The 53,702-nt window shown below is 35.3% G+C and overlaps 4 protein-coding genes across 4 annotated transcripts; 2 read left to right on the forward strand and 2 right to left on the reverse strand.

Annotated features, from left to right (window-relative positions):
* Positions 1 to 3,602: 3,602 nt before the first annotated feature.
* LOC131951059 (uncharacterized) lies at positions 3,603 to 16,786 on the reverse strand. Its single transcript, XM_059313325.1, has 9 exons — positions 16,695 to 16,786; positions 14,886 to 14,990; positions 13,685 to 13,805; positions 13,240 to 13,344; positions 10,722 to 11,155; positions 9,277 to 9,381; positions 6,516 to 6,570; positions 5,270 to 5,731; positions 3,603 to 4,003 (listed from the first exon to the last, which is right to left on the reverse strand). Exons 2-9 carry the CDS (start codon positions 14,988 to 14,990, stop codon positions 3,603 to 3,605), a joined length of 1,788 nt encoding a protein of 595 aa, XP_059169308.1. The 5' UTR covers positions 16,695 to 16,786.
* A 2,245-nt stretch (positions 16,787 to 19,031) lies between these two features.
* LOC131951060 (deoxycytidylate deaminase-like) lies at positions 19,032 to 23,483 on the forward strand. The gene is given in 7 exon segments (XM_059313326.1): positions 19,032 to 19,069; positions 19,808 to 19,850; positions 19,852 to 19,914; positions 20,564 to 20,695; positions 21,397 to 21,400; positions 22,059 to 22,272; positions 23,300 to 23,483. Coding segments are annotated over 7 exon segments (573 nt in total). The 3' UTR covers positions 23,379 to 23,483.
* A 1,799-nt stretch (positions 23,484 to 25,282) lies between these two features.
* LOC131951052 (uncharacterized) lies at positions 25,283 to 30,083 on the reverse strand. The gene is made up of 4 exons (XM_059313320.1): positions 30,039 to 30,083; positions 28,979 to 29,360; positions 28,850 to 28,874; positions 25,283 to 25,749 (listed from the first exon to the last, which is right to left on the reverse strand). The coding sequence occupies exons 2-4, from the start codon at positions 29,333 to 29,335 to the stop codon at positions 25,298 to 25,300; spliced, it is 834 nt and encodes a 277-aa protein (XP_059169303.1). The 5' UTR covers positions 29,336 to 29,360; positions 30,039 to 30,083; the 3' UTR covers positions 25,283 to 25,297.
* Positions 30,084 to 36,519: 6,436 nt separating this feature from the next.
* LOC131951062 (uncharacterized) lies at positions 36,520 to 40,792 on the forward strand. The gene is made up of 4 exons (XM_059313328.1): positions 36,520 to 36,611; positions 38,212 to 38,288; positions 39,729 to 39,887; positions 40,639 to 40,792. The coding sequence occupies exons 1-4, from the start codon at positions 36,525 to 36,527 to the stop codon at positions 40,790 to 40,792; spliced, it is 477 nt and encodes a 158-aa protein (XP_059169311.1). The 5' UTR covers positions 36,520 to 36,524.
* The last annotated feature ends 12,910 nt before the right edge of the window (positions 40,793 to 53,702 follow it).

Here is a 53,702-nt window from a genome sequence, read left to right on the forward strand (position 1 = left end):
GGGGGAGGTAAAAATCGTCATAAAAAAAGCGTGACGTCATTTATAGATGACCCCAATACACCTTTTGGTGCTATTTCTTTTATCTTGTGGTTAGGCAGAATCTCAGATGAAGAGATCACACTTAGAATTGGAATTTTAGATGTTCTAGAAGAAGGAGGCCCTGTTCTTGCGGACAGGGGTTTCACTGTTCTGAACATGAGTTTGATAAAAGGAAAATTTCACTAGTGACATCTGTCTTCTCAAACAGAGTTTCTTCCAGGCAACTCTTTGTGGGGGGGGGGGGGGGGCAGTTTAGCTTCCACCTTCCCTGAACAAAATGGAATTTATATAGACAATATATACTTTTAACAGTGCTATCTCTTCCCCCCCACCCCCGAACATTTTAGTCTGCCCCCCCAATAATTTCAAGCGCATCCCCCCCCTCTCCCCCCCCCCCCCCCGAAGAAAAAAAGTCTGGAAGAAACACTGTTCTCAAAGGACACAGTCCAGTTCTCATTAGATGAGCCTAGTGAAAATAAAATGGTTTCCTCTCTCAGATTTTATGTTGAGAGAGCAGTTAATAAAAAAATTAAAAATCTTACAGAATGTAATCCTTGCTTCATTTTTTTTTACCTAGAAGAAACATTATGTATGTGCCTTTCTGTGTAATTTCTCTGAGAATCCATTAATTTGTGTTGAATTATTGTCAAAAACAGATTAGTGAACAATGTTGTTATAATGTATTTTTTATTTTAAAAAATCTAAAATAAAAAAAAATGCAACATTTTCTGGCAAATATTCACAATTATTTACAAGGTATCCAAACTAAGAGTGCATTTTAGCTAGTTTTTACAATGTTTAGATGCATACAATCATTGCTTGTTAATGTAGGCAAGTAAAAATCAAAATCTGAGAGTTGAAATTAAAACTCCAAAAAGCTGCATCAAAATTAATTGTTTCTAAGTAAATAAGTATGCTATAGTAAAAAAATAAACAGAACAAGCATTTATATAAGTTAGAGCAAAATAGCTGGTATTTGATCTGATGATACAATTTGTTAGCTTATTTCAAATGACATGAATTTAAAACTGTAGGATATTCTAAACAAAAATCTTTTCATTCAGCACACAATTGTTGTAAACTTAAGACTTAGGGGTTGAGACACACTATAATTCCAACCAGCTTGGAGACGTCTTCAGTAAACAAAAGACCATCAGGGGAGGCTAGCAGCAAGAAAAGGAAATAAAGGGTGAACAACTGAACCTGTGCTTTGGAAATTTTGAACTTAATATCTTTTTTTACCATGGGTTCCAACTTTCTTCCCAATTGTACTGGGGCAAAATAGAAAATTGATTTAGTATGTTGAACAAGTAAACTTGCTGCACATTGTTTTTGTCGGTGATATGCAGAATTGTGTGGACATTTGACACTTATCCTTTTTTTTTCTTTCATTGTGCCAATCTGTAGTATCTTGGCCAATAGTGTTTAGAAAAGTATTTTGGCCAATAGTGTTTAGAAAAGTATTTTGGCCAATAGTGTTTAGAAAAGTATTTTGGCCAATAGTGTTTAGAAAAGTATCTTGGTCAATAGTGTTTAGAAAAGTATCTTGGCCAATAGTGTTTAGAAAAGTATTTTGGCCAATTGTGTTTAGAAAAGTATTTTGACCAATTGTGTTTATTTCTGACTGGCGCAATTCTGATAGATTTTTATTGCACACTTCCGAATGATACAGGCATAAACAAAAGATCCTTATTTGGAGCCTGTGATTTTACCCCTGATAACACAAGGGTTGGCACAGGAACTGGAAAAAACAACCTTCAAAACATCCACATTGAAAATGGAGTTGATGCTTTAAAATTTTGCCAGCATATTCATGTTAACCATTGTCCCAGAGTTACAATGGTATTTATTTTCTCTCTGTAGCATTTCAGAGTACTTTTTTGATGAAATTTTAACACAATTTGGCTGATACCAACTTTGTAGTTTTTCTGTTGGTGCCATAATGTATAGCTCTTTCCAACTGCAGCCAATAGCGTATCAGCTATTTGTAAAGTAAGATTGTAGTTTTTGATTATATTAAAATTTGATTTAAAGGTTTTTATTTTTACAACATGGCTATTTAAAAAAAGAAAAAAAAAAAAACTAATTACAACCTAAACATAATCAGCCTACAACCATAAACAGCCTAAAGGATTTTAGTTGTTTGCTTGGAAGGTGATGAAGGTTTATTAAAATAAATGACAAAAAACTTAAAGACCTACACCTAAAACAATATGTTTACAACAAACATAATACAGAATGAATAAGGACTAAAATTATGCATTTTTATTTTTGTGTGGGCCAAAGTAGGAATGGAAAAAGAATGTACAGTAAATTCATGAATCAATATGATAATTTGCCTATTATATGATCTGAAATCACATGAAAATAGAGGAAACTATCAAAATAAAGTTATAATAAAACAAATGGAATGACGGAAAATATATATAAAAATAATGACATCATTTATTATAGAAACAACAATATCACCCTTAATTATTTGGCTAACATACAGCATATGCATAAATGAAACAAGGCATATATGATTAACACAATAACAAAAAAAGTAAAATAAATACATAATGTTAGGATCAGGATTCTGGTAGTAATAGGGATATTAAGGATATTAAAACTTAAAAGGTTAAAATTAAGGTTCAGGTCCAGAGAAAAAAAAAAACTATCAGCATTGCAAATTAACTAGAAATATAATAAAAATGTGTAACTAAATGAGTATTTTTGCAAAGTTTTCTATACAATACTACTGATCCAAAAGGCTCAAGTACAAACCTAGGGTTAAAATTCATTTGTCATCCCTGAGTCCACCCAGCTCAAATGGGTATCTGACTCATGTTAAGGAAAGTAAAGGCAGTTGGACTTAGTGCTGACAATACTATCCGTCCTCTGCCAAGGTCACTGAAACAGGTGAACTCTATTTCACCTGCTCCATAGACTTTCAGGTTCAAAAAGATACTTTTTGTTCTATACAATAATATCTCTTATTAAAAACAAGTAGGATAAAAAGGTATAAATAAAGTTGGTTTAATTAAAGTGTACCAGCAATTGTTTCTCCTTTACTGACAAAACTCAGAACAAAAGATCTCTGACATTCATGCTTGTAAGATGGGTTATGAATGTCATGATTGAAATCCCCTTCAATATCACATTAAACAAAATTGTAAGCTACATCTTGATAGAAATCCCATTCATTATCACATTAATGTACCCTTTAATATCACATTAAGTGTTGTTATTATATATTTATAATGTTAATAAATCTAAAACTAAAAAAAACAGTGCAACATTGTCTGGCAAATATTTACAATTATTTACAAGGTATGCAAACTAAGAGTGCATTTTAGCTAGTTATTTACAATGCTTGAACATGAATTACTATGTTTAGATGTCATGATTGAAATCCCCTTCAATATCACATTAAACAACATTGTAAGCTACATCTTGATAGAAATCCCATTCATTATTACATTAATGTAGATTGTAAGCTACATCTTGATGGAAATACCTTTTAATATCACATTAAAGAACAAAGAAGATTGTAATCTACACATCAAAGTTGTCTCTAAAGTTTAACCAATCCTAAAAGCTATAAAGTAAAGTGTCCCAGGAATTTTTTCTTCTTTACTGACCAACCTCAAAAACAAAAGATCGCCCACATTCATGTGTATCAAGCAGGTGTTGGAGCCCGTCGTGCCTTGCGATTCACAAAACACGGATATCAGCTCCTTCCTGGTGATGCCCTGTTGTCTGACCAGTTTAACCCATATCTTGCTGGCTTCCTCCAGTCTGACAGCTAGGCTTGTGAAGTACAAGCCTGGGACTGGTGCAGTGAATATGCCAGTTAGAGGGTTAAAATATGGGCAGGTGTGGGAGACCCAGGTGAAGTTGGCTATTACAGGAGACTGTGTCGGCTGGTCACCTAGGTAGAGGGAAGCGGAAAATCCTGGAGGGTCTTTAGGGTGATGGGTGTCTGTAGAAGATTTAAGGAGAAAAACTCTACATGTGAGATTTATAACAGTAAATATTGTGCAACATTGTTTTCTATAGAAGGGGAAGCAATGGTTATAGAGAAAATATATTGCATGTGAGATGTTAATGACTGAAAAATACTATGCAACCTTTGGGGTGTGTAGGAGGGTGTCATGGTTGAAGAGAAAATTAATACAAGTGAGATTTATACAACAGAACATATTGTGCAACATTGTTTTCTATATGTAACTAGTGGAGTTACCAGGGACGATAAGAACGTATTACAGTCTGTCAACTTTGACATGACCAAGGCCAAACTGGGCTGACGCAACAGTGCAGGTGGTCTAATAATCGGATTGTACAACAGAGCTGCGCAATTAATATTCTGATGCAACGATTAGAATCGATTACGAATACGATTACGAATACGATTACGAATACGATTACGAATACGATTATGAATACGAGGAGATAAAATAGGAAGGCGACAGTTGAGAACGGGGGCAGTATCAAGTTGGTTATTGAACGGTGTAGACGTGTGTGTTAGGATAGGAATTATGGACACGTGCATTCTGTTATGTGAGGACTAGTGAGGACAGTGGGGGTCAGTTGGTTCATTTTATTCTTGTGGAACATTGATGCATTGTTATGTAGAGCATTTCTATTGATTCATGTAATAAAGAGATCAATGTAAACCTGCATTTCCGAGTATTGTGGTCGATGTTGTGTGCTGGTCAAAGGTAGCACGAGTAAATACACTCGGTAACATTTGGCTCTGTCAGCAGTGAAATCGGTAACATTTGGCACTACAAGCAAATAGACTCGGTAACATATAGAAGGGGAAGCAATGGTTAAAGGGAAAATATTTGCATGTGAGATACATTATATAAGAGAAAATATTGTGCAATTTTTTAAGTATGTTGAAGGGTAAGTCATGGTTAAGGGAAAATCAAAACGTGAGATTTTTATAACAGAAAATATGGTATGATCTTTGTTTTCTGTAGATGGAGAAGTCGTGGTTAAATAAAAACAGTTTGTTAAATAAAAACAGTTTGTTAAATAAAAACAGTTTGTTAAATAAAAACAGTTTGTTAAATGCTTTCACTAAACAACAATCATTTACTCAACAGTGTTTTGATAGCAAAAAATTAAATTCTTATAAACAATCTCAATGGTTTTTTTTACAACTGCTAGTTAATCTGTGCAATGTATACATGGTGTTTCTAATCAAACATTTTAAAAAACATCAAGTTGACAAAATTTTAACAAGGAATATCAGTTATATGTTCCTGTAAATAGTCCATCATTGCAAACAGCTTAATTCTCTTTGATCCAAACAGATGTTCCATCTGTTCGTCACACAACATATATTTTTTGTCATTAGGATCCTGAAGATTCCTCTCCTTCACTATAGACCACAAAGTCTTCACAACCTCCAGCCTTGGCATCTCATTTTTTCCCACAACAGCAGCTAACTGATCAGACAAATGGCACGGGCGAAAATAGAGCGATGGTTTCTTCTTCTCATCTGGGTCTTTTTCCATCTCTTTTCCAGCTCTCCTACTTCTCAGGCCTATTTCTTCTTCTTGAAATGTTTTGGCAAATCCTTCATCGTCCATAAATGGGTCCTCAATGTCATCTGCCTTCGTTGCTGATTTCCTTTTCTTATGTTTAGCACTGGATGTGGTGGGTTCTGACTTCTTGGGTTCCGTTTTTGTTATGTGGAGTGCTTAAGTTTAAATAGTATTTTTTTGTTAGAGAAACACGAGTGAAATATTCGCAAACTTATTACTTGCAAGGTAATTAGAACTACGGGGGCTTCATTGATAGTATAACTAAAAAATTATATTAAATTAACTTGAAAGTTAATTTCTACAATAAATTAAAATAAATACCTTAATTTATAACAAAATTCTTACTTAAACGAATGCTATACTTTGTCATTTTCTGTTTTAGTTGAAAATAGTATTAAATTAATTTGAAAAAAATTGATTACTTTTTAAAGTTACCTCCCTTGTACACAGACCCCATGTTTACTTTTTTCACACAAAAAAAAAACTGCTATGCTTTTATAGGAAAATATGACAGTGGGCTAATCTAACGGCCTTCAGGAGTCTTCTGATGGGCAAATGAGTTCATTGCCTAGACTTAAAACCAAACTGCTACTCATACGGAAACTAACAAGAGGATTGCACCAGGGAGGGGAGGTAAAGGCCTCATGAAAACCCACAGGTCTTGGGACTGGGTACTTGGGTGAGAGAGATGCTGGATTCTTCAACGCTCAAGCATTGCTGGCTATGCCAATCAAACACTATCATCTGTGTATGGTTCAGTGAAACTATCTATGACAATATCAATGATGACTAGCCTTCTTGAATAACTCAGTGATCAGATCTATGACAGATACAGAGATATCCATTCACATGGGGTGTGTTGGTTATGCTCATTTAACACTATTAACAGAAAAGGAGAGGAAGAGAGAGAGGGAGAGAGAGGTATTACGCAATACTTACATAAAGATTGCAATTCTTCACTCATATGTGAAAATTCAGTTTTCAGATCTTGAAGCTGTAATGGAATAAGGCATTTAATTTTAATTACATGAAGGTGAAATATAACTACATGAACATGTAATAACAATATTTAATAGATAACAGAATCAGTTTTCAGTACTTCATTGAATGTTTAAAAATACAACAATTAAAATTAAGATTCGAAAATTTGTTATAATTTTGTTGTTATAATTTGATCATTATCATACATGTGCTATGATGCTATAATTGAGGATCCAGACAAAAGGCAGAGTAGACACCAGGCCAAGAGTTATGTTTTTTAATTAGACCTTACACTAAATTAGTTTAATAAAACAAGCAGCTCCAATTAGATACATTTTTAGTTTTTGTATAACAAGCGACAAGCAAGGGCTAAGTGGCCAATTTGGCCAAATTGAAGAGGGCCATCCAAAAAAGCATCTAGTGGAGAGGTTTAGATTTAGTCCTTTGCTCCTCAGGGGCCTCACAAGAATAAGCTACAAGTTTGGTAACAATAAACTTAAAGTAAACCATTTTGAAAAAAATGGCTTGTCATTGTTTACACGGCTTTCCCTACTTGCTTGATTTTTTGTTTTGTGTCTTTCTATTATTCTTTCAATATTTAGTAATTTCTTTTTTGTTTTGTGTCTTTCTATTATTGTTTCACTTTTTAGTGATGTCTTTTTTGTTTTGTGTCTTTCTATTATTGTTTCACTTTTTTGTGATGTCTTTTGTGTTTTGTGTCTTTCTATTATTGTTTCAATTTTTAGTGATGTCTTTTTTGTTTTGTGTTTTTCTATTATTGTTTCACTTTTTAGTGATGTCTTTTTAGTTTTGTGTCTTTCTATTATTGTTTCACTTTTTAGTGATGTCTTTTTTGTTTTGTTTCTTTCTATTATTGTTTCACTTTTTAGTGATGTCTTTTTAGTTTTGTGTCTTTCTATTATTGTTTCACTTTTTAATGATGTCTTTTTTGTTTTGTTTCTTTATATTATTTTTTCTCTTTTTATTGATGTCTTTTTTGTTTTATGTCTTTCTATTATTGTTTCACTTTTTAGTGATGTCTTTTTTTTGTGTCTTTCTATTATTGTTTCAATTTTTAGTGATGTCTTTTTTGTTTTGTGTCTTTCTATTATTGTTTTGCTTTTTAGTGATATCTTTTTTGTTTTGTATCTATTATTTTTTAACTTTTTAGTGATGTCTTTGAAAAGGGTATCAGCTTTTGTCACGAAGTTAGTGTCAGATGTAGATTTCATTATCATTTGAGAAGGTAGGCTTTAGTTTCCAGCAACAATAGTCTTTTGACTATGTCAAAGTTTCTCAAACCGTGTCCTCGCTGGCTTATGGTGCATGGTAGTGTTCACTAAACTTTCCGTGTAATATTACAGAAAATTGTGCAAGCCAGAGTGGGGCTGAAATCTGCAATTTTTGTGCAACCAAAAATTTCAAAGGGAACATTCCCAATTTTGCAAATCTGTTGTTTTTTTTTTAATTTGTTCTCATAACATAGCCATCCACACCTAATTTTCCTGAGGCTTAATGCAATAAGCAGTAATGAGAAACATATATTTTTTGAAAATATCTGGATAGAACAAACTTATTCTGTACAGAACAACATTGCTTTACCTTGCTCTAGACCAGGGGTTCCCAACCCTGTGCCCGCGGGCGCCATGACGATTCGTATGTGCCCGCCTCTCACTATTCCACAGAGACAGAATTTTTTTCATAAACATTATTTTAAAATACGATTTATTTTTATTCATTTGTTACAGTTTTAATTTTTTTGACTGCCTAGGTTTATTAAATATGTTTGATACTTGTCCCAACTTGTCTAGCGGCGAGCCAGACTGCACTATTTACGCTAGCCTGGAACGGCTAGTGCCATTTGCACATCACACCTTGTACACGCAGAAAACCCAAAGTGAACGAATGGAACGAACGCCGCGAACTGATCCGATAAACGCTGAAGGCGCCAAATCACAAGGCCAATAGTTTCCTTCTGTATCAATCCTTTTACTTGCCAAATAAATGTTATGGAAATAGCCGCATGTATGGCAGATTTTGTTCAAGGTAAGACAGAAGAACTAGAGTTAAAAATTTTGGACCTTAAGGACGATATTTTGCTCAAATCCTTAATGTCAGAGGACTTTTGGAATACAGTGGATAGAGAAAAGTTCCCATTGTTGAAAAAAGCGGCATATAAAATTGAATCATTTTTCGGTTCGACATATTTATGCGAATCATTGTTTTCAAACATGAACTTAATAAAATCAAGATATAGATCTCGACTCACCAATGAGCATCTTTATGATTGTCTGCTAACAGGATTATCGTCATACGCTCCTAATTATGAAGCTCTGGCCAATGAAATGCAATGCGAAAGATCACATTGACTTTATTATATTTTTTAATTAAATGTTTTCTTTGTATTTATGTGTTTTGTTTACTTTCTTAACGTTTTGTAAATACATTTCTCTGTGTGTATGCAATTTGAAAAAAATGCCAAATAATTTTATTATTTTGAAACATTTTTGTTTATTATTTATTAATACATTATGACTATAAGAAAATAAGAAAATAAACTATGGGAAAATGACAAGTTATAAAAGGAGTTTGTCGATTTAAAATAGGTGGTGCCCGCCATCCTACCGATATTTTAGAATGTGCTCTAGAGTAAAAAAAGGTTGGGAACCCCTGCTCTAGACAGAACAAACTTATTCTGTACAGAAGAACATTGACTTACCTTCCTTGAATTCTCTCCTCTAATTGTAGGACCTAACTGGTAACATTTGACCATCTTTTCTATGGGTGTCAGTCTCTGCTGCACAATGTTACACATAACACCATACTATATGTGATGAAATAATAACAGGAATTATCATTATGATCTGATAGTTTATATTGCTATGAATTGATTGTAAAGAAACTAGATTATTATTCATGTGATAGAATACTTTCATTATAATACAATTGGGGACGGTTGATAATAAACAATTTAATTTTTGTATAAGGCAACTAAATTGAGTAGTAAAATTATCTTTTAGAAATGAGGGCCCATAAAGCAAATGAATTAGAGTTCATCTATTTTTTCATACCATTGCATAAAAGTTAATTGTGTCAGGACAATGCCTAGCACCCTTTACTACCTATAGTAGTAAGGTTAGGTTGGCAAAGTTTTGGATTAGGATTAGATTGGAAGTTATCTCATTTAACTAGTGAAGTAAAAAAGTTCCATGGGGAAAGTGAAGTAGAGTTCACCTGTTTTTGTGACATATAAAAGAATAGTGTGGTCAGCAGTAAGCCGAGCAGCCTTTGCTTTCCCTAACATGAGCAAGGTACCCATCAGAGCATGGTGGACTTAGGGACATTGAGTTGAACCCGTATTTGAAATAGAGACTTTAGGGCTAGCAGTCTAGCGCTCTACAGCTAGGCCACGCCATCCCACAACCAGTGAAGTAAGAGTGGTCTTTGATGTTAGCTATAACAGCATACAGTAAATAAAAAGTTAGTAAAGTAAAAAATGTAAAGCCCAGTTTTTAGATCAGAAAGCCAAAGGGGCAGATGAATTAGTGTCTCAGTTATAGACCCAGTCACCTCTACCCAACTTGAGCCAGGTATTTATCTGAGCTGGGTGGGCTCTGGTGCATCCTCAGGACACATGCATACAGTCCAGTCTAGAGATTTTAGGTGTGAGTAATTATGTATTTTACCACAAAACCACACCATCACATGGGAATAATGTGGCTGTAGTGCACAACTACTAGCCTGAAAATTTTAGGTTTGAATCCCAGGCTCTAATTTGTCCACCCCCTCTAAAGAACATCAGGGCCAAATTGGTAAGTCTCTTCCTCTTATGCCAATACTTAATGTAAGGTAAAAAAGTTTTATCAACTAAATAGAAATCAGACACCAATTTAATCTTTTCTTAACTGGCTTACAACCCCAGCCCTTAATATAATGATGGTAAAACTTAACACCCTCAATGACCCAATAGGGAATTTTGGCCAGTAAAATTTGTTTAATTTCAACTGTCTCAGTGGTTGAGACTCACAAAAAAACCAAGTCTATATGTGTTAGCCAACTTAAAATTATTTTCTTTTAAATTTGTTATTTTTATGTATTTTGTTTCTGTCAAAGACTTAGTTTTAAAAAAATATGTTATGACATGTTAATAATTGTTAAGCAAACCTGTAAATTTAACTTGTCCAACTTCTCTGTGATGACATCTGTAGTATCTTTTTCAAGCAATTTGGCCACAAAACCTGCAGTTTTATCTGTCACCTTGATGTAACTCTCTGTCTTCTCTGATAGTGATTTGATCTCTTTTTTTACATTCTCATCATTCTTCGACACTGATAAAGTTAAATATTTCATCCTGCTTTTGAACTCAGTGATATTATCATTTAATGCTTGCACATCTTCTTGCATCTCCATTGTTTTTTCAATGTTATTTTGATCCTGTTTTTGTCTTTTAGAAAGTTTAGTAACTTTTCTCCCAATATTAGTTTTCCATTCATGTATATCCAACTGTTCTGATTGAATAGCTAGAGTTGTTTCTTTTAGTTCAAAAATAGATTTTTCAACTGAATCCAGTCTTGATTTTATAAAGGAAAGAGAATCTTCTGTAATAAAAAAAAAAAGGAGAGGATAGCATCTAGAGTCTAGAGAAGATGAAGTAGAATGTATCTTTTATTGTATGACCAGACAAAATATCCAATAAAGACCTGTAGCGAAATACAAAATAACAGCCCGTATACATGGACATTAAAGCCCACCAATGAGGATGGACAGGACATGTCCTGAGAAGGGAGAGAGAAAAAATTTGTGAAGAAAACATTAGACTGGAATCACTAGGGGAAGAGGAAAGTAGGCCGGCCAAGGAAATCATGGAGAAGGACAGTACAAAATGAAGCAAGGGCTACTGGGATTACATGGGAGCATATAAAGAGAGATGCTCAAAGCCAGTGGAGAGGTGTAGCTGCAGCACTTTGCTTCTCTGAGGCCACAAGTGAATAAGTAAAGTCAAGGTTATCTATCGTAGTAGGGGCATCGTTATGGTAACATAGTGACATCTTTATGTTGTGAGCAAGTTAAGTCAAAGTTATCTATAGAAGTAGGGGCATCATTATGGTAAGATAGTGACATCCTTATGTTGTGAGCAAGTCAATTCAAAGTCATCTATAGAAGTAGGGGCATCTTTATGGTAACATAGTGACATCTTTATGTTGTGAGCAAGTCAATTCAAAGTCATCTATAGAAGTAGGGGCATCTTTATGGTAACATAGTGACATCTTTATGTTGTGAGCAAGTCAATTCAAAGTCATCTAAAGAAGTAGGGGCATCGTTATGGTAACATAGTGACATCTTTATGTTGTGAGCAAGTCAATTCAAATTCATCTATAGAAGTAGGGGCATCTTTATGGTAACATAGTGACATCTTTATGTTGTGAGCAAGTTAAGTCAAAGTCATCTATAAAAGTAGGGACATCTTTATGGTAACATAGTGACATCTTTATGTTGTGAGCAAGTCAATTCAAAGTCATCTAAAGAAGTAGAGACGTCGTTATGGTAACATAGTGACATCTTTATGTTGTGAGCAAGGGAAAGAAACAGATGTTATGTAAGGAAAATGTGGCTAATTATACTGATCAGCTAACTTTACATGCCAAATGTATTGGCCAGTCACCTTTACGTATATTGTTTAAAATATTTGCTAGTCTTTACCACTCCTGGCGTGCCGAGAATCCATTATGGATGTTAGATTGAATAAGATTAATTTTTAAAACTCTGAGCCCTGTGTTTTTAATCTTGTTCCCTTTTCAAACCTGATGGTACATGGGACAAGTGAAGTAGAGTTCACCTGTTTCTAAACCCAGCCACCTTTACTTTCCCAAACGTGGACGGTACATGGGGCAAGTGAAGTAGAGTTCACCCGTTTCTAAACCCAGCCACCTTTACTTTCCCAAACGTGGACGGTAAATGGGGCAAGTGAAGTAGAGTTCACCCGTTTCTAAACCCAGCCACCTTTACTTTCCCAAACGTGGACGGTACATGGGGCAAGTGAAGTAGAGTTCACCCGTTTCTAAACCCAGCCACCTTTACTTTCCCAAACATGGACGGTACATGGGGCAAGTGAAGTAGAGTTCACCCGTTTCTAAACCCAGCCACTTTTACATTCCCAAATTTGAGACAGCTGGATAGACTGATGCGACATTCTTCTGACTTGAACCCGGATTGGAGCTTGAGACTTTCAGGTAAGCAGTTTAGCGGAATACTGCTAGACCGCACCATCCCATGTAGTACTGTACTTATATATCACACAGAACTGTCTTCTATGCATACCTTAATTTTTTCTTACACTGCTTGCAATGGTTTTTCTACCTTAGTTCAATGTTTATACTAACTTACAGTCAATGTAAAAATGGTAATACAAATAAATATAAAACAATGTAGATTTCACAAATAACATAAAAGTGGTAGCTGTGGTGAGGTTTATGCACATAGTAATAAAACAGATAGTGTTAGTATCACAATTTCAAGGCAATTACAGATAAGGGCCTATAATGGAAGTTTGACAAAGACCTTGGGTCAAAATGCCCATTGTACCTGTAATTGTCTTGAATTTGTGAGGATACTAACACTACCTGTTAATCTAAGCACAAATAACATAGGAGAAAATTACAAGACTACAGCAGAGTAATTATACCTGAAACAGGTTGGGTCATTGTACTCTCTTGTTGTTCTGATACTGTTTCTGCTGTTTTTGTTGATACTTCCTCTGTTTGATTGATATATAAGTGTTGGCCAGATCCTATGAGCAAACATATTTTATAGTTTAATAAATAATTTATTATATTTAATTATATTTTACTATCAAAACTGCAATACCAAGTTTCAATGTAAAGATATATCTTAAGATTGAGTAGTGAAATGTTTAATTATCAACTATAAAATCTTAAGATAGCATAAAAAAAGTTTAATTACCAGATATAATATCTAAAGATTGCATAAATAAAAGTTTAATTACTGGATACAATATATTAAAATTATGGGAAAAAGTTTTATCATCAGAGATTCCTTAAGATTGTGAAAATAAGAGTGGTATTTCCAGATATAATATATAAAGATTGCATAAATAAAAATTCAATTACTGGATATAATCTCTATGGTCTGAAGTAAAGCAGAGTTAGCAGACGATACTGTGGCCATGATTTCTGTTAGCTGAAGACTGTCAGATTGTTGACCCAACCATTCTCTCGTTTGTTTGGTTATCTATCAAAATAATTAAAATAAATCAATTAAGCTAATATTTTTAATTTTTTGTAACTACATTACATATAACTTTAATATTATTTTATGTTATTTAACAAATTTTTATGGTAAAAAAATAAATAAATGTGTATGCCAAAATTTTAAATAATCATATAAAGTCCTTAAGAACAAATGAAATTATTGTTTGAGAAATTTCTTAGATTAGGTAATGAGTTTAAAAAATAATAATTAAAAAGCACCCATATAATAGTAACAGCATATATTTTAAATTGATGAAAACAAAATATTAGATCACATGAAATAATATTAAACATAATATTAAAACACCTTAAAGCTAAGTAGAGATAAAAAAAAAAAGTTTAGCACTGGCCAAGCTCATTTTTGTTTCTAGATATAGGATAGCATGGTTAAATTGTAGAGAGATTGACAGCTAACCTGAAAGTTTGGGTCTTGGGCTAGAGTTGTAGCATGTCCCTGAGCCCACCAAACTCTGAATAAATTAACATTCATGAATAGGGGAAAGTAAAGGCATCTGGGCATAGTGCTGATTACACTATTCTTTCATTATGCTGAGGTCAAAGAAACAGGTGAACTTCACCTGCTGCCAGAGCCATCTGGTTTGAAAGGGTACTTTATTTTTTACTTAAGTTTAAGAAAAAGGTGTAGGAGTGGGCAAGTTGACTTTGCCATCTAGAAAAGCAGGACAATTGAAGCTCGGAGTGGGGTCGGGGTGGTCGAGTCGGTAAAGCTCATGGTTGCTAAACCGAGAAGTCTCAAGTTCGAACCCTTGGGCAGATGAGGCTCGTTAGCTGGGGACAGCCACTCTTCTAGGAGAGACAACTCCAAAATCAAACAACAGCTGCCTTGTAGTTTGTTCTTGGTTGGACAAAGGCTATGGAAGCAAATCCAAAAAGAAAAGCAGGCTGAAATCGGAGTCAATGGCCTCAATGGCACATAACCAGTAGTAGAAAATGTCCTGTCCACCTCATTGGTCAATGATATTCCTTATTTGCTATTATTTATTAGATAACAAATGATCTAGAATCTATAAGTTAAAGAAAAATCTAACAAAATACTAACTTGTTTAACATAATTTATTACAAGAGTTTGAAGGTTGTCCTGCTGTTCTTGTAAGGAGTCTAGAAGAAAATTCAAATGTTTCTTAGACTGATTAGTCAAGGCCATCTGCAAGATAAAACAAAAATTAGGAGGAATTTTTATACCAGTGTCCAATAATAGAATCTTCTTTAAAAAAGGGGTGTTGGGTTACTGGTTGTTTACTAAATACACACTTGGCTGCTAATGTCACTGCTAACCCTGTCCCTAACCAGAGTTTCTTCCAGGCATCTCTTCAGGGTCTAAGCGCCCCCAAAGAAAGTCTACCACCCCCCCGAACGAAATGGAATTTATATATATATATATAGGACATATACTTTTACCAGTGTCTGCCCCATCCCCCCCCCCCAGGAAAATGTTGTCCGCCCCTCCGAAAATATCAAGTGCCCCCCTAACCACCCCAACCCTTGTCCTACCATATGCCTAACCCTAATTTCTAACCATAAAATTAGTCGAGATTACAATACTACTAACAACCCAACACACCTATTTTTATGGAAGAGTCTGCAATCGGACATAGGTATCTAAAATTAATAGGCCTAGAGATTCTACTTGGAAAAAAAAATTTTAATATTAGGGGCCTATCTAAAGTTAAATAAAGGGCTTCCCACACCTTTGCCTCATATGCCAAGGTCAAGAAACATATGAACTCTACTTTATCTGCTCAATGGATTGCAAGGTGTAAAGTGTAATGTATTAAATAAGTATAGTATTAAATTAATAAAGATTTAATAATGATTCTTTACTTTTTTATCCACTACACACTGAAGTGTAACAGAGATGATATTATCTATCATATTACTGATATTAGTGATATACGGGTGGGCGGCATGTGGTGATACCGTGACTCTTATCAGCCAATGGCAATTATGATTATCAGCCTAATGATGGCCCTAACTAATGACTCATAATAATGAGCCCTATAATTATAATATTAATTTAATATTACTATTAAAATAATCAATTCTGAATTGAATTCTAAAATCTAGATCTAGACTCTAGACTAGAGTCTCGATGTTACGGCAATCTATCGTTTTAAGTACGTAAAATCGCCCGCGGCTTGTAATGTACGAAAAAGTTACCTCATTGTCAAGGCTTTAATTATACTTTAATAGAAATATATTATCATATGTTTGTGTCAAATATTATAGATAAATGAATAATAAACATAAATCAATGGCTAAATATATCAATATAGGCAAGAAATTAACTTTAAACAGCAGTGTTTGCGAGCAGGATTTGCTATGTAAAAAGTGGCCATCTGTAAGTTAGAGTGGCTTCCCCTGAATCTTGCGCTGTAAGTTTATGGTAAAAAAAAATAAACAAGATGGCTGCTATAGTAAATGAGCATGTTGTTTCTGTTGCAAACATCGCTACACTTCATTTATTACTGAAAAGTTTTAATTCAACTGTTTAAAAACAGGTACATAAATGAAACAAGGGAACATTTTGTATTTTTCAAATAAATCCTACTCAAAACGTTAAATAATTATTAAAATTTAAGGAGTCACCTGTTTTTCACATTACTAGTCGCGGGCGATTTTTACATACCTAACTGCCTAACCTCCTAAAGCGATAGATTAGGCCTACCAAAAACATTATTGATATTTTTTTATTAGATATCTAGATCTAGTAATAATACTAAAATTAAAAATACTAGAGTAACGAGTAGAGTCTAGTTCTAGATCTAGATCTAGATCTAGATTCTAGATCTTAATAAAATAATAAGTTAATATTATCTATCTAGTAGATAAGATGAAATGTATACTTAACTCTTAAAAGTAGTAAATCTAGATCCTAGAATCTAGATCTAGTAGTCTCGATATTATGATAAAGGAAAAACAATAAGCTTGCCTTAATAATTTATTAATTTAATTATTATTAACTCAATAAAAAAGATAGTGAAAGTGAAAGTAATGTATGAGAATACTAGTTTTAGTTGTTTCCCCTTACACCAAAGATTTTGCTGATTCGCATTATTAATATTTTTCCATCTCATCATCTTTCATCATCTTTTCTCCTTCGTGCCCAAGACGAATGGGGACAGATTAAGTAGAGTTCATATGTTTCTCACAAGGGGATAATGTGGTCAGCACTATGTCCAGCCACCTTTGTTTCCCTAACGTGAGTCAGGTACCCACAGAGTTTCTTCCAGCGCCCCCCCCCCCCTCCCCGAACGAAATGAAATTTATATAATTTATATAGAAAACATATACTTTTTACAGTGTCCGCCCCCCCCCCCCCCCACGAAGAAAGTCTACCCCCCCCCCCCCCCGAAAATTTCAAGTGCCCCCCCCCGGAGAAAAAAGTGTGGAAGAAACACTGGGTACCCATCAGAGCTGAGTGGACACACGGAGCTTCTACTTACGTAAACCCGGATTCGAATTCGATTTTCGGGTTAGTAGTCTAGCGTTCTACCGCTAGGCCACGCCTATTTTTCCATCAATGATCATTTAATCCACATAGGCATTTGCGTGATGTAAAATTATGACTTTTGAAAATTTTCCTCAATTTTTGAAACACAATATCTTTAACCAGTGACTGGTCAGTAAGTACGGGAACACAGTTAAATCTTGTCAATTCTTTTATTTTCCATGTTACAATCAATTTCGAATTTCAAGTGCCCCCCCCCCCACCCCCCGGAGAGAGAAAAAAGTCTGGAAGAAACACAGAACAATATGCAGACCAATTTAGTGTTCCGCCACAAGCAGTGTTTCTTCCAGACTTTTTTCTCCGGGGGGGGGGGGGGGGGGGCACTTGAAATCTTCGGGGGGGGGGGGCGGGGGGGCGGTAAACTTTCTTCGGGGGGGGGGGGGGCGGACACTGTTAAAAGTATATATTTTCTATATAAATTATATAAATTTCATTTCGTTCGGGGGGGGGGGGGGGGGGCGGTAAGAAACTCTGGCCACAAGGTCTGAATAATTTAATAAATAATCAATGGCTTATAATGAAATCCATTAGAGTATATCTATACTTTTCTATAAACAGTGCTTCTTCCGGACTCTTTTCTCCGGGATGGAGGTAGGGGGTAGGGGGGGGGGGGGCGGGGCTGACACTGGTAAAAGTATAGTTTTCTATTTTTTTTTCGTTTGAGAGGGGGGGGGGGTGGGGGCGGGGGGCGGTAGACTTTCTTCGCCCCCCCCCCCCCTTCCCCGAAGAGATGCCTGGAAGAAACTCTGTCTATAAGGCAAAGGACTTATTAGTAGTCTTTAACTATGAATGATGATAACAGTGTAAGAGCTACATTATCAAAAGTGCGTGAAAAGCGGTGTATTGAGGTGAAAGTTTATAGAAAATGTGATGTAAACCTATGAAATTCTAAAAGATTTTGTGAAAATAAAATATTGAAAAATTACCGGAAAAGTTAATAAAAACCCACGTATATATTCCTATATGTAGATTATATGAAATTGTGTCAACCTAATTAAAACCAAAGTTATCGTGTACACACATACAGAGACAGGTTTTTAGAAGTTGGGTCTGTTTCTTGAAGGTGTGAAACGTCAAGATGTGACAAAATCTTGATTTTGATTACTCGCATGATTACAATACTTAAATATTCAGGGCTCTATGATTTTTACAGAACAGAGCGTATGTCAATATCAGGTAAACAAACACATGCAAAATGTCGAGGTCAATATGACCTGGATGAAGCTCATTACTGCAAATTTAGTAATCTACTGCACACCAAGATTAGATAAGTTTGATGCAACAGTCACATGCAGCTTTGCCCAGTACCATACTTCATGCGATGAGATAACAACACACATATACATATGTGACATCAATGTTATCAGTTACCTAATACAACAGCCAGCACCAACAGGTAAATTTATCAGTTAATTAGGTATAATCTTATTTACTACATATTGCTATATTACATGCTTTATATGACATGTTTTAGACAATTAATTGGATGATTTTGAAACAACACCAATGATTTATTTTCCAAAAATTATAATTAATAATTGAAAAATTCTTAAATGAATCACACTACTGATATATGAACCAGATATTTGTTCATGATTAGATACTGTATTGTTTATTCACTAATGTTACATCTAGAATAAAATGATTTAATTTTAGTTATACTGTTTCAAAAACAAAATGGCTGAAAGTTCAAAAAGTTCAGGACAAGAGAATGGGTAAGTAAAAGTTTTTTTTATTACAATTTCTGAGTAAAGAGATTCACCCTTGTTGCGTGCATTTACCTATTTAAAACTCAAACTTCTTTATATCTTTATTTCTAGTTTTTAATTTAATTTTTTTGTTGGCATGGATCGGAAAAACTTCTGAGCGTAATTTTAAAATCTAATAAACATCCATATATAATTTTCTTCTTGGAGACGCTAGAAAACAAGCTGTAAGCGCGCTTCCTACCTCCCCACCATTACATGGTCTGGTGAGCTGTGGTTCACGCTAAATGTTTACATTCGTAGAGCCGGGTTTAGTGACGGCTATTAGGGGCAGATAATTTAGTTTGAAACGATTTTAAACTTAGGGGAGGTAACTAAGAGGAGGCTGCTTTCACGGGGGGGGGGGGGGTGTAGGGTAGGGTAGGGAGTAAGGAGGGAGGGGGTAGTATCGTCCTTAATGACCTACTGATAGTGTTTTAAAGGAAATATTTTCAGTGGCAGCATTGGTACTGTCGAATTCACAAATTATAAATTACTGAAAAGTAGAAAATAAAACAACTAAATAGCGGCGTATGATATGCCGCGGGTCGGCTCGTAGTAATAAAAAAAGAAGCGTATTACTATTAAACTAATTAAATATGGGTTTTAAAAATAGAATTATGTATTTATATTCGTTTTATTAATGTTTGTTAAAGACATACTCTTTTAAAAAAAACATAGTTAACGAACATGTCGTAACGTTTGTAGTGAGCCACAGGCACAGAAGAAACGTGAAAATTACCTGGACTGGGGAAGATTACTTCATGTCCATGGCCTTGCTGAGTGCCCAGAGAAGTAAGGACCCAAACACGCAGGTGATCCTCAGTTACCTGTAGGCTAGTGTTTTTAGTGGTGTCGCGAGGGTGGGGGACATCAAGGGCGGTAACCCAGGGTACAGTGTTTCTTCCAGGACTTTTTTCTCATGGGGGGGCATTGGATATTTTTCGGGGGGGGGGGGGGGGGGGGGGGGGGGGGTGGTCAACACTCCCCCCCCCCCCCCCCCCCGAAGAGATGCCTGGAAGAAAACTCTGCCAGGGTATCCACCCCACAACTTCCACTAATGACTTTGTCATGGAGGAATGTGTGTGTGGTGTGTGTGCAGAGAGGTAGCATTTTAAATATATATATATATATATATATATATATATAGTATATATATATATATATATATATATATATATATATATATATATATATATATATATATATATATATATATATATATATATATATATATATATATATATATATTTATATATATATATATATATATATATATTTATATATATATATAGTATATATATAGATGTGTGTGTGTGTGTGGTGTGTGCGTTTAATGTGTAGGTGAGTGTGTTTAGGCGCGGGTGTACGTGGCTGTGTGAGAGAGAAAAAGCGAGCGAGAGAGAGGAGAGAGAGAGGAGGAAAGAGAATACTGTTAATTACAATTGATCACAATACCTCCAGGTGGGAGCGTGCATCGTTAACAAAAGAAAACGCGTTGTGGCCACCGGCTACAACGGCATGCCGGACGGTTGCCATGACGACGAGATGCCGTGGTCAAGAGGAGAAGTTACAGATACCGAGTCCAAAACCTCCGTACGGTAAGACCAGAGTTGCTTCCAGGCATCCCCCCCCCCCCAAAAAAAAAAGGATGCCTGGAATGCCTGAAGAAAGTCTACCGCCCCCCCCCCCCCGAAACGAGATGGATTTTATATAGTAAACACACACTTTTACTAGTGTGCGCCCACCCCCCCCCCCCGAAAAAATGTTGACCGCCCCCCCCCCCCCCCCTCCCGAAAATTTCAAAATCTCCCCCCCCCCCCCCGAGAAAAAAGTCTGGAAGAAACACTGGGTAAGACTTAAACAATTGTACCACGCTGTTTACAACTGTTTTATTGGTGCCATTTAATACATGTAAACACTATGACATTTTGGATGTACAACCGTGGAGCCCACTGACCATCAAAGGGCTGTGACTACTCCTATCTTACGTACTCACTTTTGAGTGTCTCCCTTTACTTAAACACCGCAGCGTTTGCGATCCGGACTAAAGGCCGAGTGTACAAAAGGCCGACATGTTCAAAAGGCCGACTGGACATAAAACCGACATGTATAAAAGTCGACAGGACGCCGGCATGGACAAAACTAGAACCCGGACATAAGACAAAGAACAACTTTTAAAACACCGGCTAAAACAAGACTGCCTTGAAATTAAGCTTACTGGTATAAAAAATTCGCCTATTATCTAATTGTTTACTATTTATTTAAAAACAAGTTAGATAATGATGAAGTTAAAGTACTGCGTAGAAAAAGAAAAGAAAGAGTGTACGCTACGGCAGTTAAATTCGGCAGTTAAATTTCCGCAGTTATGTTCAATAATTTGCAGCGGTTATTACCTTCAGTCCGGAAGCGAGGAATACACGAAGAACAAACCGGTGTTAAGCCAGTTAGTCGGAGTCAGTGTTTCTTCCAGACTTTTTTTTTCCAAGGGAAGGGTGGCACTACATTTTCCGGGGGGGGGGGGGGGGGGGGGGCACTAGTAAAATTATGTTTTCTATATAAATGCCATTTCGTTCGGGAAAGGGGAAGGGGATAAACTTTCTTCGGGACAAGGGGGGGTGCACCCCTTGAAGCAAAGCCTGGAGGGAATTCTTGTCAGTTTGCCTGGCTAAGGGAGATAACCCTCTACGCTAATTATGGGCATTAGTAAAGAAAAACGAAAAAAAAAGTTTATTAATTTTGTTATTGCCTTCTTTCTCTACATACCGTTTCTTTTTTCTTTACTATTTATATATCTCCAACAAACGCTATATTTATATCAATTTTAACTTTTATGTTACTTTAAAAAAATATTTCTGAAGCAAACCACGCCGCCCCCATAAGCTAACACGTACGGCTACATTACTTGTATATTTTATACATTGATCTTTGTTGCCTCGGTGCTTTTTATTTCATACAGTGTGCCACGCGGAGATGAATGCTGTACTGAACAGCAACAGCACTGACACAACAGGCTGTAAGATGTACGTGTCGCTGTTTCCCTGCAACAGCTGTGCGCAGATAATCATCCAATCTGGCATCAAGAAAGTCGTGTATCTGAAAGATGATAAACACGACAAGCCGATATACATGGCTTCTAGACGTTTATTGAAGAGAGCTCATGTCAAGATAAGGTAAACAAACAATGCTTTAAGACTTTTACTGAGCAGAGCACTTGTCAATATCTGGTATATATACAGGGCTCTAAGACTTTTAGGGAGCAGAGCGTATATTAATATCCAGGTAAATATACAGGGCTCTAAGACTTTTAGGGAGCAGATCGTATATCAATATCTGGTAAATATACAAGGCTTTAAGGTGATTACTGAGAGAGCTAGTATAAATCAGGAAAAATATGCAACTTTTTAAGAATCTTACTGAAAAAAGCTTATGTAAAGATCAGGTGAGTTTAAAGCTTCAAGACGCTTACTAAAGAGGACAAGTAATATAATGATATAAAAAGCTTTAAAGCGTTTTCTGAAAACCTCAAGTAAAGATGATGTTAATATAAAAAGCTTCAAGACGTTTACTGCAATAAGCTCTAGATCTAGTAAAAATCAGGTAACATTTTACAAAAAGATTGCTTTATTATTTACGTAAGGAGTGAAATGGTGCCGAGGTAATGGGAGAAGAGTCAATAAGTATTTTATGAAACTTCTTTGATTCATTCAGACACATGCGTTTAATACTGGCACACCGAGTTTCTTCCAGGCATCTCTTCTCCCCACCCCCTCTTTGTTCCTAAACGAAATAGAATTTATACAGAAAATATACACCTTTAACAGTGTCCGCACCCCCTTCCCGGAAATTGTAATTGTAATTTGCCCCCCCCCCCTCCCCCCCCGGAGAAAAAAGTCTGGAAGTTTCACTGCTGGCACAGAGGACTGCTTTAGGAGAGGTAAATGTGGCTGGGCATTTTGGATTGTTCAAATATCTCATACAAATGGACGGGCGTGGTTGAACGGCAGAGCTTTCGACTGCTCAACCGAAAGTCTCGAGTTCAATGACCGAGCTCGAGTTTTTACTTGACTCTGATTGGGGTACCTGCCTCACGTTATCCTCACTCATCCCATTAAATGACGAGGTCCATGGAAACAGATGAACTCTACTTCCCCTGCCCCGTGTGTCTAGTGATGGTGATCTGATACAAACTGTCCACAGGCCGTACCGAGGTCATGTCAGCGCTGTACAGGTGAAGAAAGTCAAGGACCAGAGCACTAACCAACAACCACAAGTCTAACATTAACAGTACATGGCGTACTTGGATCATATAAGCATTTGTAGATAAACGACCAATATTTTTAAAAATTGCAAAATAAATGTATTTACTTAAACAAATCACAAACATGCAAATTTTTTGTTTTTTTCTGTGAATTAATTTTTAACATGAATTATATTTGGGTCTATTAAATAGAAACTGTTATTGTATCGTATATTACGTTAAACACATAACAAAAGAGAGGGGGGATCACACGTATATAAAATCATGTTAATATTTTATTACTGTACAGTTGGAGAAAAGTTTTAGAGCAGGGCTATCTACATCACTCGCCCATGCTTTTCTGTTACTTACGATTTTTTCCCCATTTCTTTCCAATTCTTTCCAAGTATTTTCATGTTAAGAGTAATATGGAAACTTTCAAATAATAGGTCCCAAATTAGATATGTCACGTCTCCAGATGACAATTAATAACAATAGTCAATAGCAATAAAAAAAATTAAAAAAAAAAAACGTTTGATCTGAATTTTTTTTAAAAGTACGCAAAAAAAAAAAAACAACTACAAAAAAACAACAAAAAAAAAAAAAAATCAGATTTGAAAACAAGTAAAATCAAAGACACAATAAAACAAACGATTTAAAAATAGGTAAACGATGCAAATATAAATATTATAAAACATTAACTTTTACAAATAAGTAAAAAATGCAAAAAATAAAATAAAAGATTTAAAGAAAACTGAAAAACAGAAATCAACAATAAAACCATATTTGACAAGAAGTAAAATCAGATGCAAAAATAATACAACCTCTTTAGTGGACGCCAGCGAGAAAAGTCTTAAAGGTATTTGAGAGGTCCATAAATTAATCTAAAAATCATGCACGGCGTAGTTACAATTAATATGGTTATAAAATCCTGTCTGTCTGGTTTTTTTTCGAACTTTACTAAAGATTGGATGTATTTGATGTTTTTAATATTTTCGGTAACTAAATAAAAAAAAAAAAAAGCAAAAAGAATTTGGTTTTCACTTGTAATGGCGACATAAACAATGGCATGCTGTAACGCGATAGGCCGCCATAAATTTTATTGTACACATTGTAAGCTAAAAATAGAAAAGCTAGGTCATGGGGTTTTAATTTGCATTGTTATTTTAAAACTTGACCTGCAAAGTTTTGTAAACAATAGTTATCGATCACTAAGTTACTGTACAGCCAATCAATATTTGTCTTACGAAAGTGAAACATCCGGTTATAACTTAGGCTTGATGAACATAAATAGAAATGTAGCCTTAAAGTCAACACATTATTTTCAAGATCTCTGGATTTGCAACTTTTATAGCATTTATTCTAAAAATATAAAATTTCTAAATTAATTTTAGGCTTAAGTTATTATTTTTTATTTTTTTTAAGGTCTAAATCTAAAAAGCACGTTTTTATTCCATGTCAACTACATTAATGGAAGGAATCTCGTCAACTCGCTGGTGTCCATTACAAAAATCAGATTTGAAAAGGAGAAAAAAAACAGAGCCATAATAAAGCATTATACTTGAAAACAAGTAAAAACAGAACCACAATAAAGCATCAGATTTGTGTAAAACAGAACCACAATAAAACATCAGATTTGAAAACAAGTAAAAACAGATCTACAATAAAACATCAGATTTGAAAACAAGTAAAAACAGAACCACAATAAAACATCAGATTTGAAAACAAGTAAAAACAGAACCACAATAAAACATCAGATTTGAAAACAAGTAAAAACAGATCTACAATAAAACATCAGATTTGAAAACAAGTAAAAACAGAGCCACCATAAAACATCAGGTTTGAAAACAAGTAAAAACAGAACCACAATGAAACATCAGATTTGAAAACAAGTAAAAACAGAGCCACAGTAAAACATCATATTTGAAAACAAGTAAAAACAGAGCCACAATAAAACATCATATTTGAAAACAAGTAAAAACAGAGCCACAATAAAACTTCAATCCCTTATCAGCCCTGTATATCTGCAGGAACAATTTATCTCCTGGGTTCAACTCTGTGGCAACAAAAGCAGCGCCGCAGGTGTCGGATTTGTTGATGGCAACCGTAGCCACATTGACTTCCTTCTCCGTACCGGGCATCACGTGACCACTACTACTGCCTGGGTCAGGGGTCCGGTGTCTGCGTCGTATATAAATAGTAACAAGCTTCTCCGCCAGTTTGTAAACCGTCAGCCCGACGCCGTAGAGGCCAGGTGTGGGCACCGTCAGCTCGCCCGTCCTGGGGTTGAAGTGGCCGCCGACATTGCAAGTCACGTGACCGAACTGGGTGATGACGTCACCGGCGTTGAGAGTGACGCCGCTGGAGATCTCAGCGCTGAAACCCGCACGTTGTGTCTGGCTCCGTGTCTCTGTAGGGGAATTGTTTGATTGGTTGGCGTCAATATACATATATATATATATATATATATATATATATATATATATATATATATATATATATAAATATATATATATATATATATATATATATATATATATATATATATATATATATATATATATATATGTGTGTGTATATATCTATCTCTCTCTCTATATATATATATATACACACACACACACACACACATATATATATATATATATATATATATATATATATATATATATATATATATATATATATATATATATATATATATATATGATAGATGTACATACATATATATATATATATATATATATATATATATATATATATATATATATATATATATATATATATATATATATATATATATATACACATATATATATATACATATATATATATATATATATATATATATATATATATATATATATATATATATATATAGTCGTATATATATATATTTTTTTTACTGTATATATATATATATATATATGCCTATATATATATATATATATATATATATATATATATATATATATATATATATATATATATATATACAGTAAAAAATTAAATAATATATAGTTTGTGATTTAATCTTATAAAACAGACTCGAAACGTTAAACTACAACTACATGTGTGCAGGGGGGGGGGGGGCCGGAAAAAATTGAATGTTTAGTTTAAATTGACTATTCCGCTGTATTTGTGTCGCGGGGTGGGGGATAGGGGGAAATGGTTTAAAGGTTAGCATACACAGACGGTTATGTTCTTTTTGTATGACGGAGTTGGGGGTAAAGTGAAAGTTCATTTTTCGAACCTGACGCTCTAAGGGGCAAGTAAAGTATTGTTCACCTGTGTATGTGCCCTCCCATATAAAGGTATTTGTTTACTAGCGAGGGTGTGTGTGTGGTGGGAGGGAAGATGGGAGGGGGGGGGGGTGGACGCAGTGTTTCGGCCTTTTTCTCCGCCCGGTTGGGGGGGGGGGGAAGCACTTGTAATTTTCGGAGAGGGGGGGTGGGTGGGAGTAGAGGGGGGGGGGGGGGGTGGGAGTACATTTTCCGGGGAGCGGACACTGGTAAATGTATATTTTTTCTATAAAAATTCTTTTTCGTTCGAGGGGAGTGGGGGGGGGGGGGGGAAGGGTTAGACTTTCTTCGGCGGGTAAAACGATGCCTGGAAGGTAGGACGGTTTATAAAGTATTGACAATATTTGATTTAGATAGACGGTTCTTTATCACTATTATGGTGTGGTGTGTGTGTTTGGATAGTTGTTTTATGTAGTCATAGTTTGACCGAGGCGAAGGGGATGCTTATCTTTATATTTAAACAGTGTTTTTTTTTACTCTTTCGATGATTTTATATGGGCCTGTATTTTACTCGCCAGTGTATTGCCGAAGCAGGTAAAAAGATGTATACAGGCTGTATATAAAGTCAATGTGTTTGGACTAGCGGGGAAGAAGGGTGGGTTAGTTGTTTAAAAATTCCGAGAATATGTTTGCATTACCCCGGGTTGACATAAACGTGTCACAAGATCCTTGACGTCGCTGTAACACGCGGAAGTTTAAAGTTAAAATTGTACTCCGTTGGGGTTGACGAGTGGTTTTGATCGATATGTTGAAAAGCACAGGAATAATTATAGGTCAGCTGTACAGGATTTGGGTATAAGGGACCTAATTCTAAATTCTTGGAGTCCCTAACTTGACATTCCCTCCCCTCTCTAAAGAATCTATCTATATATATAATTCTCTTCTGGGAGCCGTTAGAAAACAAGCTGCAAGCGCGCGCCTTGCAGTCCCCTCTCTTCCTTTCAATCGCTACCCCCCCCACCCCCCACCCCCATTGGTACTGTCGAATTCACAAATTATGAATTACTGAAAAGTAGAAAAAAACAACTAAATAGCGGCGTATGATACACCGCGGGTCGGCTCGTATATATAATTCTCTTCTGGGAGCCGCTAGAAAACAAGCTGCAAACGCGCCTAGAAAACAAGCTGTAAACGCGCTCCCTACCTCCCCACCCCTACATGGTTTTAGTGAGCTGTGTTAACTCTAAATGTTTACAAGGGGGGGGGGGGGGGAGGAAGAGGGGGGGGGGGGTTATGGTCCTTAACGAGCTACTTATAGTGTTTTAAAGAAATATTTTCAGTGGCAGCGTTGGTACTGTCGAATTCACAAATTTTGAATTACTGAAAAGTAGAAAAAACAACTAAATAGCGGCGTATGTTATGCCGCGGGCCGGCTCGTACATTTTAGTATAATAAAATTCAAAGTTTCATTTAAGCATATTTCTCGCGGAAAGAGGGGATCGAAAACACAGAGGCGTAGCGACCCTTCCAGGCGCCCGGGGACAAACTTTTCGTTTTGCACCCCCCCTCGAGATTTTGATTTGCACGCACCCCCCCCCCCCGCCTCAAACTTTCGATTTGCACCCCCCACTCGAGATTTCCATTTGCACCCCCCCTCAGACTTTCGATTTGCACCCCCGTCAACCTTTCAATTTATTTTTCCAACCCATTTTGGCGCCCCCTAAGGTCGGCGCCCGGGGACATATGTCCCCCCCCCCTCGCTACGCTACTGCGAAAACATAAAATGCATGTATTAAATATAAACTCTAATCACTGTTGCCCCAAACCTGTAAATTTAAAGTGAATGTTTCAAATGCCACCATTTCGGTAAAAAAAAACACAACAAAACTAAAAGAAACCCTGCTATAATTACTAAATCTTTATAATATGTATCAAGAGATAAAAATTATAATATTACGCTTTAGCAAAATGTGCTTTTTAAAGAGAACTTTTGTTTCTTTTATAATGGTTAGTAATTTTATGTTATTGATGAATAAGTAAGATTTAAATATTACTTTTGCGTGTACTGCTTACAAACATCTTAGTTGTATTTTAGTATTGGCTATTAGGTATCCGAATATTATATATGGTATTCACCAACAATATAATTTGTAGTTCTAAAGATAACCAAATCTCTAATACCTTAGGACCTTATTAAATGTATATAAGGTCAAGTGTGTTTACCTTCAAACTTATATTTGTTTTTAATTTTTAATAATTCTCACTCACCCAAAGCCTGTATCTTCCCAGATAGCTGAAAGTAAAAGAAGTTTTTCGCAATTATAATATTTGCGATATCTAGGGCTGTTACTTAATAAATTTTAGAATTTAAATAGACATGAAGATTAACGAACAAACCTGAACATTGAAACTTCTACATTGATGATTGCATTTCTCTAAATCTGAAACAATTTGTGTTTGTTTTTCTGTCACTACATTTACATCATCTTCAAGGCTTTTCACTTTTGTTAGAAGATCTTGAATACCATTTTTAATTCGTTCCGTATCATTTTTGCTGCCCGTTTCATTTTCGTAAACCTCAGTTCTTATTACAAAACTATTGAACAGCTCTCCTATCTCAGTTAGTCGCTGCTCGAAATGAAATGATTTCTTTCTTTCTGACGATTGTTTCTCTTCCAATTCTTTTAGTTTATCATTTAATGTGTTTACGACGTTTGATAACTCTTCGTACTTTTTATCAGCCGATTCAGCCATGATTTTGGTAAGTTGTAGTCGATCTCTATAAATATATATCTTTCACAGAATAATGAATATTTTAAAAATAATTCCATAATAATTCAATAGAATAAACTGTTTACCACGGTATCAGCAATAACGTCTGCATATAAAAAATTTACATTATATATATATATATATATATATATATATATATATATATATATATATATATATATATGTGTGTGTGTGTGTGTGTGTGTGTGCCTACATGGTCGAGCTGGACTGCTAACCTGTAAGTCTCGAGTTCGAATCCGGGTTCAAGTCAGTAGACCGTCCCTGAGTCCACCCTATTCTGATGGGTACCTAACTCACGTTAGGGAAAGTAAAGGCGGCTGGGCATAGTGCTGACCACACTATCTCTACATATGCCGAGGTCACAGAAACAAGTGGACTCTACTTCACTTGCCCCATAGACCGTCAGGTTTGAAAGGGAACTTTACTTTACTTATAGGCATATATATATATATATATATATATATATATATATATATATATATATATATATATATATATATATATATATATATATATATATATATATATATACGCGTATATATATATATATACGCGTATATATATATATATATATATATATATATATATATATATATATATATATATATATATATATATAGGCATATACATATACGATTAAATCAACACTTAAAAATATACAAACGTGTGAATAACCCAATAGAGCTCTTCTACACTCAATCACAATATACGACCACTTATAGACTATCCACGAAACCGTAATTCATATAAGTAATGTGTTCTATAAATATGTATGCTCGATACGAGGAAGCAATACGACGAGCTATACAACCCTAGTATTGATCTGAAACAAAATATTCCATTGAGACCTTAAAGCTATTGGCGCGAGGTAACATTTGACAATGAATTCTATACAACCATAAAAACTACATAAACAATAAAACAAATATTCCTTTGTCACTTTAATGCTGTTAGCAATAACTAAAATTTCACAATGAACTCTATAACACCATTAGAACTACATCAGCAATGAAATAAAATATCCCGTTGAGGCTTTAAATATATCGACGGTACGGGTTCTGTCACGTAGTGTTATGTAAAACGATAAAAAAAAACCTAGATAACCCATGAGGTGAAGCGGGAATGATCTCCCTTTAACTGTCTCGTATATTCTTATATAACACTAAGGGGGAATGCACTTCTAGTGTAATCGGGCTATAGACATTTTTACAAGCTTTTATTTAACTTGCTTCCTCGTCCAGTCTGTCGACAGTCGGTCTGTCGCCATATTTCGAAACGCTCGATCGAAATTTCGGGCACTTCTAACTGAAAGATTTGTTTGAAAGTTGACACGTGGGTCAAGACTTTTAGCCAATGTAATTTGACATTGAATTTGACCTAATTGGACGCCTAGTTATTTTTTTAAAGAATTAATTAAATTGTTGTCCAAATTAATAGACAGCCTTATCCAACTATTCCGCACTATTATAAACGCGTTATCACGTTCATTACTTTTTAGCCATGCAATTCTATTGTAAATTTTAAAAAAAAATTTAAAGTACTGAAAAAAAGTAAGATTTAGGGGTAAATGTACCTTCGTGTGATAATGTCCATTTTCAACAAAAATGTTAAATGCACTTTGCCGGCCGCACATCACGTTTAATTCTTGTTTGTTTCTATTAAATTGTGATTAAATCATTGATTTAAATTTTAGCTCATTTGGATATAAATTATAGCTCATTTGATATAAATGATAGGCCTAGCTGATTTTGATTTCAGTATAGCTCGATTTGTTTTAAATTATAATTACATTATGGCTAACTTATATATAAATAATGTTTCATCGTGTTTTAAATCCTTTTGATCACTCTGTGGAACATTTTGATTTAAATTATAGCAAACATGTATTAGCAGCCCCTTATGCGACGTCCAGAACTATAAATGTCGCAAATCAATTTATTAAAAAATGGCTCTGTACTTTTATATAATACGCCTAGATCTATATGGCAAATATATACCAGCAATCTCAGAAACGAATTAACACTATAAACTGTCTTAATTCTCAAAGAATTAAACATACTATATAAAAGAAGCAATACGTACGACAGACAGACACAGAGACAACAATGAAGCAAATTGAATACAAAGTTGTCAACTATTGCTATCAATGCATTAATGCAGGAGTCTCCAAACTTTTCAGTCCGAGGGCAGCATTAACTATCAAATTTCAGTTCGGGGGCCAGTTTCTTCCAGGCGTGTCTTTGATTTTTCTGGGCAAAGTTCCTCAGCCATCACCAACAAACGTATTTTCCGCGCACAAAAAGAGCTCCGCAGGCCGGATGAGAGGAAGTCGTGGGCCACATCGGGCCCACGGGCCGTAGTTTGGAGACCCCTGCGTTAATGAATACTTTTATTTTATTTTCTAAATCCTAATAAGACCTAGATCTAGACCTAGATGCTGGTTTAGCGTTTTTAGGTTCGTAGCCTCAAAAGGATAGGACATAGAGCACCAACGAAAACACGAACTAAACGGAAATGGGAGAAACTGCACGAAGTTTGTAATAGCTGCATTTGTTTTTTGTAAAATGTAAACAAGCGCGATGGTCTAGCTAAAATTAAACGAAACTTAAATCTAATCCGTCAGTGTTTATAGACCCTTATACACAGTATTGTATTTAATATATCAATTATTGCTTGTTTATAATAATCTCTAGAATATTCTGGGTAACATTTATTTAGCTGTTTTTGTTTTCTAGATCTAACAAGTATTAATATGCTTCATCAAAGCATTTTAGTTTATATAAATGATACTTGTATAGTTCTAAGACCAAGCTCTATCTAGTATTGTTCATACAAATTATAAAATTAAGATCAATAGATGCTTTTCATCTTCTAAGTCTAAGCATTCGTATTAGTACAAAGAAAACTACTGTAGCTGTGTAGATTTCGAGATAATTTTTCATACAAAGCAGTAATCTACAGATATATTTATATGTGAGAGTGTGTGGCCATACTTCAGAATGCTATTGCCTCTCGTAAAGTGTATCTCATCCTGTATTGGTAAGTACGCAAAACGTTTCATTGCATTAGAGTTCAGTCAGCTCTTATGGGTACCTGACTTACGCAAAGGAAAGTTAAGGCGGCTTGGCAAAGTGCTGATAACACAACGTTTTCATATCCCATGTTCGCCGAGACAGGTGAACTCTATTTCATCTACCCTATTTGCCATCAGTTCAGCTAGGGTGTGTTGCTATTACCAAAGGTATTTTATTACCAAGCAGTCCCTCCCCCACAAAAAAATAGCATGAAATACCTCAAACATGCTCAATTTTAAATTCACTTTTTTGCCTTTTATTTTGTATACAGTAAATTAACTTTATAGTGAAAGTTATAACAAAATACCAATTAGTTAGAGCTAGACTAAGTTATGCTTTGTTAGGGGTCATCCATTTATGCCCCCCCCCCCCCCCCAGCGTCACACGTGTCCACTTTCGAAGGACCCCTTTCCCTAGGTGGACGTCCACAAAAATTTAGTAAACCTCTCATAACTTACTGTCAATTAACTAATTTTATAACATATAACGTGTATCCAGTGGGGTTGCGAGGTCGGGTGTCACCCGGTGCGGCACTTAATGATGTCACCCTCCAGAGGCGTAGCGACCCTTCCCGGCGACCGGAGACAAACTTTCAATTTTCGATTTGCACCTCCCCCCTCAAACCTTAGATTTGCAGCCCCCTCCACCTCCACCCTTGTAGGGATTTGTCAAATTTGATCTTAAAAGACTTTTTAATACTTGAATTAATCACTTAACTAAGTGGAATTATCATTTTTCTCTATATATTTTGCTTTTTTTTGCCTTGGTGTCACCCCCTAAATGGTGTGGAACCCCCCCTTAAATGGTGTCACCCAGTGCGTTCCGCACCCCCCGCCCCCCTCGCTAAGCCACTGCGTGTACCTTGCAAAGCTTTTAGTAGGCTTTTATATGAAAAGACTAAGTATAAGTTTGGTCTTATAGATAAGCGTTTTATTTTTTTTTAAAGTTTTTGCCATACCAAACAAAAGCTGCAAAGTATTAACATTTTTTTATATAGATAGAAAATAAAATGTTAATACTCTATCTTAATACACTATCCCTTCATATGCCGAGGTCACACAAACAAGTGAACTCTACTTCATTTGCCCTGTAGACCGTCGGGTTTGAAAGGGAACTTTACTCTCTTCTGCACCCGTAGGATCAGTGTTTCTTCCAGACTTTTTTCTCCGGGGGGGGGGGGGGGGCACTTGAAATTTTCAGGGGGGAGGGGCGGTAGACTTTCTTCGGGGGGGGGGGGGGTCGGACACTGTTAAAAGTATATATTTTCTATATAAATTATATACATTTCATTTCGTTCGGTGGGGCGGTACAATTTTTTCGGGGGGAGGGGGCCTTTGCCCCCCCCCCCCCCCCAGAAGAGATGCCTGGAAGAAACTCTGCGTAGTATGCATCCTCGGGTTCATGACATCAAATTCTATTTACTTTATTTCTCGCTTACCAAAAGGGCAGTCAGGATTTGTGCTATTGTCTAGAAAATCTCTGGAAAAGTATTTTTTAGACTTTTTAAAGTTTGGAAAATCATTGTTATTGTAGACTGGTTTTTTAAAAAAGTCTGAAAATATGTGTGCCGTTAGTCCACAACGTGTGAATGTGCGAAGATCATGTTCTTTATTCAATGAGTTATCGCGCATGGACACCGTGTACTTCTGAAATGTACACAATTTTTCATAGACATAAAAAAAAAAAATCATTGCATTTTTAAATTGAAGAGGGGGTAGGAAGGTTGCAGACCAAATATTTACAGTGGCGTAGCGAGGTCTGGTGTCACCCGGTGCGGCACCCCCCCCCTTGCTACGCCTCTGAATATTTATATTAATTTTTGTGAGTATCTGATGAGTGCTAATGCTCGTAAGGCTGTTGCCGTGTAGTGTGTAGTACACACTGACGCTTTCCGTTGGGAATACATTTCGGGTAATTAACGTGAGGAAACTATTCAACGGAGGCTAAGATTTACAATATATATGGCCTAAGGGCCTAAACTAGATGATTATCTCTAGCAGAGATGTAACGTATTTTTTCTCAAACACGTCCATCCATGGTACAAACCACCTCCCCCCTTTTTTTTTCAAGTGGTCTCGGCTGACCGTGAGACCAACGACCACAGTCCATATGCGAAGTTATATAATAATCTACTTTTAATCTGGTTATTTTGAGTTTATTAGTTGAAATAAAAAGACAAGACATACATTGTTTTCGGCTTCGTTTCAAAATAATGATGTGGCTTACTGTGATTGGTTTACACAATCTATTAGGACCTAGATCTAAGTGCTTTTAAACTCAAGTTTCAGTTGTTTGAAAATTTTAACAATGTACTTGAAACGACGTAAATTGTTTGAGAAAATGCGATCTCTGAATCTCACTTTCTCCCCCCTCCCCACCACCCAGCTTGTGAAAAAAAAAACTTAATTTTTTTTTGATTTGGCGGCGGCGACAGATACATCTCTGACATATTTAATTTGAGCTCTGTTTTTTTTTTAAATGAGAAATGCCGATTTTCTTTTTCTTTAAATGTATAATCCAACATTTGGACGTCCACAATGACCTGATCCCCCCCCCTCCCCGTCCACACGCTTCCAAAAAAGTCGGCTTTTTTTAACCACCCCCTCTCAGTGTGAACGTCATAAATGGATGTCCCTTTATCCCAGGTACGTTGTTAATGGGCTACAGGTGTTATGGGCCACAGGTGCATTGGGTCACATGTGCATTGGGTCACAGGTGCATTGGGTCACAGGTGCTTTGGGTCACAGGTGCATTGGGTCACAGGTGCTTTGGGTCACAGGTGCATTGGGTCCCAGGTGCTTTGGGTCACAGGTGCATTGGGTCACAGGTGCATTGGGTCACAGGTGCTTTGGGTCACAGGTGCATTGGGTCACAGGTGCTTTGGGTCACAGGTGCATTGGGTCACAGGTGCATTGGGTCACATGTGCATTGGGTCACAGGTGCATTGGGTCACAGGTGCATTGGGTCACAGGTGCATTGGGTCACAGGTGCATTGGGTCACAGGTGCTTTGGATCACATGTGCTTTGGGTCACAGGTGCTTTGGGTCACAGGTGCATTGGGTCACATGTGCATTGGGTCACAGGTGCTTTGGGTCACAGATGCTTTGACCATAGATGGTATGTCCAGAATTGATCCACGACTAAAGGGGAATTACACATTTGTAGTTTTTTCACATCTCGTTTGTATAATAATGTTAAGATAATAATAAGATAAGGAAGAATGAAAAGTTTGTATGAAAAATGAATATTAAAGATGTATTAATGATGTATTAATGATGCATATATTCAAATTTTATAGCAACTCAAAAAGTATAGAATGTATGCGAAAAAGATAGATATATAGAATATAGAACATGTCGACTATGATATTAATCTTTAAAGTAAATGATATAAGATAAAATGAACTAGAAAGATGGATAAAAAGATATATAAGATTGCTTTATAAAAATGTGCCTTGGTGTAACATAAAATAACATATATATATATATATATATATATATATATATATATATATAAATATATATATATATATATATATATATATATATATATATATATATATATATATATATATATATATATATATATATATATATATATATATATTTGAAATGAAACAGTATACCAATGTTCACAACAATAGTGATTTGAAAATGTATAAAAATTATATAATCTAGATGTTCCAGTTTGGACTTTTGTCACAAATTACAGTAAATTATACACTGAACACATTGTGTCAGTGGCGTAGCGAGTTCGGGTTTCACCCGGCGCGGCACTTAATGGTGTCACCCCCCAGAGGCGTAGCGACCCTTCCCGGGGACAAACTTTCAAATTTTCGATTTGCACCCCCCCCCCCTCAAACTTTTGATTTGCACCCGCCTCAAGTTTTTCTCTATATATTTTGCTATTTTTTGTCTTGGTGTCACCCCCCTTAATGGTGTCACCCGGTGCGGTCCGCACCCCCCCCCTCGCTACGCCTCTGCATTGTGTACATAACATTTGCGTCGTGAATGCTTATACACTTTATCTATCCGGTAGTATTGAATGTGTGTATCACACTGGCACCGACGCACGCAATGGAGTACATTTTCACCATGCCCCCTCTGCCGCAAGAAACTGATGCGATGTTCATCTTTCACACAACGCACACGATTCAATTTCCTGTAAGTCTTTAATGTTGGTTTTTATTTTTGTTTTAGAGATAAACCAAAGGCGGATAGCCAGCGGCATTATCTGTTATTTGAATAAAAAAAAAACAACATCGGACTCATGAAAATATTTAAAAAAAATTCTTACATGGAGTAAAATCGTATCTTCCTGAGCTCGGTGATTCATAGGACTGTGCGTTAGTGCGGTAAAGGCGCATGTTGAGAGTTTCAAGTTCGGATCCCGTGTTCGAGTCTAAAGCATGTCCTTGATATTACCCAGTTCTGATGGGTATTAAAGTTTCTGAAGAAAGTGAAAAGGTTGATGAGCAGAGAACTGACCTGACTCCACCCTTTGTGTATCCTGTCGGCCGCCTGGTCTTAGAAGAGAAGATTCTTATTTGATGTTAGTCGTGAGCTGAGGCATGCAGATCAACTGTTTCAGATATAGGGGAAGGGTGGATGTACTCAGGTGAACTATAGAGACAGAGTAAGGGTGGATGTACTCAGGGGAACCATAGAGAGTGAGTAAGGGTGGATGTACTCAGGTGAACTATAAAGAAAGGGTGGATGTACTCAGGTGAACTATAGAGAAAGGGTGGATGTACTCAGGGGAACTATAGAGTAAGGGTGGATGTACTCAGGTGAACTATAGAGAGAGTAAGGGTGGATGTACTAAGGCGAACTATAGAGAGAGTAAGGGTGGATGTACTCAGGTGAACTTTAGAGTAAGGGTGGATGTACTCAGGTGAACTATAGAGAAAGGGTAGATGTACTCAGGTAAACTATAGAGAGAGTAAGGGTAGATGTACTCAGGTGAACTATAGAGAGAGTAAGGGTGGATGTACTCAGTTGAACTATAGAGAGAGAAAGGGTGGATGTACTCAGGTGAACTATAGAGAGAGTAAGGGTGGATGTACTCAGGGGAACTATAGAGAGAGTAAGGGTGGATGTACTCAAGTGAACTATAGAGAGAGTAAGGGTGGATGTACTCAGGTGAACTATAGAGAGAGTAAGGGTGGATGTACTCAAGTGAACTATAGAGTAAGGTTGGATGTACTCAGGTGAACCATAGAGAGAGTAAGAGTGGATTCGTGTGAACAATAGAGAGAGTAAGGTTGGATGTACTCAGGTGAACTATAGAGACAATAAGGGTGGATGTACTCAGGTGAACTGTAGAGAGAGTAAGGGTGGATGTACTCAAGTGAACTATAGAGAGAGTAAGGGTGTATGTACTCAGGTGAACTATAGAGAGAGAGAGAGAGAGAGTAAGGGTGGATGTACTCAGGTGAACTATAGAGAGAGTAAGGGTGGATGTACTCAGGTGAACTATAGAGAGAGTAAGGGTGGATGTACTCAAGTGAACTATAGAGAGAGTAAGGGTGGATTACTCAGGTGAACTACAGCTTAAGGGTACTAGACCAGTCATAAGAATGACACTAGATTCAGGGGCAGATCATGTGTACGCTCTACAATCCGACCACACCGTCCCATAATCTTATAATCAAATAATATTAACACAATGTTATAATCTGTAAGTATATTATAAGGAATCGTATTATCCATGTTACCAAAATGCTACATTGCACCAACAATATACAAATCGCATGTTCTTTAGGTAACAGCTAATTTCGGTCAGACAAGTTTCCTTCTGCAGTTCAATAAACCCCAGCAAGTTGCGATAAACATACCATTGTGAGTACTCTATTCTCTTCATGTAGTACACTATATTTACCACAGTGAGTACTGAATTATCTTCATGTAGAACACCATATTTAGAACACCACAAATACCGTAACCTACTAACGAATTTCGTTTACAAAAATTGTATTTTATTCAGGATTTTTTTTTAGAAAGATCGTGCTTTGAATGCTATTTGAGAAAAATAAATCTTACACGATAGGCTTTGGTGCGTAGAGAGCTTAAATAATTAAGAAATTGAATTATTTTTATCAAATAATATTTATTTCGCAAAATACAAAATTAAGCTAGTCCAAGAAACTAGAGCCTACCTACTAGAAGCTAAGAATTGTTCAATAAACTAAAGATTATATCACAGAAAAGTCACTATACAGTAGTCCAAGCTGATTTCATGGTTATTCCGTTACATAATGAATCAGGATTGCTTCACACCGTAATTGGATATTATCAGTACAAATACAACAAAATAGTACATAAACAACTTATTTTTCAGTGAAATTACTCACCTGAGATTGGGAAATATTTTTTTTCAAGAAGAAAAACACTGCCTGTGAATTTTAATTATTTTCTCCAAAAAACAAACAAACAAACAACAACCACCTCGATCACAGCTGTCCAACCAATGTACACAAACGGAATCCAATTCGTATTGTGTGAAACGAAACACACCTATAGTCTGTTTCGAGTATGAATTTGGGTCTAAAGGGATCAAGAAGCAGCATGGCAGATTTTAGCTATTGCGTAGAATCATTGGGTGTTATTTCACTTTGTAGCAAAATTGATACAATATGAAACGAAGGGTTAAGCAACTTTATAATAATATTATTTTATTATGCTAATAATGACCCTTAAAGGATATTGCTATTTGTAAGATTGCGATTAAATGTGTGTTAATTAGAAACCTAATTATATACCTCAGTTTATTAGCTTTCTAATAATATTATTTTATTTTGGTATTTGTGGCACTTATTTGAGTATTAATATAAAGAGGTAGGTGATTAAACTATATTTAGATATCTTATGTAAATAACGTTCTTACAATATGATTTTATTTTGATAATGATGTAACTTTTCGTATATTACTATTAAAATGTTGGTTAAATTATGTGTAGACATTTTTTAAAATGTCTTTATAAAAAAGTAATTTACCTTTGGTAAAAACGTTTGTTATGTCATTTGACACAATGTGTTACATGATGTTTTTATTTACTTAATTGTTCCATCCTCTAATTTCTGTACAATTAACAATTTGATTTTCTTTAAAATAATATATAAAAAATAAATAAATATTAGAAACAATCGCGTGAACAATATTTCTATTTATAATTTCATTACTTAAATGAAAATATTTTTTTTTCTCTTTTTTTCTTTTATTATTGTTTAAAAATCGTTTTGATATTATTAAGTTTAAAAGTAAACTGTCTCTTTCTTAAGAACACCAGGCGATACTGAGAAGGGTGCTGTTATGGAGTTTTTTGCAAGCAATGATTTTCAAATAAATGTGTACATGGTTTTCGGTGAAAAAACGTTTGAGGTCTTTCTTCCTGTGCCCCTCGAGCTGTGGACTAGCGTTTATTTTGCATTTACTGTACAGTAAGAATAAACATAGAAATGATTATTAAAAAGTATTCAAATATTTAGATATATGAAGATATAAGTATGGCAGAGACGTAGCGATGGGGGGGGGGGGGGGGGCAGGGGGGTACATATGTCCCCGGGCGCCGACCTTAGGGGGCGCCAAAATGGGTTGTAAAAACAAATTAAAACGTTATTTTAGTTGCATTTTTGCATTATAAATAGTTTAAGGGAGGAGGGATGCAAATAGAAAGTTTGAGGGGGGGGGTGCAAATCGAAAGTTTGAAGTGGGGGGGGGGGGGTGTAAAATGAAAATTTGCTCCCGAGGGGGGGGGGGCGCCAAATTGAAAGTTTGTCCCCGGGCGCCGGGAAGGGTCGCTACGCCTCTGAAGTATGGCCATACATAATCGTTACAAAAACACACCATAAGCACACCACCAACGGAAATTGACATATGGCTAGACACATGTATTGTTTATATTTTTATATATTTTAAGATAAAAGTATGGCCATAAACAATCGTTACACAAACACACTACCAGCGGTAATTGACAGATGGATAGACACATTAATGGACAGACAAAGAAGCAGTTTCGGAGGAAAGTATGAATGCAGAAGAGATGGACAGACTGACGGACGTAGAGACGGGTAGGCAGACAACAGGCAGACAATAAGCAGTTAGGACAGAAAAACTGGTTCCATTTAACGTATTCTACGCTTTCTATATAAGACACAGATGTACGTGTATATATTTTTATTTAATTTACAGAGATAGTGGTGCATCTATTAGTGTAGTCACTAAGGAATCGAACTGGGTAAATATTATCTTTTACACGCAGAAAGGAAGATTGCGCTTTGGCGGGCAGGAGATACAAGACGGAGAGGAAAAAGAAGTTTTCCTTTTAGAGTATGCTCTCACCTAATAATTTACTCTTTTAAATTTGAAAAGATGTCTTTTGTTAGAAATGTATATTTTATTGTTCTTTTGTGTGTGTGTATATTTTGATATTTATTTTCGTACCCGTTTTACATGCAATTGGATAAAAATATAAAAAAAAAGAACTTATTTAAAAAAAAATGCGAATAAGATTGCAGGACTACAAAACATTAATAAAAGTTAAAATAACACATTGTGAGTTTAGTATATTACAAATTACGAGCAGACATTTTTTTATCCTTCAGCTTCCGTATTTTTTAAAGCTATTTAGTTATTTTCTTTTTAAATTCATCAATTTTTGTTTTGATGTGTATAATATAATTATAATTTAGATAGGAATAACATTAATATTTCTGAACTTGTAAGCTTTGAAACATAATAGCGAGGATTACTCCTTTAAATAAAAATAAAAATTGTTATCAAATACTGCTTCCGTTCTACAATAATCTCGTACAAAATTAAGTAAAAAACATTTAACAGCAGTAAAAAACAATGCAATATGAGCTTATATATATATATATATATATATATATATATATATATATATATATATATATATATATATATATATATATATATATATACTAAATTTTGCATATTTGATTTTTAGAAACGAATTTTATCAGATGAACTTATGTTATGAAGATAATGAAAATGCTCTATTAGGTAGGAAAACGCTTATTAAATGTGTGACGTATATATGCACATCTATCTATATACTACTAAAAGTCAACTTTGTTTACATGTTTGAATATTTATTTGTTTGCCTGATCGAAAATTGTGATATGTTCGACTCTATCTGGAAAGCTGTAAAATGGTATGCAGGTAGAGAATAATTTTTTAATGCAGACAGACTGTTGATCACAAATTTATTTAAAGACGTTAATTAATTTATTGATTTATTCCTACGCAGAATAACCCATTTTTTTTTAAAATGTTAGAACCTTGACTAAACTTTGTGGGAATAGTGACGTCACAGGTTTTTGTTTACTCTTTAGTACAATAAAATGGCGGCGTCTATTGAAGAAAATTGTGTTCCCATTCAAAAGTTTAACGCGTTCTAAATCTAATTTTCTGTCGGTCATAACTTTAACAATACGTCCGTTTGCTGTATTTATTACGTTCCAACACTTATATCAATTTTCAACTGTCTTTTTCATTTAGTTTTACGATAAATTTCTCTAGATCTAAAGATCAGCTATCGAAGGAAATTTATGAATCTAGCCTAGATCTAGATCTAGCCTAGATGTAGGTCACTAGATTCAATGTAAATTCTACATCTAGAATCTATTTCAGGCCTTAATTATTTTATATAAATCTTTGTTTGGCTTATTTAAGATAAAATTTAATTTGAAAGTTAGTACTACTAGACTTATTTTTAGATCTAGATCTAGAATCTATACGCGTAAATCAAGTTGCATAAGGAGACACATAGTATAGTATAAAAATTCACTTGTGACGTCACGAGTAAATAGCTAAAATGGTAGCGTAGTCAGCTCTCATGCAGGAGGCACGGGTTCTAGACCAATATGTCAGTGAAATTTTTTTTTTCAATTTTTTTTTTTAGATGTGAATGATAACGTTGCCTATCTGAACTTGGCAAGATACAGGGCAGGTGAAGTAGAGTTCATCTGTTTCTTTGTCCTAAGCATATGAAAGGATAGTGTGGTCAGATACATGCTCGGCTGGAATTGTTTTTTAAACGATAAAAACATGTTGTCTGAGACTTGGCAGGACACTGGGCAGGTGAAGTAGAGTTGAGTAGGTCACCTGTGACGTCAGTTTATGAAGGGATAGTCCGAAATCGGTGTTTTCGGTGTTTTTAAAAGATAAAAAACATATATTTGAATGTGGGGTCTGTTTTTTGTGACGATAAGTGACACTGCAGTAGCGTACCGAGGAGGGGGGGGGGACGGTAGGGGAGGGGAGGCGGGGGGGTGGGGAGGGGAGGCGGGGGGTGGGGAGGGGAGGCGGGGGGGGGGGGGAGGGGAGGCGGGGGGGGGAAGGGGGGGTGGGGAGGTGGAGGGGGGAAGGGGGGGGGGACATATGTTGGGGCGCCAAAATGGTTTGGAAAAATAAATTGATAGGTTGAGGGGGGTTCAAATCGAAAGTTTGAGTGGGGGGGGGGTGCACATCAAAAGTTTGAGGGGGGGGTTCAAATCGAAAACTTTGTCCCCGGGCGCCGGGAAGGGTCGCTATGCCTCTGAGTGACAGACGTGATGTTTTTTGATGGATGACCCCCGAAACCCACAGTTATCCAACGGATGACGGGTATTCTAGTATACTACTAAAAATCAAGTTTGTTTACATGTTTGAATATTTATTTTCTTGTTTGTTTTTTTGTTTGTCTGATTGAATACTGGAGAGAATCGGCGCTAGGTGGAGAGCTGTAAAATAGTATGTGGGTAGAGAACAATTTTTGTTTTCAGACAGACTGTTAATCACAAATTTATTTAAAGACGTTAATTAATTTATTGATTTGTTCATAGGTATATTAACCACATTAATTTTAAAAGATTAGAAAAACGACTTGACTTGACGGGAATAGTGACGTCACCTGATCTGTTTACTTTTTAGTACAATAACATGGCGGCTTCCATCATAGACTTTGTGGCCCATTCCAATGTTTAACGCGTTCTAAAGCAAATTTTCTATCGGCTATAGCTTTAATACTACGCCCGTTTGCTGTTTTTTTACGTTCCAAAACTTATATCAATTTTCAACTGTCTTTTTCATTTAGTTTTACAATAAATTTCTCTAGCTCTACAATCTGTCCAAGAAAGTTATTTATAGATCTAAAAATATCAGGTGGCCAAGCAAGTTATTTATAGATCTAGATCTAGAATCTAGGTCAAACCAAAGATTAATTAGATACATACCAAAGATTAATTAGATAAAAATACAATCCACTTTATAATCATAATACATTTTAGTCCTTAAATACTTAATATAAATCTTTGTGATTCTCTATCTAGATCTAGGTCTATCTAGCTAGAATAGGTCTAATGATCAGATCTAGATTCTAGATCTAGAATATAGATCTAGCAAGAGTTACGCAAAAACTAGACTTAAGCAAACGAGTCGTAGAATCTAAAGCTAGATAATTCTATCTAGATCTAGATAATTTCAGACCTTCATTATTTTATATAAATCTTTGTTTAGCTATGTAATTGGCTAATTTAAGATAAAATTTAATTTGAAAGTTACTACTACTAGACTTAGGTCTAGATCTATGCGCGTAAATCATGTTGCTTAAGGAGACTCAAAGTACTAAACTATAGTATTAAAAACATCTGTGACGTCACGAGTTAAATAGCAAAGTTATTAGTGTAATAGGCTTTCATGCGTGAGGCGCGGGTTCTAGACACATCACGTCAATGTTAATTTTTTTTTCAATTTTTTTTATTGTTTAGATCTGAATGATAAAGTTGCATATCTGAACCTGGCGGGATGCAGGGCAGGTGAAGTAGAGTTCATCTGTTTCTTTGTCCTAACCATATGAAGGGATAATGTGGTCAGAGACATGCTCGGCTGGAATAGTTTTTTAAACTATAAAAACATGTTGTCTGAGACTTGGCGGGACACTGGGCAGGTGAAGTAGAGTTGAGCAGGTCACATGTGACTTCAGTATATGAAGGGATAGTCCGAAATCGGTGTTTTTAAAAGATAAAAAAAAACATCTTTTTAAATGTGGGGTCTGTTTTTTTGTGACGATAAGTGACAGACGTGATGTTTTTTTATGGATGACCCTCGAAACCTACAGTTATCTAACTAGGTAACGGGTAGTCTAGTAATATATAAAAGAGAATAAATTAATCAAGTTTATGAGTTTTAAGAGTTTAAATAGATTGAGCATTGTCCAGCACGTGGAGATCTTTCAATAGAGAGTACAAAAAAAAAACAAAAAAAAAACAGAATGCCGACATTACCGGATAAAGCGCCCCCCCCCCCCAACACACACACACACACACTTCTCCATTCGGTAGTAAGCTAAACTCATTTAAAATATGGCAAAATTTAAAATAGTCTGATGTTATACGTAGTTTTTTATTTTCTTTTTTTCGGCATTTTCGGTAGGCGGAAGTAGTTATTTATGCATCTCTGGTTTCGCATAAATCCATCAATTGATTACAGTATTAATTAGGTTTTTGTTATTGACCATTGAGCGGTTCCCCGTAACGTCTATTTCAGTTCCTTCAAAAAACTTGAGTATTTAACTAGATTACTAGACTACCTGTTATCCTTTGAAAAACTTGGGGTTTAGGGGAGTCATTCATAAATGACTTCACGCCACTTTAACGCTTTTTATAATACCCCTTCGCACTGTCAAACATCGTCACAAAATGCCAGACCCACACTATATTGAGATATAATATTGTTTATAGTATTTATCTAAATATTTAAAAACAACAATTTGGTTCACATTAGCTTTATTAGAATCCTTTACAATAGACCAAGATAAAAAAAAAAACAACTGTTGTTGGCATAGGTTGAAAAAAACGTGAGTGTTTTTGGTAATCTACTTAATTTTCTATTGAAAACTGCTAATGTATATTTTTTTCCTCTAAATCTTAAGTGTGCAAAAATGTATGCTTAAGTGTTACTTGTGTGAGTGTATTAAAAAAAAGAATATGAATAAAATGGAAAAAAATTTAAGGAACTATAAAACGAAACAATTACAGGTTTTATTTTTATAACAAAATAATTAAAAAAAAAATGAAACTAAATATTTTTTTTTGCAATTACAATTACATTTAAGTTAATCAAATGACTATTTACTTTGAATCGCCCTTTAAAATAAGTATTAGGATGTTTTGAGTTTTATTCTTACATTATCAGAGATAATAAATATTTGGAAACTACTTTAATCAAACTTAATGGAATCAGAAAACATCTGTATTGACTGAAAAATATAATATCCAACTATTTTTTTTTCTTTACAAATGAAGGCAAGAAAAATCTAGCTGTATAAGAGAAATGAAGAATTTGGGTAAATTTGTTTATAAAAGTAAATTCACATTTTTTTTCTCATATCAGAAACGTAAGTGGTTTTCAATTTCAGTAACGTCTAAATTTTTATTTATTTAAAAAAAATATTTATTGGGATTGTTTTTAAAGAATATATTATAAAAAAATCTTACTTGTCTGTGCCTGCATGAATAAATTCTATAATTAATCCAAACATTAAATTCGTCAGTCTCGAAATTGAAAATCTGTCAATGTATTTTAACGAAGATCGTTAATCTTGGTGGAACTTGCATCTAATAGGAATAACACATTAAAAAATCATTAGAGCTAACGTCGTTAAATAAAATGAATTGGAACCTTAGTCGTAAGTTGGGATTATTCATTGTGTACCATCTGAATGAGAAGAATTACAAATAAAATATTACGAATGGATGGGTTTCGATCCAGCAATTTGTAAAAATATTACATATTATTTAATTACTCTCTATAAGAAAGTAAAATTACGACAAATATTATTTTAAATTAAATTACATCCCGATTAACTAAATTTCATAGGTAAGAAACAACGATATATATATATATATATATATATATATATATATATATATATATATATATATATATATATATATATATATATAATCTAAAGCCTGAAGTAGTTCAGTAAAAAAACTCACTGTTGTTGAAAAGTTTTTTCATATTTAATTTTTTTCTGTATCGTTTTAACAGAGAATCTGCACTATGCGTTTAAGTATAAAATACATATTTAAATCTAAATAGAAAACAGTTCTCTTTTAAACCAAAATTTTATACACAAATTTATTTATTGACGCTAATTAATTTACCTATTTATTCATAGGTAAAAACACCCTTTAAATTTTAACAAGTTGTGAGCAAATACTTTATTTACTTATCTTAACAATACAAATGTCTTCCATGTTGTTATTGTAAAGTTTTATGCATTATAACCACAAAGCTAGCTTTTCTCTCGGCTATGGCTCTTTGTTATTTTTTTATAAGGTTCCAACACTTTCAGCAATTTTAACAGGATGCGTTTCACATTTAATCTCATTCGATAATAAAACAAATTTATCTACAGCAACAGATAAACTAGACTAAATATCAATTTTTTGCCTAGAAGAATCTAGAACTATGATCTAGAATCCAGAATGTAGGCCAATCAAGGGCAATAACACAATGAATATATATTTTTTAATAAACTATTTGAGGCCTAAAATAAAATCTTTGTTTCTTGGCTATGGAATGGTTAAATAATTAAAATAATATGAGGCGTAATTTTACTTTATTGCGGAAAGTGGTCTCGGAGATTATATAAAACAATACTAAATATTTTTATTTAAAGGTTTATGACTAGCTGGCGGAGAGAACAGTTCAATAGTGACCGTGTAGGAGGTATGAGTTCGAAACACATCATGTCAGTAATAATTATTTTTATTTTCCCACGTAAAAAATGTACAATGAGAAATCACAACGTACGCGATAGATTCTAATTAATTGTTCTTAGTTTGACGTTAGCTTTAATAATTTATTCATTGGTTATTCTTATGAGGTTCGAGGTCAGAAAATACTATAGAAAGAAATATTTGTTTTTAAAAGACAAATACATGTAAGCTGAGGTGTGACTTCTTTTTTAGATGTGAATGATGTGAATGATAAAGTTGCCTTTAGTACTTGCCGGAACACGGGGCAGGGGAAGTAGGGCTCACCTGTTTCTTTTTATTATGAAGGGATAGTGTGGTCCAGGGGCGTAGCGAGGGGGGGGGGGGCGGGGGGGTGCGGACCGCACCGGGTGACACCATTTAGGGGGGCGACACCAAGGCAAAAAATAGCAAAATATATAGAGAAAAACTCGAGGGGGGGTGCAAATCGAAAGTTTGAGGGGGGTGCAAATCGAAAACTCGAGTGGGGGGGGGGGGTGCAAATCGAAAGTTTGAGGGGGGGGGTGCAAATCGAAAACTCGAGGGGGGGGGTGGAAATCGAAAACTTGAGGGGTGGGGGGGGGGGTTGCAAATCGAAAGTCTGAGGGGGGGGGGTGAAAATCGAAAATTTGAAAGTTTGTCCCTGGGAAGGGTCTCTATGCCTCTGGGGGGTGACACCATTAAGTGCCGCACCGGGTGACACCCGACCTCGCTACGCCACTGGTGTGGTCAGACCCATGCTCAACCGAAATCGGGTTTTTAAATGACAAAAACATTTTGTCTGAGTTGTGACACCTTTTTAAATGTGGGGTCTGACTTTTTGTGACAATGTATGACAGTATGGAAGGAAAAAATAAAATTCCTCAAAGAAACGTGACAGCATTGATGGGGGACCCCGAAATTCATAGTTATCAAAGGATAAATCTATAGCCGGTAAATAATAATGCATTAAATCGCATTAAACTTTTGAATAGGACACAATCGACTGCCTTTTTTGTTTTGCACGATGCACAGTTTAGTCATGGTGTCATGGTTGTTTGTAAAATTAAAGTAGCGTTACTAAATAAGAACATTTCTCTAAAGTTTATCAAAATCGGGAAATAAGTAGGAGATTCCTTTTAAAAGAAATATTTTTTTTTTTGGATAAAAATAGGTATTTTACAATTCTACCCGTATTTTAATTTTCTGATAACTGCTTTTGATAAATATAAATATATAAACAAAGAAACACAATTTAGATAAAGATGAAAACTTTTTAACAAAGCTGAGTTTTAGTCGTATCTAATATAATAGTATATATATATATATATATATATATATATATATATATATATATATATATATATATATATATATATATATATATATATATATATATATATATATATATGTATATATATACATGTTTTAATGTGTTAATATATATGTGTGTTGACTATCCGCAGGCACAAAAATTGTAGGAAATAATGACATTGGTGTGATACTCGGATCATGTAGTGCGGCTAGCCCGAGAAATCTATTTAGCGCAGGCAAGGGTTGTTATTGTATTGTGCACTACAGGAGCGACAGGGATAGAAATATATAAGGGCTCATCCAATTTTGACATCGAAAAAAAATTGAAGTTTAGATCACGCCTTAATCCTCCGCCCACACAAGTCCACTAAAGACGACGTCCCCCCCCCCCCTTACCCCCCCTTGTTGACGTCCAAAAATGTTAAGACAATCTCTTAAACATTGCTGTCAAATCTCAAATTCAATAACATGTAATGTGTATCCAACTATGGTTTTAATTGATGATGGAATATAGATGTTGGATATTTTAGGTATCCACTTTACTATTAAAAGTAGAACACAGAAAGTGTTTGAAAATAAGTATTTTTTAAACGACTTAGTATAAATTAGGCCTTATATAATGAGCGATTGATTTATTTAAATTTTTTTTCTGCTATATCCAAAACAAAAAAATCTGCAAAGTATTGAACATTTGTTTTTGTATTTAATAATTTATTTTCTGCACTGTAGATGCATTTTAGGCTTAACGCTCATAACATTTTTCAGTCGTAGCTTCCTCGGTTCCATAGCTTCTCTTTATACTTAATTTTTTTTATACCAAAAAATTACTCATTGCATAAGGCGCGGTCTGCGTTCGTGTAAAGTCTGGAAACTATATAGAAAAGTAAATTTTAGACTGAAAAACCCACTAGTTTTCGGGCTGGCTTTTGAAAAGATTAAACTTTTCCCCGATGTCCCTAGTCTAAAGCGTGTAAATGTGAATGTGCTAAGACTATCTACATTCTTTATTGAAGGAGTGATCGATGTGTACCTTTCGATTGCACACACTTTTTATAAAGAAAGTCAGTAGCGGTGGCGGAACTAGAAAAAAAGGGCCACCCCGCAAATTTTTTTAGCCCCCCCCCATATATATATATATATATATATATATATATATATATATATATATATATATATATATATATATATATATATATATATATATATATATATATCAACAAGTCAAAATTGAAAGAAAATTTACTTTCTTTAAACTATAAAAAAAGTATTATGGTCGGCTCTGGGCCCCTAAATGGCGTGCCCTCCCCCCCACCCCCCGCATTGCGGGGTTCGGCGGCACTGTAGTTCCGCCCCTGGGTAGTAGATGTTAAAGGAAGTCATAAACTATTTTAAGGAGGGTGGATTTTGTTGGTTGTCGACCGAACTATTTGATATCATGTGTGGCTCTCTTGCTCTCTAGCTCAGTGTTTTTTTCAGGCATCTCTTCGGGGGTGGAGGGGTGGGGAAGCGCGAACAACTCTTGAACGAAATATAATGTATATAGAAAATAATAATATATACCTTTAATAGTTTCCGCCCCCTCTTAAATTTATGTGGACGTCCATATTGACCCGACCCCCCCCCCTCTCCGAGTCCTCACGCATCCACAAAAGTCGATTATTTTGGATCCATGTGGACGGCATAAATGGATGACCCATAATTGCTATGAAAAGTTTTATAGGGGATATGACAAACTGTGCAATCGTTAACCTAGATGGAGGTGTGTGGTGATTTTTGTTAGAGGGTGGTGGCTTATGTATAGTGTGTGGTGGTTTATATTAGAAGGGTGGTGTGTGGTCGTTTATGTTAGAGGGGTGGTGTGTGGTGGTTTATGTTAGAGGGGTGGTGTGTGGTGGTTTATGTTAGAGGGGTGGTGTGTGGTGGTTTATGTTAGAGTAGAGGTGTGTGGTGGTTTATGTTAGAGGGGAGGTGTGTGGTGGTTTATTTAGAGAGGTGGTGTGTGGTGGTTTATGTTAGAGTAGAGGTGTGTGGTGGTTTATATTAGAGGGGTGGTGTGTGGTGGTTTATGTTAGAGGGGAGGTGTGTGGTGGTTTATTTAGAGAGGTGGTGTGTGGTGGTTTATGTTAGAGGGGAGGTGTGTAGTGGTTTATTTAGAGAGGTGGTGTGTGGTGGTTTATGTTAGAGGGGTGGTGTGTGGTGGTTTATGTTAGAGGGGTGGTGTGTGATGGTTTATATTAGAGGGAGGTGTGTGGTATTTTTTTTTCCCCTCAGTATTATTGTACTTCTATGGTTTTTTAAAATGCTTCCGTACTAATAATTTCGTTTACATATTTGTAGAAGAGTTTTTGCTTTTCTCTATCTCAAGCTATGCTGTTTAATACGCAAACATCGACTCAACTGTACATTACGCCCAACAGTTTGTTTCCAAAGGTCCTGGTTGAAGTTATTATTTCATCAACTGCTGAATCAACCGCAACTGTACATACAAAAAACAACTTGCAAATAGATGCATACAATTTCAGAATAAGGAGAGCAAGAACGGTGATTTTGTTAGATAATTAATTCGCATGAAATCTGTTCGGTAATTAAAATGAATTTCAATAAATATCAAATGAGTTAGTATTTAATACATGTAATTTTGCAAAAGACATTACATTTTACAACACATTTGAAAGGATCTTCACATAATGTTTTATTTGTAACTTTAAAAGATAAACTCTTTGATTTGTTTTCAATCAGCTGAATGTTGTGGCGTGTAAAGGACCTTGTGTAATCGAGTCAACGCACCATATTTCAGTGTACATGGTCATAACCAGTCCGGGATCAGGAGACTCGTATTGCTTGCTAACACCTGTCGAATTATTTTCCACTTCTTACTCTATAGAGTAAGTTGCCTTTCCGACACGACTGGGTAACAACAATATATATAAATATATCTATTTATATATATAATAATATAATATAATATAATATAATATATATATATATATATTATATATATATATAAATATATATATAAATATATATATAAATATATATATATATATATATATATATATATATATATATATATATATATATATATATATATATATATATATATATATATATAAAGAGGGTTAGGGTTCTTAAAAATGAAAGATAATTGCAACTGACCTCGACATTAAGACACAAGGGTATTTGTCAATTAAAAAAAAATTAACGGGACAGTGACTTGTAAAAAGTAACACCAACTTTTCAAATTAGGTGAGGGGGGGGGTGAGTGCTTTTCATTAACATGAATAACTATTTATATAAATCGGCAGAATAGGGGGGGCGCACAATACGCAGGCGTCGGAAGGAGCCGCTACGCCTCAGCACATAAGTCTCCATACTATACTTTAATGCTAAAGAATAATTGATCCGTTTTAGTCTGAAAGGGTAACTTAAGTGTTAATGTCAATGATGGTTGAGTGTTGTATTTGTTACAGTATTCCTACATCCGTGGATTTAACAAACTACATCGTAATTGTAGTCAGGCACCAACAGAGGCTACATATACTTATGGATGGAGTTCAAGTAGCCAGGTAAACAATTTCATGAGCGACCAAATAAAGAAGTAGTGGTTTATTATTTTCTACCATGTTTTACACTTCCCTGAGTCCGATTTCTATAAACTGAGTACTATTTCCGGGCTCGGCGTGGTCGAGTCGGTAAAGCTAATGGCTGCTAAACCTAAAAGTCTCGAGTTCGAAAGCTCGGGCAGATGAGGCCCGACATCTGGGGACAACAACTCTTCGAGGAGAAACAACTGCAGTGTCGTTTGTTCTTGGTGGGACAAAGGCTATGGAAGCAAATCCGTAAAGAAAAGCAGGCTGAAATCGGAGCCAAAAGCCTATACAGCGTAGAACAAACTGACACGTATATTTTATTGTGCTGGAGGGAATCTCTTCTAATACTAAAATTATGAACGCGGAAGAGGAAAGTACTATTTCAGTTAGGGAAATTTCAAATCTAAGTATAAAATGTAATAATTAGATTATTCAATTAGCAAACATAAGCGCAAGCTTAAACCCAAATATAGACTCAAATAACCCAAAGATCGAATGGACGAATAAACGAATAAAAGACTATAAAAGACTATATAAAAATAAATAAAGCAACAAATAAATAATCATATATATATATATATATATATATATATATATATATATATATATATATATATATATATATATATATATATATATATATTCACTTGCAAAAATAAACATTATTTAGGTCAATTACGAAATGGGAATATGCAGAATGCGAACAAGTCTTTCTTATAGGAATTTTCAATGTATCAAAAGGAAATCACCATTTGCATGGAAGCGGTTTTGTAAACTTTGGAAGCTACGTGTATGGATATACTATAGATAGAGCTGTGATTATCTCTAATCCATTGGCTAAAGGGGTAGGTTAGTCTGGCTATAATATTTTTGCATAACTAAATAAGAAAGTGACTTTGGGTTTCACTTACTTACTGGTTATTTTTATAACAGTAGAAAACAATAAGTTCTCTACATACATTCACTTGCACCGAATCTGTATCTGTATCTGTATCTGTATCTGTGTCTGTGTCTGTGTCTGTGTCTGTGTCTCTGTGTCTGTGTCTGTGTCTGTGTCTGTGTCTGTGTCTGTGTCTGTGTATCTGTATCTGTACCTGTACCTGTACCTGTACCTGTACCTGTACCTGTACCTGTACCTGTACCTGTACCTGTACCTGTACCTGTACCTGTACCTGTACCTGTACCTGTACCTGTACCTGTACCTGTACCTGTACCTGTACCTGTACCTGTACCTGTACCTGTACCTGTACCTGTACCTGTACCTGTACCTGTACCTGTACCTGTACCTGTACCTGTACCTGAACCTGAACCTGTACCTGTACCTGTACCTGTACCTGTACCTGTACCTGTACCTGTACCTGTACCTGTACCTGTACCTGTACCTGTACCTGTACCTGTACCTGTACCTGTACCTGTACATGTACCTGTATCTGTACCTGTATCTGTATCTGTATCTGTATTTGCATCTGCATATGTATCTGCATCTGCATATGTATCTGCATCTGTATCTGTATCTGTATCTGTATCTGTATGCAAGTAGGTTATATAAATCTCAAGTAGTCTTGTTTTACATTTTACGTTCTCCAAATGATACTTAGCCACAAAA

Source organism: Physella acuta, unplaced genomic scaffold (genome assembly GCF_028476545.2).
Source record: "Physella acuta isolate Inbredline_101_S28 unplaced genomic scaffold, ASM2847654v3 ptg000795l, whole genome shotgun sequence".
In the NCBI taxonomy this organism is placed as follows: Eukaryota; Metazoa; Mollusca; class Gastropoda; family Physidae; genus Physella; species Physella acuta.

What these genes read in the sequence shown, in the direction of transcription:
- LOC131951062 (XM_059313328.1), top strand. Translation starts at nt 36,525, where the DNA reads ATGGAGTACATTTTCACCATGCCCCCTCTGCCGCAAGAAACTGATGCG. An exon ending in GTTGCGATAAACATACCATT is followed by an intron (nt 38,289 to 39,728) that starts GTGAGTACTCTA and finishes CTCTTTCTTAAG; the next exon opens with AACACCAGGCGATACTGAGA. An exon ending in TATTTTGCATTTACTGTACA is followed by an intron (nt 39,888 to 40,638) that starts GTAAGAATAAAC and finishes TTTAATTTACAG; the next exon opens with AGATAGTGGTGCATCTATTA.
- LOC131951059 (XM_059313325.1), bottom strand. Translation starts at nt 14,990, where the DNA reads ATGGCCTTGACTAATCAGTCTAAGAAACATTTGAATTTTCTTCTAGAC. An exon ending in AATGACCCAACCTGTTTCAG is followed by an intron (nt 11,156 to 13,239) that starts GTATAATTACTC and finishes TTTTTATTACAG; the next exon opens with AAGATTCTCTTTCCTTTATA. An exon ending in ACATATAACTGATATTCCTT is followed by an intron (nt 4,004 to 5,269) that starts GTTAAAATTTTG and finishes AATCTTCTACAG; the next exon opens with ACACCCATCACCCTAAAGAC.
- LOC131951052 (XM_059313320.1), bottom strand. Translation starts at nt 29,335, where the DNA reads ATGGCTGAATCGGCTGATAAAAAGTACGAAGAGTTATCAAACGTCGTA. An exon ending in GTAGAAGTTTCAATGTTCAG is followed by an intron (nt 28,875 to 28,978) that starts GTTTGTTCGTTA and finishes TTTTACTTTCAG; the next exon opens with CTATCTGGGAAGATACAGGC. An exon ending in TGGGAAGATACAGGCTTTGG is followed by an intron (nt 25,750 to 28,849) that starts GTGAGTGAGAAT and finishes ATTCCCCTACAG; the next exon opens with AGACACGGAGCCAGACACAA.